Source organism: Coregonus lavaretus (genome assembly GCF_964263955.1).
Source record: "Coregonus lavaretus genome assembly, chromosome: 7".
NCBI lineage: Eukaryota > Metazoa > Chordata > Actinopteri > Salmoniformes > Salmonidae > Coregonus > Coregonus lavaretus.
Genome location: NC_139994.1, coordinates 42,787,962 through 42,860,050, shown reverse-complemented (window position 1 = coordinate 42,860,050; position 72,089 = coordinate 42,787,962). Strand labels below are relative to the sequence as shown.

The 72,089-nt window shown below is 42.8% G+C and overlaps 1 protein-coding gene across 1 annotated transcript; it reads left to right on the top strand.

Annotated features, from left to right (window-relative positions):
* Positions 1-55,529: 55,529 nt before the first annotated feature.
* On the top strand, positions 55,530-64,198 carry gpr185b (G protein-coupled receptor 185 b; the record flags this gene model as incomplete). Its single annotated transcript, XM_084164949.1, has 4 exons — positions 55,530-55,764; positions 62,600-62,799; positions 62,936-63,222; positions 63,613-64,198. The coding sequence occupies 4 exons, from the start codon at positions 55,530-55,532 to the stop codon at positions 64,196-64,198; spliced, it is 1,308 nt and encodes a 435-aa protein (XP_084021075.1).
* Positions 64,199-72,089: the final 7,891 nt, after the last annotated feature.

Sequence of the window (72,089 nt, the reverse complement as noted above, 5' to 3'; positions counted from 1 at the left end):
GCATGACCGGTTTGGCGGTGGGTCAGTCATGGTGTGGGGTGGCATTTCTTTGGGGGGCCGCACAGCCCTCCATGTGCTCGCCAGAGGTAGCCTGACTGCCATTAGGTACCGAGATGAGATCCTCAGACCCCTTGTGAGAACATATGCTGGTGCGGTTGGCCCTGGGTTCCTCCTAATGTAAGACAATGCTAGACCTCATGTGGCTGGAGTGTGTCAGCAGTTCCTGCAAGAGGAAGGCATTGATGCTATGGACTGGCCCCGCCCGTTCCACAGACCTGAATCCAATTGAGCACATCTGGGACATCATGTCTCGCTCCATCCACCAACGCCACGTTGCACCACAGACTGTCCAGGAGTTGGCGGATGCTTTAGTCCAGGTCTGGGAGGAGATCCCTCAGGAGACCATCCGCCACCTCATCAGGAGCATGCCCAGGCGTTGTAGGGAGGTCATACAGGCACGTGGAGGCCACACACACTACTGAGCCTAATTTTGACTTGTTTTAAGGACATTACATCAAAGTTGGATCAGCCTGTAGTGTGGTTTTCCACTTTAATTTTGAGGGTGACTCCAAATCCAGACCTCCATGGGTTGATACATTTGATTTCCATTGATAATTTTTGTGTGATTTTGTTGTCAGCACATTCAACTATGTAAAGAAAAAAGTATTTAATAAGATTATTTCATTCATTCAGATCTAGGATGTGTTATTTTAGTGTTCCCTTTATTTTTTTGAGCAGTGTACAATCATACAATCAATCTGACTTTGTTTTTACCAATCTAACTACAAAACAACATAATGATAATAATTTATTTGAATGGTAAATCTCTATTGATACCCTTGGTAAATCAAGATGTATCCTAGGTCAATTCACAATACAGGTGAATGCATATTATTCAATAGGAGTGTGTGCATGCATTGCATTATTGAGCTTGTTTTAGCTGATTTCATGGGGCTACAGATGACAAAACAATCTCTTCCATTTAAGAATTATTTTAATGGCAACTGCTAGGAGAACATATTATTTTATTGTACTGATCAACAACATTTGCATAGAAGAAGGTATATCTATTTTTTTAAAGTGTGCGCTGTCTCCATAAAAAACGAATGACGTAATTTGCGAGGCATAACGTTACTGTGGAATGTGACTTTGTGGCTATTGAATCTAGTGGAAACCAGACGGAAGGCGAGGGAGACAAAGAAGTTCATTCGTTTTTGGCGGCGAAGGAGACGAAGTGAATTAATAACGTTTTTGGTAACAATCAGCTTTGAAATCAGCATATTTTGCGTTATGGTTTGCAACCAAACAAAGTACTAGGGTAGTGAATTCAGCTGTAAGCTAGCAAGGAAAGTTAGCCTACAAATTAAAGCTGGAAGCTACCACTATCGTCTAGCATTGTGTAAAAGTGTTCTAGCCTGTATGTTTTGCAAATAGTAATAAACATTTTCAACATTTCTACATGCCGTGTTGCATTATTCAAGTGTGTTAACTTCTGTGCAGCATGAGTTGGGAGGTAACAATGGTTCGATGCCAGCTGCCCAGCAAAAGACAACCTGTCATCAGCTACCTGTCATCAGCATTCTTCGGAGATGGGGCCATCCCCCAAACTATTTAATACAATTCCATATTGCATTCTGTCTTTGTTGTTCATTCAGTTAATCATTCAGCCTGTATTAGATTAACCTCTTAAGGATCTGACCCTTTTTTTCAATTTTCCTCTAAAATGACATACCCAAATCTAACTGCCTGTAGCTCAGGACCTGAAGCAAGGATGTGCATATTCTTGATACCATTTGAAAGGAAACACTTTGAAGTTTGTGGAAATGTGAAATTAATGTAGGAGAGTATAACACATTAGATCTGGTAAAAGATAATACAAACAAAAAAACATGCGCTTTCTTTTTATTTTTTTGTTCCATCATCTTTGAAATGCAAGAGAAAGAATGTTCACATATCTTGTAATACTCATCTCATATGTATATACTGTATTCTATTCTATAATATTATTCTGTATCTTAGTCCATGCTGCTCTGTCATTGCTTGTCCATATATGTATATATTCTTAAATTCCATTCCTTGCTAGATTTGTGTGTATTGGGTAAATGTTGTGAAATTGTTAGATATTACTTGTTAGATATTACTGCACTGTCAGAGCTAGAAGCACAAGCATTTCGCTACACCCGCAATAACATCTGCTAAACACGTGTATGTGACAAATACCATTTAATTTTATTTGAAAGGCCACAATATAATATTGCAGTTTAGGCGCAATTTAGATTTTGGCCACTAGATGACAGTAGTGTGTATGCAAAGTTTCAGATAGATCCAGTGAAGCGTTGCAATACTGGATTATTTTGTATCAAGTCTGCCCAAATGTGCCAAATTGGTCAATTGATACATTTTCAAGTACATAACTATAGAGAACATACAAAAATGATATGGTAATACAAAATGTAAGTTTACACACTCCCAGGAATGTCATACATGATGGATCATTAGCTTATACACTAACTTTCACACATCTAGATGGCCGGGCGGGATGGGTGTGGAGCCAGAGACAGCAGGGGTTCAAACTGTAGAACCCAGTTCCTACATTTCAATATAAAAATGGATTTTATCAAACAAAACTATGCTACATTTTATCTCTGGGACCCTTAGGATGACAAATCAGAGCACGATTACTGAATGCTAGTACATTATATACTTTCAGAGGTGAATGTATCAAACCAGTTGGCGTGATACATTTTGTTGTTGTTGTGCACTCTCCTCAAACAATAGCATGGTATTTTTTCACTGTAATATCTACTGTAAATTGGACAGTGCAGTTAGATTAACAAGAATGTAAGCTTTCTGCCCATATAAGACAAGTCTATGTCCTGGAAAGTTTGCTGTTACTTACAACAGTCATGCTAATCACATTAGCGCATGTTAGCTCAACCGTCCTGTATACGGGACACCGATCCCGTAGAGGTTAAAATATTAATATATATGCCATTCAGCGGACGCTTTTATCAAAAGCGACTTACAGTCATGCATGCATAACGTTTTTACATACGGGTGGTCTCGGGCATCAACCCCACTATCCTGGCGTTTGCAAGCACCATGCTCTACCAACTAAGCTATTTGCATAGCTCTGGTGGAAGGTGGGAAAGGGGGATACCTAGTCAGTAGTACAATTGAATGCATTCAACTGAAATGTGTCTTCCGTATTTAACCCAACCCCTCTGAATCAGAGAGGTGCGGGTGGCTGCCTTAATCAACATCCATGTCAACAGCGCCTGGGGAACAGTGGGTTAACTGCCTTGCTCAGGGGCAGAACGGCAGATTTTTGCCTTGTCAGCTCGGGGATTCGATCCAGAAATCTTTCGGTTGACTGGCTCCTACCCGCCAGGCTACCTTCCCCATATAGAGTGGGGAGAACAAGTATTTGATACACTGCCGATTTTGCAGGTTTTCCTACTTACAAAGCATGTAGAGGTCTGTAATTCTTATCATAGGTACACTTCAACTGTGAGAGACGGAATCTAAAACAAAAATCCAGAAAATCACATTGTATGATTTTTAAGTAATTAATTTGCATTTTATTGCATGACATAAGTATTTGATACATCACAAAAGCAGAACTTAATATTTCGTACAGAAACCTTTGTTTGCAATTACAGAGATCATACGTTTCCTGTAGGTCTTGACCAGGTTTGCACACACTGCAGCAGGGATTTTGGCCTACTCCTCCATACAGACCTTCTCCAGATCCTTCAGGTTTCGGGGCTGTCGCTGGGCAATACGGACTTTCAGCTCCCTCCAAAGATTTTCTATTGGGTTCAGGTCTGTAGACTGGCTAGGCCACTCCAGGACCTTGAGATGCTTCTTACGGAGCCACTCCTTAGTTGCCCTGGCTGTGTGTTTCGGGTCGTTGTCATGCTGGAAGACCCAGCCACGACCCATCTTCAATGCTCTTACTGAGGGAAGGAGGTTGTTGGCCAAGATCTCGCGATACATGGCCCCATCCATCCTCCCCTCAATACGGTGCAGTCGTCCTGTCCCCTTTGCAGAAAAGCATCCCCAAGGAATGATGTTTCCACCTCCATGCTTCACGGTTGGGATGGTGTTCTTGGGGTTGTACTCATCCTTCTTCTTCCTCCAAACACGGCGAGTGGAGTTTAGACCAAAAAGCTATATTTTTGTCTCATCAGACCACATGACCTTCTCCCATTCCTCCTCTGGATCATCCAGATGGTCATTGGCAAACTTCAGACGGGCCTGGACATGCGCTGGCTTGAGCAGGGGGACCTTGCGTGCGCTGCAGGATTTTAATCCATGACGGCGTAGTGTGTTACTAATGGTTTTCTTTGAGACTGTGGTCCCAGCTCTCTTCAGGTCATTGACCAGGTCCTGCCGTGTAGCTCTGGGCTGATCCCTCACCTTCCTCATGATCATTGATGCCCCACGAGGTGAGATCTTGCATGGAGCCCCAGACCGAGGGTGATTGACCGTCATCTTGAACTTCTTCCATTTTCTAATAATTGCGCCAACAGTTGTTGCCTTCTCACCAAGCTGCTTGCCTATTGTCCTGTAGCCCATCGCAGCCTTGTGCAGGTCTACAATTTTATCCCTGATGTCCTTACACAGCTCTCTGGTCTTGGCCATTGTGGAGAGGTTGGAGTCTGTTTGATTGAGTGTGTGGACAGGTGTCTTTTATACAGGTAATGAGTTCAAACAGGTGCAGTTAATACAGGTAATGAGTGGAGAACAGGAGGGCTTCTTAAAGAAAAACTAACAGGTCTGTGAGAGCCGGAATTCTTACTGGTTGGTAGGTGATCAAATAATTATGTCATGCAATAAAATGCAAATTAATTACTTAAAAATCATACAATGTGATTTTCTGGATTTTTGTTTTAGATTCCGTCTCTCACAGTTGAAGTGTACCTATGATAAAAATTACAGACCTCTACATGCTTTGTAAGTAGGAAAACCTGCAAAATCGGCAGTGTATCAAATACTTGTTCTCCCCACTGTAGGTAGTGGACTATGGGGAAAAGTGCACTCTATGGGAAAGGGCATAGGCCAATAGGGTATCATTTGATTGAACCAGCTGTCTCAACAAACACAGCCATGAGATCACTATGACAACAACACCATATAGGTGACAGCTATGGCTTCATATTGATCCACAATGATCTATGACTGTCGATCAATAACTGTAACAATTCAACCCGGCAATCACTATAAATGTATTGACCAAATTCAAACAAGCTTTATGTCTTCATCAATAATACCCTGTTATTAATCAGTTACTAATCAGTAGCCAACGATGTGAGTGTGTGTGTGTGTGTGTTTTCAGATCATTAAGCCTAGGCCTACTATCCTAACCAGGATCAATTCCACAGTTCACCTCTCAGGATGACAAGAAAAATAGGCCTATAATGCTATAGAGTGCTATGAAGAAAAACACAAAACATCTCACCACTGTGTGTGTGTGAGCATGCATGTGTGCCTGTGTCACTCCTACCTTGGCACGTAGCTGTCCTGACGTGGACACTTTCCGGATCAGCTTCTGCTCTGTCTCGTCCGGCTCGCCGTCGCTATCCGAGCTCTCTTCCCCGGGTTCGGGCTGCGCTAGGCGGTCAGATTCCTGTGAGGACATCGACTCCCGCGGTTCTTGGACGTACAAGACATTCGGGTTTAGTTTGGAAGCCATGATGATGACTGTTAGAAGGAACGGACTTGGGAAAAGGAGGAGAGGAAAAGAAGCGACGTGATGTCTGTGACCAGACTTCTATCTTCACACTTCGTCCGTTGATCTAAGGCTACAGGTTCCTCGATCCACTGAAAAGATGAATGATTCATATTTTATTATTTAAAAAAGTGCCATTTGGCAGTTAGTTAGCAGTTAGGCAGCTGTTTGAAATGTCCTTGTATGTCAGAGCAAGAGAGTTTGGAATGTCCCCATATGTTGATTTGAACTAGACAGTTTGAAATGTCCCTGTATGTCAGCTAGAGCAAACCATTTTGCCACTCTCACTCTTTGGGTTGGTGTTTTGCTGGTGTAAGGCATATGGACTGTATCATTGTGTGAAAACATTATTTTAATTCATGCAAACTGTTAAAATGGCTTAACTTGGGTGGTGTTACTGTTAACACAGTTGACAAAATGCACTGTCTTTAGGGTGTTGCTAGGGTGGAAGTGACTGAGTTCTTTTTTTTTTCTTTACTGGTTCCTCTGCTTAACTGTCATTGTCAATGTGTGAATACTAACACAATCATGTTGGCTTTATGCAAACTGTTAGAATGGTTAACCTGGGTGCTGTTAAACTGTTTAGCCAGTTGTTGAGTAAAAATATTAAAAACGTAGAGCAACATTTGGCTGCCCACAACATGAAATGTAGGCCTATTTCTCTACATAGGGAAATAATAAGACATATGCCTACTCATTGTATAATAGCTTTTTCTGAACATCTGCCATTGATGATAATGAAGATGATGGTTATTACAAAGGATTGGCCTAATATAGCATTAACTAAATTATGACATGACAATAAGCCTTCATGCTTCAACAGTGATGAAAAGACATTAGTAAAATATAACATGATTACAAAAAACTATAACTGTAATCAGTTACATTAGGCCTTTAGGAAATGCAGCATATGGCATACATTTTTCACATGCAAATAGCAGTTTTCGGTAGTACTCAAAGCATGCCATTCCATGAGAGCAGCATTTATTATTCAACTTGAAGCAATGAGCACAATCAGTCCTCCAATGACAAGAAGATAAACAACAGAGTAGGCTAATAAATCCTTAGGTTTTAGGTTATGCTCAGGTAATACAATTTGCCTAATCTATACTTCCATATTTCCAAGTCCTACTCTTGAAGCTCAAGGGGTATTCAATTAGGCTAATTGGAATGACTGGAAATCTGACAGACTTTGGTTTTTTATGCAAAGATAGGCTATAGCCTAATCGTATTATTATCTATATCAGAAAGCAATGGGTTAGAAGAAGCCTACACAACCAACCCATAAAGTAAAATGCAATATCCATTTATGGCCACCAGCTATGTAAACTCTGACATCGATTTATCCTGCAACAGATGTCTTCAATTGGTAATATTAATTTGTGTCTTCATCTAATGCTACTTAAAGGGAAATTAATCTAAAAGTAACTGAAAGTAATCAGATTATGTTACTGAGTTTGGGTAATCCAAAAGTTACGTTACTGATTACAATTTTGGACAGGTAACTAGTCACTATAAAGAATTAGACTACATTAAGAAAGTAACCTACCCAACACACACACACACACACACAGGATTGTCATACAAATCATGCATACACATTCCAGTAGGCTAATATAACACACACAGCGCATGAACATTTACATGTTTTGCTTTCAATACATTTTGGCATATAATTGTTATAAGATGTATCGCAATAACATCATTTTTTCAATTTCTCAATGGTCACCTGCAGTCGAGTGGTCGCTAATAGAACACCTGACTGTCATCATGTGTCTCAAGTGTGTGTCCTGTTTCCTTGGTTTCAGCTCTCTGAATTTAACCGACGTGTTCCTACTCCACAACGACCGACCTCCCCATCTAGTCTACAGTAGCCAAAGGGCAGTATGATTTTAAATCATATGACGATACAGTAGCGTTATGCGTTTATAAGGCTATTTCTTTTGAGACGAAAACGTTAAAAATAAACGGATTCTTCTGTAACCTTCAGTTATTTTATATTTGGAACAACAGGCAGTTGCTCGTCGCCCGCGCTTCTACCTTCTACAGCTGGCGGCTCACGAGCGACAACGTTTGATCATTTATTCCATTGAGAATGGGTTCGTTAATAACGACGGAGACCGACAGACGTGGCACAAAACACGGATTTCAATAATATTAATTAATCCGTTCATCTATCAACGCATTCATTAATTTATTCCGTTCATCGGCGACGCTCAGTAAAAACCGTTTCGATTCTAAAAACCCCATCGTCAAAATCCGGTAGCCAAAGCCAGCCTCGTTCAAGCATCTCGGTAACGATTAGGAACGAACACCGTAGCAAGCTGTGGTGCCATGCATCTGTATTCTACCGGGGCCGATTAAATATGTATCTCTGTTACCGTGGTCTACAGCGGCGTCCCACGCTGCTTTTGCCCGGCCTGGGTGCCTGTCTCTCGGCTTGAATCCTCCCACACGACTGGGCACAGTCAAATCTCTGCTCCGCTCTCACACGGACACACACTATACGCATAGCATCAGGGGCGATTTGAATCAGTTGGGTGGGAGGGGAGGAGGAGAGTGGGAGAGAGAGAAGAGCAGAGATGAAGGAGTGTGATTTGAAGGCTACTTAAAAGAGCCTTCACGAGAATGCAGAGAGACAGAGAGAGATTAAATCAAAACTGCAAGCTATTTCTTCGAGGTTAAACGGGGGAGTGAAACATTTACAATGAAAACACCCCTGGCACCGGATAATTGTAATCAGTTTACCGGCGGTAATCAAATATGCATGGAAGATAGTTAGCCATGGCTCACGCAGTGTTGTTGTTGTTGTTGTTGTTGTCTCTCTCTCTCTCTCTCTCTCTCTCTCTCTCTCTCTCTCTCTCTCTCAGTTCAATTCAAAGGGCTTTATTGGCATGGAAAACACATGTTTACATTGCCAAAGCAAGTGAAATAGATAATAAACAAAATTGAAATACACAATAAAAAATTGACAGTAAACATTACACTCACAAAAGTTCCAAAGGAATAGAGACATTTCAAACGTCATATTATGGCTACATACAGTGTTGTAAAGATGTGCAAAAGGGAAAATAAATAAACATAAATATGTATTGTATTAACATATGTAATAGCATTCTAGTTTGCTCCGTTTTTTTTGTTAATTCTTTCCAATGTGTCAAGTAATTATCTTTTAGGTGGTTGTAGAATTAAACAGTTATTTTCTGGATTATGAGAATCAGCGGGGATCGGCCTAATTCTGCTCTGCATGCATTTTTTGGTGTTTTACGTTGTACACAGAGGATATTATTGCAGAATTCTGCATGCAGAGTCTCAATTTGGTGTTAGGTTCTATAACTGATTCTAGTATTTTTAGCCAGATCCTAATTGGTATGTCGAATTTTATGTTTCTTTTGATGGCGTTGAAGGCCCTTCTTGTCTCTCAGATCGTTCACAGCTTTGTGGAAGTTACCTGTGGCGCTGATGTTTAGGTCGAGGTATGTATAGTTTTTTGTGTGCTCTAGGGCAACGGTGTCTAGATGGAATTTGTATTTCTGGTCCTGGCAACTGGACCTTTATTGGAACACCATTATTTTTGTCTGACATAATCTGTGCAGAATATCTAGGTGCTGCTGCAGGCCCTCCTTGGTTGGGGACAGAAGCACCATATCATCAGCAAACAGTAGACATTTGCCTTCAAATTCTAGTAGGGTGAGGCCGGGTGCTGCAGACTGTTGTAGTGCCCTCGCCAATTCGTTGATATATATGTTGAAGAGGGTGGGGCTCAAGCTGCATCCCTGTCTCACCCAACAGCCCTGTGGAAAGAAATATGTGTGTTTCTTTGTCAATTTTAGCCGCACACTTGTTGATTGTGTACATGGATTTTATAACGTCATATGATTTCCCCCCAACACCACTTTCCATCAATTTGTAAAGCAGACCCTCATGCCAAATTGAGTCAAAAGCTTTTTTGAAATCAACAAAGCATGAGAAGACTTTGCCTTTGTTTTGTTTTGTTTGTTTGTCAATTAGGGTGTGCAGGGTGAATACATGGTCTGTCGTACGGTAATTTGGTAAAAAGCCTTCACGAGAGGATTTTCCTACGTTTGCTGTTGACGTATATCCCACAGTAGTTATTGGGGTCAAATTTGTCTCCACTTTTGTGGATTGGGGTGATCAGTCCTTGGTTCCAAATATTGGGGAAGATGCCTGTCACAACTTCCGCCGAGGCTGCCTCCCCTCCTTGTTCGGGCAGGTTTCGGCGTTCGTCGTCACCGGCTTACTAGCTGCTGCCGATCCATTTATCATCACTCCACTTGTCTTGTATAATTAATCACACACACCTGGTCCTTATCCCTAATTAGTCATTGTATATGTGTTCCCTCTGCTTCCTTGTCTGTGTGGGTGATTGTTTGTTGTGAGCTGTGTGTAGCTCGGTTGAGCTACACTTACCTTGTTGTTGCCAAGGTAGATTTTTCCCCTGTGCCTGAGTGTTGTTGTCGCATGCTTGTGCAACTGTTTATCAACGGAATAAACTTTTAGGATGCGTATTACTCTTCTGCGCCTGTCTCCTTCTATCACACACATCACAATGCCAGAGCTGAGGATGATGTTCAAGAGGTTATGTATAGCCAATTGGAATTTGTGGTCTGTAATTGTATCATTTCATTTAGGATACCATCAACACCAAATGCATTTTTGGGTTGGAGGGTTTGTATTTTCTCCTGTAGTTCATTCAATGTAATTGGAGAATGCAGTGGTCTCTGGTAGTCTTTAATAGTTGATACTAAGATATATATTTGATCATGTATATGTTTTTGCTGTTTGTTCTTTGTTATAGAGACAAAAACATTGGAGAAGTGGTTTATCCATAAATCTCAGTTTAGGATAGATAACTCTTTGTGTTGTTGTTTGTTTAGTGTGTCCCAATTTTCCCAGAAGTGGTTCGATTCTATGGATTCTTCAATAACATTGAGCTAATTTCTGATGTGCTGTTCCTTCTTTTTCAGTGGTGTATTTCTGTATTGTTTTAGTGATTCATCCATAGTGAAGGCGTAGGCTCAGGTTTTCGGGGTCTCTATGTTTTTGGTTGGATAGGTTTCTCAATTTCTTTCTAAGGTTTTTGCATTCTTCGTCAAACCATTTGTCATTGTTGTTAATTTCCTTAGGTTGTCGGCTTGACATTTTTAGATTTGATAAGGAAGCTGAGAGGTCAAATATACAGTCGTGGTCAAAAGCTTTGAGAATGACACAAGTATTGGTCTTCACAAAGTTTGCTGCTTCAGTGTTTTTAGATATTTTTGTCAGATGTTACTATGGTATACTGAAGTATAATTACAAGCATTCCATAAGTGTCAAAGGCTTTTATTGACAATTACATTACGTTTATACAAAGAGTCAATATTTGCAGTGTTGACCCTTCTTTTTCAAGACCTCTGCAATCTGCCCTGGCATGCTGTCAATTAACTTCTGGGCCACATCCTGACTGATGGCAGCCCATTCTTGCATTATCAATGCTTGGAGTTTGTCAGAATTTGTGGGTTTTTGTTTGTCCACCCGCCTCTTGAGGATTGACCACAAGTTCTGAATGGGATTAAGGTCTGGGGAGTTTCCTGGCCATGGACCCAAATGTTGATGTTTTGTTCCCCGAGCCACTTAGTTATCACTTTTACATTATGGCAAGGTGTTCCATCATGCTGGAAAAGGCATTGTTCATCACCAAACTGTTCTTGGAGGGTTGGGAGAAGTTGCTCTCGGAGGATGTGTTGGTACCATTCTTTGTTCATGGCTGTGTTCTTAGGCAACATTGTGAGTGAGCCCACTCCCTTGGCTGAGAAGCAACCCCACACATGAATGGTCTCGGGATGCTTTACTGTTGGCATGACACAGGACTGATGGTAGCGCTCACCTTGTCTTCTCCGGACAAGCTTTTTTCCGGATGCCCCAAACAATCGGAAAGGGGATTCATCAGAGAAAATGACTTTACCCAAGTCCTCAGCAGTCCAATCCCTGTACCTTTTGCAGAATATCAGTCTGTCCCTGATGTTTTTCCTGGAGAGAAGTGGCTTCCTCGCTGCCCTTCTTGACACCAGGCCATCCTCCAAAAGTCTTCGCCTCACTGTGCGTGGAGATGCACTCACACCTGCCTGCTGCCATTCCTGAGCAAGCTCTGCACTGGTGGTGCCCGATCCCGCAGCTGAATCAACTTTAGGAGATGGTCCTGGCGCTTGCTGGACTTTCTTGGGCGCCCTGAAGCCTTCTTCACAACAATTGAACCTCTCTCCTTGAAGTTCTTGATGATCCGATAAATGGTTGATTTAGGTGCAATCTTACTAGCAGCAATATCCTTGCCTGTGAAGCCCTTTTTGTTCAAAGCAATGATGACGGCACGTGTTTCCTTGCAGGTAACCATGGTTAACAGAGGAAGAACAATGATTTCAAGCACCACCCTCCTTTTAAAGCTTCCAGTCTGTTATTCTAACTCAATCAGCATGACAGAGTGATCTCCAGCCTTGTCCCCGTCAACACTCTCACCTGTGTTAATGAGAGAATCACTGACATGATGTCAGCTGGTCCTTTTGTGGCAGGGCTGAAAATAATTACAATTCATCTGATCACTCTTCATAACATTCTGGAGTATATGCAAATTGCCATCATAAAAATTGAGGCAGCAGACTTTGTGAAAATTAATATTTGTGTCATTCTCAAAACTTTTGACCACGACTGTACTGTTTAGATTTTCTACTGCCAAGTTTACACCTTCACTATTACAGTGAAACATTTTGTCCAGGAAGTTGTCTAAAAGGGATTGCATTTGCTGTTGCCTAATTGTTTGTTGGTAGGTTTCTACACTACTTTCCTTCCATCTATAGCATTTCTTAATATTATGTGTTTCCTTTGGCTTTGATGCCTCATGATTGAGTATTGCTCTGTTCAAGTAGACTGTGATTTTGCTGTGATCTGATAGGGGTGTCAGTGGGCTGACTGTGAACACTCTGAGAGACTCCGGGTTGATAAAGTAATCTACAGTACTACTGCCAAGGGATGAGCTGTAGGTGTACCTACCGTAAGAGTCCCCTCGAAGCCTACCATTGACTATGTACAGACCCAGCGTGCAAGAGAACTGCAGGAGTTGTGACCTGTTTTTGTTGGTTGTTTTGTCATAGTTGTGTCTAGGGGGGCATATTTGGGAGGGAATGCTGTCACCTCCAAGTAGATGTGTGTCCCCCTGTGTGCTAAGAGTGTCAGGTTCTTGTCCAGTTCTGGCATTTAGGTCGCCACAGACTAGTACATATCCCTGGACCTGGAAATGGTTGATCACCCCCTCTAGTATGGGGATTGTATTGGGGGGATATAGGTAGCACACATCAATAATTTTTTTCTGTTGAGATAATTACAGTGGGGAAAAAAGTATTTAGTCAGCCACCAATTGTACAAGTTCTCCCACTTAAAAAGATAAGAAAGGCCTGTAATTTTCATAATAGGTACACGTCAACTATGACAGACAAAATGAGAAAAAAAAATCCAGAATATCACATTGTAGGATTTTTTATGAATTTATTTGCAAATTATGGTGGAAAATAAGTATTTGGTCAATAACAAAAGTTTCTCAATACTTTGTTATATACCCTTTGTTGGCAATGACACAGGTCAAACGTTTTCTGTAAGTCTTCACAAGGTTTTCACACACTGTTGCTGGTATTTTGGCCCATTCCTCCATGCAGATCTCCTCTAGAGCAGGGATGTTTTGGGGCTGTCGCTGGGCAACACGGACTTTCAACTCCCTCCAAAGATTTTCTATGGGGTTGAGATCTGGAGACTGGCTAGGCCACTCCAGGACCTTGAAATGCTTCTTACGAAGCCACTCCTTCGTTGCCCGGGCGGTGTGTTTGGGATCATTGTCATGCTGAAAGACCCAGCCACGTTTCATCTTCAATGCCCTTGCTGATGGAAGGAGGTTTTCACTCAAAATCTCACGATACATGGCCCCATTCATTCTTTCCTTTACACGGATCAGTCGTCCTGGTCCCTTTGCAGAAAAACAGCCCCAAAGCATGATGTTTCCACCCCCATGCTTCACAGTAGGTATGGTGTTCTTTGGATGCAACTCAGCATTCTTTGTCCTCCAAACACGACGAGTTGAGTTTTTACCAAAAAGTTCTATTTTGGTTTCATCTGACCATATGACATTCTCCCAATCCTCTTCTGGATCATCCAAATGCACTCTAGCAAACTTCAGACGGGCCTGGACATGTACTGGCTGAAGCAGGGGGACACGTCTTGCACTGCAGGATTTGAGTCCCTGGCGGCGTAGTGTGTTACTGATGGTAGGCTTTGTTACTTTGGTCCCAACTCTCTGCAGGTCATTCACTAGGTCCCCCGGTGTGGTTCTGGGATTTTTGCTCACCGTTCTTGTGATCATTTTGACCCCATGGGGTGAGATCTTGCGTGGAGCCCCAGATCGAGGGAGATTATCAGTGGTCTTGTATGTCTTCCATTTCCTAATAATTGCTCCCACAGTTGATTTCTTCAAACCAAGCTGCTTACCTATTGCAGATTCAGTCTTCCCAGCCTGGTGCAGGTCTACAATTTTGTTTCTGGTGTCCTTTGACAGCTCTTTGGTCTTGGCCATAGTGGAGTTTGGAGTGTGACTGTTTGAGGTTGTGGACAGGTGTCTTTTATACTGATAACAAGTTCAAACAGGTGCCATTAATACAGGTAACGAGTGGAGGACAGAGGAGCCTCTTAAAGAATAAGTTACAGGTCTGTGAGAGCCAGAAATCTTGCTTGTTTGTAGGTGACCAAATACTTATTTTCCACCATAATTTGCAAATAAATTCATTAAAAATCCTACAATGTGATTTTCTGGATTTTCTTTTCTCAATTTGTCTGTCATAGTTGACGTGTACCTATGATGAAAATTACAGGCCTCTCTCATCTTTTTAAGTGGGAGAACTTGCACAATTGGTGGCTGACTAAATACTTTTTTCCCCCACTGTACCTTATTAATTTCTACCCAGATGTAAAATGTTCCTGTTTTGACTAATTTTATAGAGTGGGTTAGGTCTGCTCTATACCAAATTAGCATACCCCCTGAGTCTCTTCCCTGTTTCACACCTGGCAGTTTGATGGATGGGATTACCAGCTCTCTGTAAACTAGAGGGCAACCAGTGGGTCTGTCTCCTCTATACCATGTGTCTTCTGGATGACAATGTCTGTATTTCCAATTTCTTTGATGAAATCTCTTTAAGCCAAAGGCAGATGACCTCAGACCTTGTATATTCCAGGATGAGATAGTAAAAGCTTTGTGTTCCATAGTGTCTAGTGTTGTTTTCGTGTGGTTTAGGCTCGGACCATTACAGTAGGTGTAAGCAGAGCATGTTGAGCATCTGATACATACCTCCACCTTGTTTGGGGAGGGGTCGATTGGTTGGGGTGGGGATGTGGCTGGTGGTGCTGTGGTGGTCTGGGTCTAGGTCCTCTTGCTGTGGATCCTCTTGGTGCAGGTCCTCCGGGGGGGTCTCGCAGTTCTGGGAGGGTGTCTCGTTGGTCTGGGCGGGGTGTCCGTTTCTCTGTTGCTCCTGTGTGAGGTGCTGGGGCTACGGTTGAGGGTGATATCCATCAGGGTCCTGGCAAAGGTGGGGACTGCTGCCTTGTAGAGGTGGACCTGGTCATAAAGGCTGTTCAAATCTCTCTTTCTCAATTACATTTCAATTCAATTCAATTTTAGGGGCTTTATTGGCATGGGAAACATATGTTTACATTGCCAAAGAAAGTGAAATAGATAATAGACAAAAGTGAAATAAACAATAAAAATTAACAGTAAACATTACATTCACAAAAGTTCCAAAAGAATAAAGACATTTCAAATGTCATATTATGTCTATATACAGTGTTGTAACGATGTGCAAATAGTTAAAGTACAAAAGGGAAAATAAATAAACATAAATATGGGTTGTATTTACAATGGTGTTTGTTCTTCAATGGTTGCCCTTTTCTTGTGGCAACAGGTCACAAATATTGCTGCTGTGATTGCACACTGTGGTACTTCACCCAATAGATATGGGAGTTTATTAACATTTGATTTGTTTTCGAATTCTTTGTGGGTCTGTGTAATCTGAGGGAAATATGTGTCTCTAATATGGTCATACATTTGGCAGGAGGTTAGGAAGTGCAGCTCAGTTTCCACCTCATTTTGTGAGCATTGTGCACATAGCCTGTCTTCTCTTGAGAGTCAGGTCTGCCTATGGCGGCATTTCTCAATAGCAAGGCTATGCTCACTGAGTCTGTACATAGTCAAAGCTTTCCTTAATTTAGGGTCAGTCACAGTGGTCAGGTATTCTGCCACTGTGTACTCTCTGTTTAGGGCCAAATAGCATTCTAGTTTGCTCAGTTTTTTTTGTTAATTCTGGTTAATGTGTCAAGTAATTATCTTTAAATTTTTTCATGATTTGGTTGGGTTTTTGTTGCTGTCCTGGGGCTCTGTGGGGTCTGTTTGTGTTTGTGAACAGAGCCTCAGGACCAGATTGCATAGGGGGCTCTTCTCCAGGTTAATCTCTCTGTAGCTCTCTCTCTCTCAGTTCAATTCAAATGGGCTTTATTGGCATGGGAAACAAATGCTATGTTTACATTGCCAAAGCAAGTGAAATAAACAGTAAACAAAAGTGAGAAGAAACAAAAATCAACATCAACAAAAAAAAACATAAAACATGTACAGTAATCATTGCAGTTTTCAAAAGTGTAAAGAAGTTTCACATTGTATATAACCAGCTATGTACGGTGTTTTTAACAATGTGCAAATAGTTGTAGAACGAATAGTAGGGGAAGATAAGTTCGAAAATATTAGTTGTATTTACAATGCTGTTTGTGCTCCAACTCAACTTGTTGCTCTGTTTTCATGGCAACGGGACAGCAATCTTGCTGCTGTGATCTTAATTCAATGGTCTCTCTCTCTCTCTCTCTCTCTCTCTCTCTCTCTCTCTCTCTCTCTCTCTCTCTCTCTCTCTCTCTCTCTCTCTCTCTCTCACTCTCACTCTCTCTCACTTGTTCCATTGGAGTGTTGAGAAAAGGTATGTGTGTGTGTGGTAGGCTATTGTCACTTGGTCGTGACCAAGTAGAAGTATATGGCCCATGGTCATAGGATCAGATTACCCTATTCTCAAAAGCCAAACCTACTTACGAACTCTTGCTTAAACCTCAGGTTTAAACCTTCTGTACAAATATGCTAAGTGTTCGTTTTTCTTCTTCGGAAACATGGCACAATTAGCCGACTGGCTAACACGAGTCACTTCTATTTTGGGCTAGATAAAACGAATCAACCAATCAAAGATCTTAGACGGTGTAGTAGTTACCAACCAATGGCATTTCTTCAAATTTGTCAACTTTGCCACAAGAGGGATATTCGAAAACCTCCTAACTCAAGATTTAGTTTATTCCGCTTGGTCTGTAACAAGCGAAGTGGGACAATATATTTTGCATGATGCATCCTTGACTAGGGTGTAATATTGATCAGTGTAGCCTACATTGGGCAACTTGTATGAATAACCCTTACTCATGATCCAGTATGGTAAAAGTCTATCAGGGTTGGGGTCAATTTCAATTCCAGTCAATTCAGGACCTACACTGCAATACCAATTCCAATTATCTTCAGTGCTATTCAGTGAGGAACATTTGGAATGGGAATTGGAATGGTTTACCTTGAGTTGACTAGAATTGAAATGGAATTGACCCTGAAGCCTACGCAATTGAAATTGTTGTTGTTTGTTTGTTTGTCTGACGACAAACCGCTCCCCTGACAGAATTTCCAGTTAAAGTCCATATTGTATTACATGTACTGTATTGTGTTACCTGTGTTGATCTGCAATCTGAACCTAAAATCAATGATACCCTTGATCAGCACAGAGACACACAGGCACGCACGCACACACGCGCACGCACACATGCACACACACACACACGCACACACACACACACACAGTAATTGCTATCTGACTGAGGTCAACAGGGACTATCAGGACCCCTAGTGTGAAGGCGTCTGGGGAAAACCCTTACTGGAAATTAAAGACTGATGCTCTGGATCTCACTAAATGGATAAACAAAAGTGAAATAAACAATAAAAAGTGAACAGTATTACACTCACACAAGTTCCAAAATAATAGAGACATTTCAAATGTCATATTATGTCTATATACAGTGTTGTAACGATGTGCAAAAGGGAAAATAAATAAACATAAATATATATTGTATTTACACTACCGTTCAAAAGTTTGGGGTCACTTAGAAATGTCATTTTTTTCTAAAGAAAAGCAATTATTTTGTCCATTAAAATAACATCAAATTGATCAGAAATACCGTGTAGACATTGTTAATGTTGTAAATGGCTATTGTAATCCTGTGATGAGTGTGATTAGAAGGAGTCAGGCGCAGGAGGGTAAATCACCGAATACAGAGGTTATTCCGTCGTACACAGGGAACAATCTACCCCGGCAATACAAGGTATGGGTAGCTCCAACAAAATACAGGCACAGGGGAATAATCTACCCCGGCAATACAAGGTACGAGTAGATCCACCGAGCTACACACAACTCACATAAAACAATCATCCACAAGGACAAGGGGGCAGAGGGAACACTTATACACGGACTAATGAGGGGATATGAACCAGGTGTGTGTAATTGACAAGACAAGACAAATGGAATGATGATATATGGAGTGGCAGTGGCTAGTAAGCCGGTGACGACGAACGCCGAAACCTGCCCGAACAAGGAGGGAAGCAGCCTCGGCGGAAGTCGTGACAAATCCAAGTTTATCAATTTAAAAGGCTAATTGTTCATTAGAAAACCCTTTTGCAATTATGTTAGCACAGCTGAAAACTGTTGTGCTGATTAAAGAAGCAATAAAACTGGCCTTCTTGAGACTAGTTGAGTATCTGGAGCATCAGCAATTATGGGTTCGATTACAGACTCAAAATGGCCAGAAACAAATAACTTTCTTCTGAAACTCGTCAGTCTATTCTTGTTCTGAGAAATGAAGGCTATTCCATGTGAGAAATTGCCAAGAAACTGAAGATCTCGTACAACGCTGTGTACTACTCCCTTCACAGAACAGCGCAAACTGGCTCTATCCAGAATAGAAAGAGGAGTGGGAGGCCCCGGTGCACAACTGAGCAAGAGGACAAATACATTAGAGTGTCTAGTTTGAGAAACAGGCCCCTCACAGGTCCTCAACTGGCAGCTTCATTAAATAGTACCCGCAAAACCCCAGTCTCAACGTCAACAGTGAAGAAGCGACTCCGGGATGCTGACCTAGGCAGAGTTGCAAAGAAAAAGCCATATCTCAGACTGGCCAATATAAAATAAAAGATTATGATAAAAGAACACGGACACTGGACTTTTTCTTTGCAACTCTGCCTAGAAGGTCAGCATCCCGGAGTCGCCTTTTCACTGTTGACGTATTTATCCTTTTGCTCAGTTGTCCACCGGGGCCTCCCACTCCTCTTTCTAATCTGGTTAGAGCCAGTTTGAGCTGTTCTGTGAAGGGAGTAGTACACTGCGTTGTACGAGATCTTCCGTTTCCAGCTACAATAGCCATTTACAACATTAACAATGTCTACACTTTATTTCTGATCAATTTGATGTTATTTTAATGGACTTTTTTTTTTTAAACAAGGACATTTCTAAGTGACCCCAAACTTTTGAACCGTAGTGTACATACTGTATGTATTGTACTGTACTCTCTGTTTAGGGCCAAATAGCATTCTAGCTTGCTCTGTTTTTTGGTAGGTACAGGCTACACATCTGTGCGAGTCATTCAATTGGTACAGTGGTATGCTTCCTTCCTCCTTATCTCGCTCTGTTTCTCTGCTCTCTCTCTCCCCCCTCTCTCTGTCTCTCCTCTTTCTCTCTCTCCATCTTTCTCTATCTCTCTAATGATATATATATGCTACTCACTGGTGTGAGTCATCTGTCATTCAACTGACAATAGTATGCTTCCTTCCTTCCTGCAGGTTGCCCTTGACAAACGTGACAACGTTGACATCAGGGGAGTTGGGACATGGTAGCTTAGTGCTGTAACAGGAAGAGAAGGAGAGGACTGGTGGGTACTGACACCCAAACACGCACACTTGTTCGCAGTCTATCTCACTCTCTTTCTCTCTCTCTCTCTCACACACACACGCGCGCGCATGTCCACGCACGCACACACACACACACACACACACACACACACACACACACACACACACACACACCCACACACACACACGCACACACTTAATGGAAATAATGTATGCCCCATATGGCTCTTTGCTTCCCTCTAGTGTTGATGGTCTGTTGTACATATACTGTGTGGTCTCCATTTTCGGCTGGCGTTAAGGAGGCGCAAGTGTCAATCGCACGTTAGTTTGCTATTTCGTCATGTAAAACTGACGCCCTAACGCCAGGTTCAGCAATCTAGCTGTCTAACATCAGCACGCTTGCACTCAGATGGGAGGGGTGGAAATATTTGAGGCTTGTCCTTAAAAACGTGATCCAAATTGCTAAATTAAGGCAGGTCTGGTAGGGATATTTAAGACCAACCAAAAGCTGGTTTTAGCAGTAACGCAGTTGGTTATGGCATGAATTTTTAAAGCGGAAACGCAGCCTATCCAGCCGTGACGTACACTGCCCATTGAACAAGATGTGATTTGACGCCTGTATACTTCATATTTAGAAACATAATTTCGTTTTATCTCAGTGAAGGCTGTTTTGTTTTTGTCCTGCCCGATGTATTTGTATTTGTACTTATTATGGGTCCCCATAAGGCAGCAGCTACTTTATGGTGTCCAGCAAAATAAAGGCAGTGTAATCAAGTAAGACCCACAATAAAGTGTTTGACTCATGAAACAGCTTGGAAACCAAAGCTTTATTCAAATATCAAGTTTGAGAGGAGTAAAACAGTGAGCTGACATTCCCTTTTTATCTATTTATTGTAGGCAGGCCTACATTATTTTTGCCATGCTTTGGACATGCATAAAACCCCCTCCATGGTGTAAACTGCATGTGTCCATGCCCATTATGAAACGAGAGATGAGAACCTCGGTGAATACAGGTGAGCCTTGCATTTAGAAGTTATTTTTAAAACCCAAGCCCTCTGTAGGCTACCCTTACCCTATAGGCCTACTATAATGAAGGCTGGTTCAACAGCAATGCATCGTGTCTTTTTTTTTTATGCTGGCGATTTTATGATATCATTACATTTTACATGTATTCATTGTTTGCTTGTTTTTCATTTAATTTTATTAAAACCAAACTTGATTTACTGTCCTGGTTTTAAAGTGAGAATGTCCATGGCAGGCATGCAATTCAACTTCTGGAGAAGTGTGAATGCAATCTGTAAGATGGTTCCAATATGTACAGTATATAAAGCATTATATTTGGGAGAAGTATAACGGTGAGTGGACATTCTCCCTTTCTCTTTATATTGGATCTTTGTCCAGCTACTGTGAAAAGTTTGGATACGTAAAACCCTCCATAGTCTGCATGGTTTTAATATTATATACCCATGGGAAGCAATTGTGGTGCCTGTAGGCTAAGTGTCTTTAGACATAGCCTGTTTAAAACAAGTTGTTGTTTCATTTTGTTTAGAATTTGATTAGAATTATTCGCTCTCATTTTAGTGAATTTAATCTTGCTTATTGACGTTTGGCATGTCCATGCTCAGCCATAATGCAATTTACAGTAGCCTAGCCCCTATATCAGTGCGAATGCTATGTATATATTTCCACATTGAAGCCATGCAATTACTTAGAACAATGTGGACTGCAAACAGGTTTAAGTTAACATATTTAGCAAAGATAGATAGGTCCACATTTTGTTATTTTGTTTCTGTAAGCTGTTTAGCAAACTATAACGGACTATCATTGGAATTGGAGTTGATTCCGAGGCAATACATACAAAAACGTAAATACACAACTGGAAGCAACCACATATTTCTGATGGGCCAAGCCTCGACATACCAACAACTTGTTTATTCATTAAAAACCCAGCCCTTTCGCGCCAACGCCAGCATCTGAACCGATAATTGTGCTTGTGAAAATAGCACAATTACTTCTGACACAGCCCAGAACCTACAGTGAGGGGAAAAAAGTTTTTGATCCCCTGCTGATTTTGTACGTTTGCCCACTGACAAAGACATGATCAGTCTATAATTTTAATGGTAGGTTTATTTGAACAGTGAGAGACAGAATAACAACAAACAAATCCAGAAAAACGCATGTAAAAAATGTTATGAATTGATTTGAATTTTAATGAGGGAAATAAGTATTTGAACCCTCTGCAAAACATGACTTAGTACTTGGTGGCAAAACCCTTGTTGGCAATCACATAGGTCAGACATGTCTTGTAGTTGGCCACCAGGTTTGCACACCTCAGGAGGGATTTTGTTCCACTCCTCTTTGCAGATGTTCTCCAAGTCATTAAGGTTTCGAGGCTGACGTTTGGCAACTCGAACATTCAGCTCCCTCCACAGATTTTCTATGGGATTAAGGTCTGGAGACTGGCTAGGCCACTCCAGGACCTTAATGTGCTTCTTCTTGAGCCACTCCTTTGTTGCCTTGGCCGTGTGTTTTGGGTCATTGTCATGCTGGAATACCCATCCATGACCCATTTTCAATGCCCTGGCTGAGGGAAGGAGGTTCTCACCCAAGATTTGACGGTACATGGCTCCGTCCATCGTCCCTTTGATGCGGTGAAGTTGTCCTGTCCCCTTAGCAGAAAAACACCCCCAAAGCATAATGTTTCCACCTCCATGTTTGACGGTGGGGATGGTGTTCTTGGGGTCATAGGCAGCATTCCTCCTCCTCCAAACACGGCGAGTTGAGTTGATGCCAAAGAGCTCGATTTTGGTCTCATCTGACCACAACACTTTCACCCAGTTCTCCTCTGAATCATTCAGATGTTAATTGGCAAACTTCAGATGGGCCTGTATATGTGCTTTCTTGAGCAGGGGGACCTTGCGGGCGCTGCAGTATTTCAGTCCTTCACGGCGTAGTGTGTTACCAATTGTTTTCTTGGTGACTATGGTCCCAGCTGCCTTGAGATCATTGAGAAGATCCTCCCGTGTAGTTCTGGGCTGATTCCTCACCGTTTTCATGATCATTGCAACTCCACGAGGTGAGATCTTGCATGGAGCCCCAGGCCGAGGGAGATTGACAGTTATTTTGTGTTTCTTCCATTTGTGAATAATCGCACCAACTGTTGTCACCTTCTCACCAAGCTGCTTGGCGATGGTCTTGTAGCCCATTCCAGCCTTGTGTAGGTCTACAATCTTGTCCCTGACATCCTTGGAGAGCTCTTTGGTCTTGGCCATGGTGGAGTTTGGAATCTGATTGATTGATTGTGGACAGGTGTCTTTTATACAGGTAACAAACTGAGATTAGGAGCACTCCCTTTAAGAGTGTGTTCCTAATCTCAGCTCGTTACCTGTATAAAAGACACCTGGGAGCCAGAAATCTTTCTGATTGAGAGGGGGTCAAATACTTATTTCCCTCATTAAAATGCAAATCAATTGATAACATTTTTGACATGCGTTTTTCTGGATTTTTTTGTTGTATTCTGTCTCTCACTGTTCAAATAAACCTACCATTAAAATTATAGACTGATCATTTCTTTGTCAGTGGGCAAACGTACAAAATCAGCAGGGGATCAAATACTTTTTTCCCTCACTGTATAGCGCTACCGCCCAGCGCTTAGATTGACCATTGCGTTAGGTTTGTTAAAATAGAGCCCTGGGTGTGTGTGTGTGTTTGTGTGTGTGTGTGTGTGGTTTGATTTTACTATCCTTGTGGTGACCAGAAGTCCTCACAAGGATAGTAAAACAAGGAAAATTAGTGTGTGGACATTTCGCCAGTCACCACAAGGAAAAATTATATTTTAGGCTTAGGGTTACAAATAGGGTTAGGGTTAGAATTAAGATTAGGGTTAGGGTTAGGGGTTAGGAGTTAGGTTTAGTTTTAGGGTTAGTGTTATTTTGAATGGTCTCCACAAAGATAAATATATATATAACAGAACAAATGTTTGCTGTTATCCTGTTTATCTCACTCTTAACAACTTAGTGGTTAGTAGTTACTGTATTTTTGACTGTGCTGTTCTTTCTTTTTGCAACATGAAATCGCTATCAGTTACCATGCGGAGGGTGGTGTGTGCGCCTCCGCCGGCGATGTTTTGGGTCAGCCGCTGGAATCAGTTCAATTGCCCTGGGGAGAGCAAACAAAGGATCTGCTTCGGGAAAGTCGTATTCCTGGTCGTAATGCTGGTGAGTTACTGCCGCTCTGATATCCAATAGTTTTTCCCGGCTGTATGTAATGATACAAAACACTTTCTGAGCTAATAATGTAAAATATAATACATACAAAAACAAAATACTGCAAAGTTTCCTAAGAGCTAGTCTCGAGGCAGCCATCTTCGTCGGCACCAACATACTTATCAACCTTTGGACTGAAGAGTTTAGCACTGGAGTTAAAAAAAAATCTTAAAGATGTTGACGTCATCATTCTGCAGGAGACATGGTGTAAGGCAGACATTGTCACTCACTGTCCCACAGGCTACAGAGAGTTGATTGTGCCGTCACAGAAACACAGCTCTGTCAATAGAGGCAGAGACTCTGGAGGATTGATCATTTGGTACAAATCCGAACTACAAAATCGAATTGATCCCCTAAAAATTGGTAAATATCACATTTGGTTAAAACTGAAAAAAGAACTTGTACTGACAGAAAAATATGTGTTCCTTTGCGCAATATATATCCCCCCCTCAGAATCCCCATATTACTCAGAGGAGATATTCCCCAGCCTTGAGGAAGAGACGTGCCATTTCCAGGCCCAGGGAAATGTGCTCATCTGTGGGGACACAAATGCGCGCACAGGAACACAACCTGATCTAACGACCACACAAGGGGACAGCTTTATTACAGGCCATACTGTTTCAAACTGTCTTAATCCCCCCCATAGAAACAACAGAGGCAGCACCATCAACAAAAACGGATGGGATTTGTTGCAGCTCTGTTGAAGCCTGGGTTTGTACTTTGTCAATGGTAGGTCACCGGGGGACTCTTTGGGGAGATTCACCTATTGCTCACCTCTTGGCCACAGCACAGTAGACTATATGATTACAGACATTGACCCTTTCTCTCTCAGCTCATTCACCGTCAAGCCACTAACACCTCTGTCTGATCACAGCCAAATTACGTTGTTCCTCAAAAGAACAGACAAGGAAACAACCACACATTCACAGCCCAGTAAGCTGTACAACATCAGAAATTCATACAGATGGGCCCAAAACAGCACAGAAGAATACCAGAAAGCAACCAGTAACCAAAATATCCAAACACTCTTAGATAACTTTCTGGATACCACATTCACTCACAGTAAAGAAGGCATCAATCTAGCAGTAAAAAACATCAACTATATAATTCAGGCAAAAGGCTAAAGAAGCACAACTGAAATTGATAAAAAACTAAACGAAAAAGACCCCAGATGACAACTGGTTTGATGCAGATTGTAAAATTATAAGGAAAAAACTTAGAACACTATCAAACCAAAAGCACAGAGACCCAAATAATGGTGAATTATGCCTTCATTACTGTGAGACTTTAAAACTCTATAAATATACACTCAGAACCAAAAAAGCACAGTACAACAGCAAGCAGCTGACACTAATTAAGGAGTCCATAAACAGAAACAACTTCTGGCAGAATTGGAAAAAACTTTTAAAAATCCAAACAAGAGGAATTAGCGATACAAAATGGTGACATATTGTCACGGATTCAGCCGAGGCTGCCCCTCCTCCTTGCTCGGGCAGGCTTCGGCGTTCGTCGTCCCCAGAGTACTAGCTGCTACCGATCTATGTTTCGGTGTTTGACTTGTATGGTCTTTATTGTGTACACCTGTTTCCCATTATGTTGTATTGTCTTCCCTATATAACCCTCTGTCTTTCATTGTGTGTTGTGTGTGATTGTATTCGTCATCTGCAGTAGTTCGTGTGCGGGTTGTTTTCCTCCCTGTGTGGAGGTTGTTTATACTCTGGTTACTTTCGAGTAAAGTACGTTTCCAGTAGCTCTGTGTCCTGCGTTTGACTTCGCCTACCGCATTCACTGACGCTCTGACAGAATCACACACCCCTGACATGGAGTCAGCAGGAGCAGCGGTGCCAGCAGGATCAATGGAAGAACGCGTACAACAACAAGCGGCCATGATCCAGGCTCTCGGCACCGCCATGGAACGTGTAGTGAACACCATGGAGTGATGGGAGAGAGGAGGTCTGCCTACACCTCCTCCGATTACAACCCCACCATCATCGATACCCATCGCTTCACCTCTAGGGTCCAGTGGGATTCGGCTCTCGCTCCCGAGGGCTTATGATGGCACAGCTGCCGGGTGTCAGGGTTTCCTGCTCCATGTCGAACTATACCTGGCAACCATCCACCCGGTCCCCTCGGGATACGAAAGCGTGTCCGCCCTCATCTCCTGTCTGTCCGGCAAGGCGCTGGAGTGGGCCAACGGTGAGTGGGGGGGAATAGACGCCGCTACTGTCAACTATGCAGAGTTCATCCGCCGCTTTAAGGCGGTATTCGATCATCCACCAGAAGGAAAAGCGGCGGGTGAGCGTCTATTCCACCTCAGACAGGGGAGGATGAGCGCGCATGAATTCGCACTGGACTTTAGGACTCTGGCTGCCAACGCGGGATGGAATGAGAGGGCCCTCATCGACCACTACCGATGTAGCTTGAGGGAGGACGTACGTCGGGAATTGGCCTGCAGGGACACCAACCTAAGCCTGGACCAACTGGTGGACATGTCGATTCGCCTGGATACCCTTTTGGCTACCCGCGGACGTCCGGATCCGGGGCCGTCCATTCCATCCCCCAGCACTTCCGAGCCAACCCCTATGGAGGTGCTGGTATGAGGGAGATCAGGAGAGGGGCCGTCCCCTGCACCAACTGTGGCTGCAGAGGACACACTGCTGGTCGGTGCTGGGGAGGGTCTCTGTCACGAGAATTTATATCTCTAATTAATCAAACTTAATGCTTTGAATAATTCCCAGAGGGTGTAAGACTCTGGTTTAATCATGAATTAAACGAAGGTCCACAACCAGCAAGAATGATCTGTTTGTTTTAATCATGGAGAGCTCTGCCGCCAAAAAATACATATACAGCTTTTATACCCCTTGACACACAAAGGCACTTTGCTCCGCCCATCTTTAGGAGGCTTTAAACAGTTTCTCAGTCCCATTCACCCTGGAATGTTTTCTCAGCAGTTTCTAACTCCCCCCCTCTGTTAGTGGGTTGACACTACATTATAACTCTAACACCGTTCACACATTTATACTGTATTTGGGGTGAAATCCTTTAGTCATTATTCTTAAAATACAAATTAATCTATCAATCCACCCCTTTGACTAAATGTTTTCACACTCAGGACAAATGTATTTACAAGCGTGATTAATCTCAGAGATTAGTTCTATTTATCTACTTCCAATCATAGGTCTTCTTTTTAAGATTTTCCCTATGACCTTCATACGTCAGAACCAATAAACGTTTCATCCAATTGCGGTCTTTCAGGGTCAAAGTCCTCATTATCCCCCAAGCCTGGAGGATCGTATTTCCCACTCTCCTGGTCAGAGTCCGGAGTCGGTCCATCTCTCATCATTTGGTGAGATACTGCATTCACCAACGCCTTACTCACCAATCCTCGGACACAGGGAACAAAACAACAACCACATAATACAAGAATACCCATACAAATGCTGACCGCCCCTAAGATGGTGGCTGCTATGGTTTTCCATTTACCAAACATTTCATCAAACCACCCTATCCTCGATGTACTAATTTCTGAGTTCTCAGCTCATTCTTCACTTAGAGCAGTTAATTCTGCAAGAGCTCTGGTGACCGTCCCATTCGGTGTGGTGTTGTTAGGGATAAATGTGCAACAATGGCTTATCATTCTATAGACACCGCCCCTTTCTGCCTGATCTAGAGCCAACCTCTTTTCCTAAGTCATGTGTGAGATGGCGGATAATTGTTCAGAGATCCCTTTTACTGCATCCCTAGTCTGGCCAATAAATCGTTGTTGGTCGTAATATATATAATTAATCCAATCCACAATTTTGTTTATTGTCACCCACCAAAAGAACGTGGTAGTAAATCCTTCCCCTAATTATTTCATAGCTTGGTATCCATCCGATACCCCCCTTGGTATCCCAATCGCATCCATCTAAATAGGGCTATTCTCCTTCTTGTTAAAACTCCTCCTACGTCTATTTAACCCTTTCCTTGGTTCCTGGTGACTAATTCTAACTAGCTGAATCAATAGAACCATGGCGCACGTATCTAGCCACCCTTTTGGTATTCTCTGCCTTATACTGCCTTTACTGGCACACGCCCACCACCCATCGGTTACAGGGGCTGTAAGGTTCAGAATTCTCTCCTGTGCTTCTGAACTTAAGTCAATCACATTACTACTATCTCCAATTGATAATTGGTGATGTCTTTGTTTCTCTTTACCCCCCATCTGGATGTTCAGTCCCGCCCGGTCTCATATCCCCGTCCCCAAGTGTGTTTAAACACTTGAGTCTAGGAACAATCCGCCGTGGGGGCCGAACACGAATATAATGGGATTTTATAATCCCAAATTGCTTATTGACATGTACCCCACCCGTTGGCTACGTCCCTAACCTTTCTTTTGAATCCTACAGTCTGCCCTTCTCTGACTCCCATTTTGTAGGCCACTCGTCCTTGACGGTCAGTATGTCGGGTCGCTTCTCTTCTCTTTTACTTCTTAACAATGGTAAGGGCATAGCGTAATTGGTGGTGGATCTTGACATATCAAGACCATTGCCGAGACTATGATGCAGCTCAAGTCACCCCTTTTCCCAAAAACCGCCAACCCTCTCCTGTCCTCAGTCTTTCTGCTTGGTATTACCCCATACTCACACCCTGAGAACACACTACAGTGATGATTGGTCGGGGTAGGAGATCTTCGTTAACAGAGGTGATCCCCAGACCCTATTGGTCTAGTTCTTCTCTCTAACTCTGCGTGTGTTCAGTGGTGCTTGTATGTGTTCTTACCTTTTTGCAGTGGGTAGCGTTGCTCTTTTGCTCTTTCTGCTATTCTAATGGCAAAGGCAGTGACCAATATAACCTGATAGGGCCCTTCCCAACAGGCCTGCTTCCAGTCTTTCTTCTTTAGGGACTGGATGCTCACCAGTCACCTGGTTAGATAGAGTGGGTCACCTTCTCCTTTAGTTCACCTGTGGGGCACAAAACCTCTGACATACCGGTGTGGTTAATAACTACCTTCTCACGTTTTCTGCTAGGGTGCTCTTAATTTCTATTTCTGCCTGCTCCGGTCCTCCTACCTCGGGCATTCTATATGGTCTACCAAATCCCTTCTCCAATGGCAATAACCTTCTTCATCTGGAGTTCTCCTGATCGTCATTAATACTATCGGTAGACCTTGTACCCCATTTCTTCCTGCTCTCCTGTGTGTTTTCCTTAACCCCTCTCTAATCATACCGTTCACATCAGTATTCTCTTTCCAGACTGTATCTAAAAAAATGTTTTTTTTTAAAGTATTTTGTCCTCTCCTTCGTATATTATTTAATCCTACCACTACCATCTTTCCCCCTCTTGACACATGGTTCTTCTCATGTGTCAATATTACCACCTACCTAAACAATCACTTAGGTAATATTGGTAATTTATCATCCAATTGCCATCCCTTATTTATTTTTGAGACTGTCCCTTGCTTCTTTATTGCTCCTCCCACTTCCTTTGTCTTTTTATGGCGGCTAAATTCGACTTTCATTCAGTTCAGAATCAATAGTAATCCAATCAATCAATCCCTTATCTTGTAAAAACACTCATGTTTAGTTCAAACTCTGTTCTACCCCGGCTCTCCCGGGCTTGACCTGAAGACTGATGGTTGGACATGACAGGTCCATACTTAAATCTGTCAAACCTAACACAAACCCCCCTTCATGCTGTAATCAATCAAGAAGATAGCAAAGGAGAGACAAAGGTTTTAGCCTGAACTCTGCTCAACCCTGGCAGCTTTTTCCTCTCTGTTTGAGGAGAGAAGCAAAAGGATCCCTTCTTCTTTCATTCACTGATAACGTAGGACAGCCATAGGACTTAAGTAAGAGAGCAATTCGACCCTAGGTCACCTTTCACTTCACCCACACACTGAAAAAGCCCAACTAAGCCTTCCGCCTAGCAACAAAGAATTAAAAAACTCTATGTTTGTGATTAACCCAGTTATATCTAATAGTCCACTAAAAAAACTCCCTCATCACCATGTTTATTCTAAATATTTCTGGACAGCTAGTCCCTATCCTAAATTATCCTATCCAGCTTCATATTATTACTATCTTCCTGATCTCATTACTAAATCAATGATCTAAGTAATAGCTGTTTCGCATTAGATTGTGCCTTCCTCTGATTACTGCAGCTCATTGCATTAATTTAGTTTCAAATACCAACTTGTTGTTTATTAAAGCATTATAAAAATGAAATGTAAATGACAACATTTTATAATATCTCAACTCACTTCTATCCCGTAAAAGTAATCCAAGATTAGTACAATTGACTAGCAACAGGTATCCCTCATTCAGGGAAAGCTCTCTCCCTCTTCTGTTATTTTATGGTTCAAATCCTATTATTACCTAATTATAATCTTCTTCACACTTTTCACAGCACTATAAATTACCCTCAACTTGATAAAATAAACCATCCCAAAGTCCTCCTCTCATTCCCCCAGAACCACCAGTGTGGATGACCAATCAACACCAGAAAGTCAAAACAGAACCCAGAGACCATTGAAATCACCCAACAAACCGTTCCATCCCACAGCATAGTAAACACCAAGTCCTCATGACATTCACTCCCACAAGAAATCATGCACACTCCAAACTCAGTCAAAAACCGAAAAACTCCATAAAATTCACTGTGTGTGCTCCTTTAAGACCCATCACCTATGAACTGTTGAAAAAACCCTAAATTCAACATAACAACCCCCTTTATAAACATCATACTAGGTGTGTTGTTTTTTATTTGAAAAACCCAACTGAAAAACAACAACCAAAAATAGCCAGGCCCCACTTAATTTGGTAGCTCCCTTTTACGACCTAAATACTGCCTAACTTCACTACTGCTCCCCCTAGCCCTGGGCAACATTCCAATGAGATAAGCTAATCTCTTTCTCCTGGTTATACATTTTGTTAACCTTCAATTACCATCAGTAATCTAAAGATGGTAAGTACACACAAAACATGATACAGATATCCCCAGTCTAACTCATCAATAATCGTTTGTATCAATTTAATTCCTCATAACTAATCTCACAATGATTATTGAACCAGTAAATCTGCTCCATGTGATCTCATCTAAAATGATCCATTATCATTTATTTTACCAACACCATAGGAAAATCTGTCTCCCCTTCTATTGTTCCTTTCGCCCCTGTAAATATCATATTTCATTCATTAGCCAATACAATCACATACTCCGTGTAAGTAAGACATTATATTTTATCCCAGACATTTCCTTAACATAATGCTATTGGAGACTTCCATCAATCCTGGAAGACACTATATAATACCACGTTTCATTAAGTTCACTACACCTTCTAATATAACCCTATAACCCCTTTCTATTAATTTAATCATCACAACCTGTTGCATTGATGTTTTTAAAATATAACCTATTGTTTAATAACTTCATACTTATAACCAATGTTTATTCAATCCATCATCCTAATAGTCACAACTATATCCCATTATTCAGCGTACCATAAACAGATTATCGTTTTAGAAATCACCAATTCTTTTCATACACCACTGGTGTTACCCAACCTATACAATAAAGTAATAACCATTAGACTTTGTTAAAGAAATGCTTTTCATTCAACTATTAAAACTTCTGCTCGATCTTAGTCAAGCAAGTACAACTCTTTTACCCGGGAACTAGAACCATAAATAATTTTCCTTTGTCCTCAACTGAAATCATTTTCACAGCTCTATCGCAATTTCAGTTCGCTATTCAATTTCTTTAACTGTTCTCTCTGATTAGGCCCTAATTAATAAAACAAATACTTGCTATCGTTGATAAGCATACATTTAATTATATTCCTATCATTTGAACTATGTACTGTCTCTCACAACAACGGCACAACCTTAAACTCATATGGGGCGGCAGTCACTCCCTCTGATTGCTAGTATGACGGAGTAATTACACGGGGTGAGCTTCTTCACAAAATTGGATCTCAGGAGCGCGTACAACCTGGTGCGGAGGGAGGGAGATGAGTGGAAGACAGCATTTAGTACCACCTCGGGCCACTATGAGTACCTCGTCATGCCATACGGTTTGATGAATGCTCCTTCAGTCTTCCAATCGTTTGTGGATGAGATTTTCCGGGACTTACATGGACAGGGTGTAGTGGTGTATATCGATGACATTCTAATATACTCCGCTACACGAGCCGAGCATATGTCCCTGGTTCGGCGGGTGCTTGGTAGACTGTTGGAGCATGACCTGTATGTGAAGGAGGATAAATGTCTGTTCTTCCAAGAGTCCATCCCCTTCCCGGGACACCTTTCTCCGCGTCAGGTGTGGAGATGGAGATTGACCGCGTGTCGGCCGTGCGCAATTGGCAGACTCCCACCACGGTGAAGGAGGTGCAGCGGTTCTTGGGTTTTGCCAATTACTACCGGAGGTTTATCCTGGGCTTTGGGCAGGTAGCAGCTCCCATTACCTCCCTGCTAAAGGGAGGGCCGGTGCGTCTGCAGTGGTCGGCTGAGGCAGACAGGGCTTTTAGACATCTGAAGGAAACTCTGTCCCTGTGCTTTCTTTTCTAAGAAGCTCAGTCCGGCGGAGCGCAATTATGATGTGGGGGACAGGGAGCTGTTAGCTGTGGTTCAAGCCCTGAAGGTGTGGAGGCATTGCCTTGAGGGGGCTAAACACCCTTTTCTCATTTTGACTGACCATCGTAACCTGGAGTACATCTGGGCGGCGAGGAGGTTGAACCTACGTCAGGCAAGGTGGGCTATGTTTTTCACTCGATTTGTGTTTACGCTCACCTACAGACCAGGTTCCCAGAACGCTAAGGCAGACACCCTGTCCCGACTATATGACACCGAGGAGAGGTCCATTGAGCCCACTCCCATACTTCCGGAGTCTTGTCTGGGAGTAGGACCGGTGGTGTGGGAGATTGATGCGGTCATCGAGCGGGCGTTACGCACCGATCCTACTCCCCCCCAGTGTCCAGAGGGTCGGATGTACGTGTCGCTCGAGGTTCGTGATCGATTGATATATTGGGCTCACACGTCACCCTCCTCTGGTCATCCTGGTATCGGTCGGACAGTGCACTGCCTTAGTGGGAAGTACTGGTGGCCCACTTTTGCTAAGGACGTGAGGGTTTATGTTTCCTCCTGCTCGGTGTGTGCCCAGTGTAAGGCGCCTAGACACCTGCCCAGAGGGAAATTACAACCCTTACCAGTTCCACAACGGCCGTGGTCTCATCTATCGGTGGACTTTGTCACGGACCTTCCCCCCTCACAGGGGAACACTACGATCTTGGTCGTTGTGGATCGGTTTTCGAAGGCCTGCCGTCTCATTCCTATGCCAGGTCTCCCTACAGCCCTACAAACTGCTGACGCCCTGTTTACACACGCTTCCGGCACTACGGGGTACCTGAGGATATAGTGTCTGATCGAGGTTCCCAGTTCACCTCTAGAGTCTGGAGGGCATTTATGGAACGTCTGGGGGTCTCGATTAGCCTTACCTCAGGTTTTCACCCCGAGAGTAATGGGCAGGTGGTGAGAGTGAACCAGGATGTGGGTAGGTTTCTGAGGTCCTATTGCCAGGACCAGCAGGGGGAGTGGTCGGGATATATCCCCTGGGCAGATATAGCCCAAAACTCACTTCACCACTCCTCAACTAACCTTAAGCCTTTTCAGTGTGTGTTGGGTTATCAGCCGGTCCTGGCACCTTGGCATCAGAGCCAGATCGAAGCTCCTGCGGTGGACGAGTGGTTTCGGCGCTCGGAAGAGACCTGGAACGCTGCGCATGTCCACCTGCACCGGCTATCAGGCGACAAAAGGCGAGCGCCGATCGCCACCGCAGTGAGGCTCCGGTGTATGCACCGGGAGATCGGGTCTGGCTCTCGACCCGAAACCTACACCTTCGCCTGCCCTGCCGGAAGCTGGGTCGGCGGTTTGTGGGGCCATTTAAAGTCCTGAGGAGATTGAACGAGGTTTGTTATAGGTTACAACTTCCCATTAATTACCGTATTAACCCCTCGTTCCATGTGTCTCTCCTCAGGCCGGTAGTAGCTGGTCCACTCCAGGACTCTGAGGTACGAGAGGTTCCTCTGCCCCCACTGGACATCGAGGGGGCTCCGGCGTACTCAGTCCGTTCCATCTTGTTTCGAGGCGTCGGGTGGGGGGCCTGCAGTATCTCGTGGAGTGGGAGGGGTACGGTCCGGAGGAACGGTGCTGGGTCCCTAGGAGGGACATCCTAGATCCCTCCATGTTGAGGGATTTCCATCAGAATCATCCGACTCGCCCTGCTCCGCGTCCTCCTGGCCGTCCCCGAGGCCGGAGTCGGCGCACGGCTGGAGCCGCGCGTCAAGGGGGGGGTACTGTCACGGATTCAGCCGAGGCTGCCCCTCCTCCTTGCTCGGACAGGCTTCGGCGTTCGTCGTCCCCGGAGTACTAGCTGCTACCGATCTATGTTTGACTTGTATGGTCTTCATTGTGTACACCTGTTTCCCATTATGTTGTATTGTCTTCCCTATATAACCCTCTGTCTTTCATTGTGTGTTGTGTGGGATTGTATTCGTCATCTGCAGTAGTTCGTGTGCGGGTTGTTTTCCTCACTGTGTGGAGGTTATTTATACTCTGGTTACTTTCGAGTAAAGTACGTTTCCAGTTTTTCAAGGTTTAAAAGACCTCTCTGATGAGAATAGGCTACCCGTCCTGTTGGGGGAGGACGCAGAGAGCTGTGGGTTGGCAGCGCACTACATTGCTGCATGCCATTAGATGAGGGACCGTGTCTGACAGTCCAACCAACCTATACATGTCCTCTATATTGTTATTGTTCAATGGTTATTTTGACCCTTGGTTATTGTTGTTACTGTTGTCCCGTTGACAATATTGATGATTATTATTTTAATTATGTTAATAGTGTAAATATCCAAAGTAAGCTTTGGCAATATGTACATTGTTACGTCATGCCAATAAAGCACATTGAATTGAATTGAATTGAGAGAGAGAGAGAGAGAGAGAGAGAGAGAGTTGGTGATGATGGGTCGATCAGCGTGAACGCGTAAATATGTCTTGCTCGTTCATGAGGAGAGCAGCTAGACAGACAGAACAGTGTGTCCTTGATGGCTAGCGTGTCATCTGCAGAGAGAAAGAGAGTGAGAGGGAGTGAGGGATATAGAGAGGAAGAAGGAGGGAGAGGTGGTATGGAGAGAGGAAGAGAGAGAAGATGGTCGAGAGAGAGACAGAGAGAGAGAGAGAGAGAGAGATGAGAGAGAGAGAGAGAGAGAGAGAGCGAGAGAGAGAGAGAGAGAGAGAGAGAGAGAGAGAGAGAGAGAGGAGAGAAGAGGGAAAGAGAGAGAGAGAGAGAGAGAAGAGGGAAAGAGAGAGAGAGAGAGAGAGAGAGAGAGAAGAGAAGAGGGAAAGAGAGAGAGAGAGAGAGAGAGAGACAGAGAGAGAGAGAGAGAGAGAGAGAGAGAGAGAGAGAGAGAGAGAGAGAGAGAGAGAGAGAGAGAGAGAGGGGGGGGGAAGAGAGAGATAATGGGAGAGAGAAACAAAGAGACAGAGAGAGGAGGGAGAAAGAGAGGATGGAGAGAGAAAGAGATGAGGGAGGGAGAGAGGTGTTATGGACAGAGAGAGAGAGGGAGATGCAACTGAGAGAGAGAAAGAGAGAGAGAGCGAGAGAGAGAGAGAGAGAGAAGAAAAAGAAAGAGAGAGAGAAGAAGAGAGTGATAAAGAGAGACTGGAGGGAAGGGGAGACACACACAGCAGCCTACTGACATTGTCTGTCAGCTTCCCAACATAATGCTTTGATGTGTTCTATTAAGCATGCTTGGTAGTAAAGTCAGTGACACATTCAATACTTTTTTACAATAATCAAACAAAAACACATGAATAGAAAAATACTCATGTGAAATATTAATATAGCCTGTTCTAGTCTGTTTTTGCTAACACTCCACTCCTTGAACTCAGTGTCATATGCCAAACCTGGACATGGAGAGGCAAGGAGCAGAATGATAGCACAAGCAGATCTGGGACCAGGCTAATATGAATAGGCCTTTGTCAGAAAATATATGTATGCATTTGAATGAAGACACATACAGTAAGCCTACATTTTGTCAAACACCGATTGTATTGTTAACCATACAACAAAATAAAATAGATAGAACACAAAACAAGACATCATTGTCCAGTAGAGACCTTAACTCTTGTTTGTTGAGATATTAGTTGTCATGAGAACTGTCTGTTTGTCATATAGAAGATTATAAGTGTACTTTGACATATTAACATTTTTTATGTTCACCTGAGTGGGTATATCTATCTTCATCTGGTAACTCATATGAAGGTGGATTTACTGTTATATAAATTGTGTGTATGTGTGTGCGCGAGTGTGCGCGCGTGTGTGTGTGTCCCACCTCTTTGTTGTACATCATGAGGTGGTGTGTGTTTTTGAATGTGGGTCGTGTATCGGTACCTGTGTGTGAGTGTGTGTGTATGTGTGTCTGTGTGCGAGTGTGTGTTATATAACCATAATGAGAGGTGTGAAGGTGAAAACTGCTCACCTGCTATATTCACCTGTTATATTTTAATTAAACAGAACGCAACTAACTAACTTTACAACAACAGCTGGTGTTTATATAAGGAGATGTGTAGGTTGGGGGGTGGTACGTGTGTGTGTAGGAGAGGAAGTTGAAGGTGAGAGCGAGAGAGAGAGAGAGAGAGAGAGAGAGAGGCAGAGAGAGAGAGAGAGAGAGAGAGAGGGGGGGGGGGGGGGTGCATTCACGTGCGTTTGTGTAGTGCTACAAATATTATATATTATATTTCTCACACTGCCTCATAATCAGACTGTCATTCATACAGTGTGTCAACAAAGTCCATCAACATGTATATCTGACTCCATAAGATAAATAGCAATGTGCAAGCAGGACTATTGTTGAGTTACAGGAAAATACTATTAAGAAAGGTCTGAGAGGCAGGGTTGGGCTCAATTCAGAATTGAATTGAGAATGCCACATAAATTGAATTACATTTTTGAATTTGAATTGAAATAGTAAACAGGATACATCATTGCAATTCGAATTTGAATTAAAGGAAATATGATCTTAATTTGATCACACGGTTGCAGGAGAACATTCCTACAAAGCAGGCCATTTCAAACTTGTAGTGTATTTGAGGATTAAAAAGGCTTCTGAAGTTTGTAATTACAAAAATGACCATTAATTATAATACACATAATAATTCACATTTCCTGTTGCTGCAGGATTAGTTTCCTGCTGTAGCAAACTGGCTCAAATTAAGATCCTATCTGTAATCTATATTAGGTGTAGTCTATACAAATATACATCTTGTACATGAAACACTGAACATGTCATTATATATGTGCATATAAAATATTGTTGAAACAATTGATTTTCAGGACAAACTCTTAACATGAATGATCAAGGAAAACAAAACCTGTATGCAAATATTCTAAGTTATTATATTTCATTAATCACTTACATTTTGTTCAATATGGGGAAAATGGCAAGTTGACCATGATGCCTTCAAAAAGAAGCCAAACAAATGAAATGGTTGGTGGATATATAATTGCCAAGCATTCAGTTTAAACGAGTATATGAACATTGTTTCCAGAGAAAAGTGATATATTCTTTGGTATCTAAAAGTGTGATCTGTCAGATTCAATTAAACTCTCATGCTATATGACTGAGTGGAATTTCTTTGAATTCTACTTCCTGTCACTCAAATTCTACATCCTGTGGGGTGTAGCCAATTCAATTCGAATTTCAACTCATGAGTTGAATGGGACACAATTCCAAAATTCTAAATTGAACCCAACCCTGTACCAAAGGCAAGTATCTCATTACATTGTAAAATGAATGAATTCACACAGAAAACACATCAACTCAACTGTTTTTCTATTGATCAGACTATTCTCTCCATATAGTAGATATTGTCTTTCTGCTCTGTCTACTCTCTGGATACAGTCATAGCATTAGCTGTATGTGTGTGTGTGTGTGTGTGTGTGTGTTTGTGTGTGTGCTCTGTCTGCACTCAGGATCAACAATCCATGCGTCCTGCCATTACTGTTCATCTAATTGAATGGGCTAAATGAAAGATTGACGGGTTTATACCAGACATGGGTTCAGATTTCATTTGGCTTCTTTCAAATACCATAACTGTGCTTGATTTGAGTTTACGCTACATAATGGAAACGAATGGAATAGTCCCCTAAAAGTGCAAACACCACCCATCTGTCACTCCATGCAGGCTCAATGAAACGCTCAGCTGATTTAAAGGAGAATCCAGGTTTGGTCAAAATGTGGTTGGCTGTCTTCTTGGTATATTGGCTTCAAATAGAGATTGCAGTGTTCTCTCTCTCTCTCATACAATTTATCCTACTGTACACGGCATGCATCTTACATGCATCTTACCCTTTGACATGATGCACTTTGAATGTAGACAATCACAAACACATTTTACAGACACACGTCTCCTTTCCTAAACCTCAAACCCTACTCCAGAAATACCACAGTGCTATTTTTACTTCCACCCAGTGCAGTGGGACTCTGGTGCGGTGTGTCCATGCTAACATGTAAACACTAATGTACTATGACAGGATGTTGACAGTTGGAGCAGCTGTAGGTTAGGCGCTCACACTCTACCACCCTGTTGTTGCTGGACACACACACACAGACACACACACACACACACACAAAGTGTGGATACAGATGTAGGATCTTAATTTGAGCAACAGGAAATTGATGATAGGACTTGTCTAAGCAGGGGCTATATTCATGGATGCCAAGGGAAGCCAGGCTTCCCCAAAAAATTGACCCAAGAAAAATAATAAAACATATAAAATAATATACGCCATCCGCCGCCATCCGCCGCCATCACCTCATGTTTCAGCATGATAATGCACAGCACCATGTCGCAAGGATCTGTACACAATTCCTGGAAGCTGAAAATGTCCCAGTTCTTCCATGGCCTGCATACTCAACAGACATGTCACCCATTGAGCATGTTTGGGATGCTCTGGATCAACATGTACGACAGCATGTTCCAGTTATCCAGCAACTTTGCACAGCTATTGAAGAGGAGTGGGACAACATTCCACAGGCCACAATCAACAGCCTGATCAACTCTATGCGAAGGAGATGTGTTGCGCTGTAAGAGGCAAATGGTGGTCACAACAGATACTCACTGGTTTTCTGATCCACGACCCTACCTTTTTTCTAAAGGTATCTGTGACCAACAGATGCATATCTGTATTCCCATTCATGTGAAATCCATAGATTAGGGCCTAATGAATTTATTTAAATTGACTGATTTCCTTATGTGAACTGTAACTCAGTAAAATCTTTGAAATTGTTGCATGTTGCGTTTATATTTTTGTTCAGTATATCTTTTGTCTCTCTGTGTTTCATATTTTTCCTTCACTTCGCAAGAGGCTGAATGGATCTCATGGGCGAAAGCATCTGAGCGAGCGAAACAGCGCCCCTCTGTCTTTGTATGTGTAGCCCATGTATCTGATGCTGTCTGGTCAAATACAGTATGATATTATTGCTGCTTGTTACATTGAATGCAGATGTAGTAGGCTTATGTTAACTAGCTGGCTAATCTTTGCCAATGCTTTGGCAAAGTGGGTGGGGTTATATCCTGCCTGGTTGGCCCTGTCCGGGGGTATCGCCGGACGGGGCCACAGTGTCCCCCGACCCACCCCTGTCTCAGTCTCCAGTATCTATGCTGCAATAGTCTATGTGCTGGGGGGCTAGGGTCAGTCTGTTATATCTGGTGTAATTCTCATGTCTTATCTGGTGTCGTGTGTGAATTTAAGTATGCTCCCTCTAATTCTCTCTCTCTCCTGCTCTCCCTCCCGGAGGACCTGAGCCCTAGGATCATGCCTCAGGACTACCTGGCCTGATGACTCCTGGCTGTCCCCAGTCCACCTGGTTGTGCTGCTGCTCCAGTTTCAACTGTTCTGCCTGCGTCTAGGGAACCTTGACCTGTTCACTGGATGTGCTACCTTGTCCCGGACCTGCTGTTTTCGACTCTCTCTCTCTCTTTCTATCGCACCTGTTGTCTCGACCTCTGAATGCTCGGCTATGAAAAGCCAACTGACATTTACTCCTGAGGTACTGACCTGTTGCACCCTCTACAACCACTGTGATTATTATTTGACCCTGCTGGTCATCTATGAACGTTTGAACATCTTGAAGAACAATCTGGCCTTAAATGGCCATGTACTCTTATAATCTCCGCCCGGCACAGACAGAAGAGGACTGGCCACCCCTCAGAGCCTAGTTCCTCTCTAGGTTTCTTCCTAGGTTCCTGCCTTTCTAGGGAGTTTTTCCTAGCCACCGTGCTTCTACATCTGTATTGCTTGCTGTTTGGGGTTTTAGGCTGGGTTTTGTATAGCACTTTGTGATATCTGCTGATGTAAAGTGCTTTATAAATAAAATGTGATTGATTGATTGATTGATTGAAAGGAAGTTAGGCTAGTGAGCAAGCATTTTAACCAGGTAGCCTAGGAAAACCAAAACTAAAAGCGCGTACTGTATGACATCATAGACCGTTTCGACAACATGAAAGAGAGGAGGATGGCATTGCCGTTTCTCTACAAGTAGGGTGAGTCAACATGTTTTTTCTACTTACCCACACAAACACACACAACTTTTGCTTACGTTCATTGGACTAAATTGTTTTTGGAATCTTTTAGTTGTCACTAATCATAGGTGATTTGATAATGTTGAAATGTTGAAGTTGAAATGGTGCTGGAATAGTGGATGCAGCTCTTTGCGACTTGCGGTAACTCTCCGGTGTTCTAAATCAATAGTTGTTTAGTAGTATGAAAATGTCTGAAACATTAACTTGATTGACCATGCTGTAGGTCATGTAACTGTTTGTTACATGCAATATGCTTTGTGGACTTCACCGGACAGATGTTGCTGTCCTGTTTTGTGATGAAACAAAGCTGTGGTTGAATTTATTCTGCCGCTGTGTCTTCTTATTGTCTCGACTATAGGCCTATATATCACGGTGGGAAGGCATATGAACTAACAGGTTATAGAGAAAACAACGCAATTATCACAAAACATATTGTAATGGGGCTTTTTCCTGGCTTGGCTTCCCCAGTGATTTTACTCACACACCGCTACTGTGTCTATGTCCTATCATCAACATTCCTAATGTGGACTGACTGAATTGTTTGAATGGAATGTTGGCATATTGGCAGTTAATTTGACAAGTTCATGGAATCATTCATTCCTCTAAAACTGGCTGGCTAGCTAGCTAACATACATACAGTGCAGATAGATTCTTCACATTCGTTGTTTTACACAATATCTTATCACATCCCTGGCAAACCATGGTTGACCATCAAAGTCCCAGTCGGTATTAGATAGAACATCGCCGCCCTGCCCGTCTGTGGGGAAAACAACCTGTGGTTACCTAGGTCATCGCTTTTTCAAGCACAATTTTCTTGTTGTCTGTTTGTTTTAGTCAATTACAAAACTATGTTTAAGTACAACATGTCTAAAGTTTACTTTTCAACATTGCCTGCTCCCGAGCGTTCTCATTACTTAGAAAAACGTAATATTGTAGGGCTTCCCTCATGCCCCTTTTCATGACGGTGCTAGCTAGCTACCGACAGGAACATTCAGCTAGCCAAGACCAACAACACAAACAAACAGACTATACAGCTACAAGTAGTGAGTGGAATTACAAACAGACTATACTAAACAAGTTAAATGTCTTACCTATGATGAAATGTTTTCCACACACATAGCTACACGTAGCCTACTTGGACACCAGGTCCCCACATTTCCCACTCTCCCACGCCGAATAGCCTGAAGCCACAGAGCTCTTCTCGCAGGCTCTATTTCCCTACATGGGAGCATTGTGAACTATAGGTTGGGATTTTTGACATGGTTACATGTACATTGAACAACACAACAGCTTTTTGGCATGTTTTGTTATTTCTGTATAACAAAAATTAGACAACGAAGTTGGCTGTTTTACAATGGGGGTCAATGGGAAAGTGTTTGTTTTCCCCAATTGGTGGGTGTGGTCGAGGGGAATTCCTTATTAGTATGTGAACATCGACTCGGAGTATAAGAAGGTTCATGTCCATTCTAGTATTCTAATTCCTAATTCTATGGGTAAAATCAAGCCTGAAATTTCAAAGTGGAAATAACAAACTTCAGAAGCCTTTTTAAACCTCAAATACACCTCAAGTTTTAAATGTCCTGCAATCCAGGAAAGTTATCCTGCAACAGGGTGATCAAATTAAGATCTTACATGTGTACAGACACAGACAAAATGCACACACACTTAAATACTCTACCCCTGAGGTATAGGATAATGTGTAAAGTTATCATGGGGTCAAAGAAAGAAGGCTACAAACACACAGTCTCTCACATCCAACACTTACTTCCTGTTACCCTGCCTCAGGTACAACTAACTTCTGGGTGGAAAGGGCATGGTGTGTGTGTGTGTGTGTGTGTGTGTGTGTGTGTGTGTGTGTGTGTCTCTGTGTGTGTGTCTGTGTGTGTGCGTGTGCATGTGTATTAGAGAGAGAGAGACAGTATGTGAATGTCCATATAGCAGATGGTGTTGGTAAGACTGGAGGTGAGATGCTGAGAGGCTAGCAGGCAGACTGAGCAGCCCAGAGAAGAGGCTCTAAAGCTTGGCAACAGCTGGCCACTGAGCCCCCTGTGGTATATCAAAATCAGAATAGGACAGAGTGGCACTCAGATGTGTCTGGATTCAGCATGGTGACCGGTCTGTTTGGTGTTGTTTCAACTATGGAGCAAAGGAAATAGATGTTCAAGGCTGTGTCCCATATCTTTCCCCTATATACTCTATGTGTCCTGGTCAAAAGTAGTTCACTATAAAGGGAATAGGGTGACTGCCTGATTTGACTGCTCTCCCAAAAACTCCTGGAGAAGGTATCACTCCCCTGCCCTGCACACCTACCAGGATTGGGGTCAATTCCATTTAAACTCCAGTCAAGCATTGAAAATAATTGGAATTGGAATTTCATTTTATTTCCTGAATTGACTGGAATTTAAATGGCATTGTCCCCAACCCTGACACCGACAGCTGGACATCAACACATGGATCTTTCTCCTTCCGCCCTGACCTCTCCTCAACAAGAGAGATCATATAGACTGCAGTGTATGTCTGTCTTAGAAAGTGCTAGATAGACAGTGGCTTAATGCACAGAATGAATGGCAATCTCTGTTTCAGCACTGGACAGCTCCCTGCTTCCCCTAATCAGCCAAACAGACAGGGAGAGAATGAGAGAGAGAGAGGGAGAGGCAGAGAGAGAGAGGCAGATAGAGAGAGAGAGAGAGAGAGAGGCAGAGAGAGAGAGAGAGAGAGAGAGAGAGAGAGAGAGAGAGAGAGAGAGAGAGAGAGAGAGAGAGAGAGAGAGAGAGAGAGAGAGAGAGGGATGATTGAGACAGGGAGAGAGAGAGAGGGTGGATAGAGACAGGGAAAGAGAGAGAGAGGGGGGGTGGATAGAGACAGGGAAAGAGAGAGAGGGTGGATAGAGACAGGGAAAGAGAGAGTGAGGGGGGGGTGGATAGAGACAGGGAAAGAGAGAGAGGGTGGATAGAGACAGGGAAAGAGAGAGAGAATGGCTAGAGACAGGGAGAGAAATAGAGAGGGATGGATAGGCAGGGATGAAAGAGACTGAATCGTCTGAAGGATTCTTCATCTCTCTCTCCCTCCCTCTCTCTTTCTCCCCCTCTCTCTCTCCCTCCCTCTCTCCCCCTCTCTCTCTCTCTCTCTCCCTCCCTCTCTATTTCTCCCCTCTCTCTCTCTCCCTCCCTCTCTCTTTCTCCCCTCTCTCTCTCTCTCCCCTCCCTCTCTATTTCTCCCCTCTCTCTCTCTCCCTCCCTCTCTCTTTCTCCCCTCTCTCTCTCCCTCTCCCCCCCACTCTTGCTCTCTCTCTCTCTCCCTCTCTCTTTCTCCCCTCTCTCTCTCTCTCCCTCCCCCCCCCCTCTCTCTCTCTCTCTCTCTCTCTCTATTGGCATGACATAACAATGTACACAATGCCAAAGCGTACATTTACAATATTAACATAATTAAAATAATACTAAACAATATTGTCAACGAGACAACAGTAACAACAATAATCAAGGGTCAAAATAACCATATAATGGACAATAACAATAACAATGTCTCGCTCGCTCTCTTATTCTCTCTCTCTCTCCCTCTCTCACTGAGCCATGGGCTGCAACAGGCAGGCGTCTTGTCAAGCAGACTGTCAATTTCAGACAGAGATGGCTCTAGTGTGTGTGTGTGTGTGTGTGTCTATCTCTGGCATTTACACAAAAGCCCATTCTCCCCCCTCTCTCTCCCCTCCTCTCTCCATCCCTTCGTCCCTCCCTTCTCCCCACATCCGTCATCCCAATCTCCGGCTCAGGCCAGCATCAACAATACCATCTGATCTATCTTTCTCTTTCTTTCTCTCACACAAACACACTCTCTAAATCGCTCTCAATCTAAGGGTAATTTTACAGTTAATTCAGGCAGTCATCATCATCATCATTACCAGCCTTCTTATACCCGATAGTCCTATCTCAACACATCATGTCACACACACACACATACACAGATTGTCCTATCTTAACTGTGTCTCTGCCGGGCCAATCGACTGATAATACAATTGTTAGATCGTCTCAAAAGCCAACTGAGTAAAGCAGAGGGAAATAGATGATACTGCCAGACATAGGCCTTCATGATACAGAAACTCGTTCACCACATGCATGCAGATAGACATTCACTCCTTCCGTCTCTACAAATTTTTTCACACACGCACACACGCACATACACTCCATTCACATCTGCTGACGTCTAGTTCCCTGATTCTGCTTCTGTCAGCAGTAAGAGGCTATAGAGGAAGACTGCATCCCAAATGGTACCCTATTCCCTATTTAGTGCACTACTTACGACCAGGGACCATAGGGAATAGGATTCAATTTGGGATGCAGACTAAGTGAATTTGGGTAAGAGTTATTTTGGCAGAGCGTACAAGTCAAAAGTTTGGACACACCTACTCATTCAAGGGTTTTTCTTAATTTTTTAATATTTTCTTCATTGTAGAATAATAGTGAAGACATCAAAACTATGAAATAACACATATGGAATCATGTAGTAACGAAAAAAGTGTTAAACAAATCAAAATATATTTTATATTTGAGATTCTTCAAATAGCCACCCTTTGCCTTGATGACAGCTTTGCACACTCTTGGTATTCTCTCAACCAGCTTCACCTGGAATGCTTTTCCAACAGTCTTGAAGGAGTTCCTACATATGCTGAGCACTTTTTGGCTGCTTTTCTTTCACTCTGCTGTCCGATTCATCCCAAACCATCTCAATTGCGTTGAGATCGGGGGATTGTGGAGGCTAGGCCATCTGATGCAGCACTCCATCACTTCTTCTTGGTAAAATAGCCCTTACACAGCCTGGAGGTGTGTTGGGTCATTGTCCTGTTGAAAAACAAATGATAGTCCCACTAAGCCCAAACCAGATGGGATGGCGTATCACTGCAGAACGCTGTGGTAGCCATGCTGGTTAAGTGTGCCTTGAATTCTAAAAAATCACAGACTGTCACCAGCAAAGCACCCCCACACCATAACACCTCCTCCTCCATGCTTTATGGTGGGAAATGCACATGCAGAGATCATCCGTTCACCCACACCGCGTCTCAAATCTCCATTTGGACTCCAGACCAAAGGACACATTTCCACACGGTCTAATGTCCATTGCTCATGTTTCTTGGCCCAAACAGGTCTCTTCTTCTTATTGGTGTCCTTTAGTAGTGGTTTCCTTGCAGCAATTCAACCATGAAGGCCTGATTCACACAGTCCCCTCTGAACAGTTGATGTTGAGATGTGTCTTTGACTGAATTTCTGAGGCTGGTAACTCTAATGAACTTATCCTCTGCAGCAGAGTTAACTCTGGGTCTTCCATTCCTGTGGCGGTCCTCATGAGAGCCAGTTTCATTATAGTGCTTGATGGTATTTGCGACTGCACTTGAAGAGACTTTCAAAGTTCTTGAAATGTTCCGTATTGACTGACCTTCATGGCTTAAAGTAATGATGGACTGTCGTTTCTCTTTGCTTATTTGAGCTGTTCTTGCCATAATATGGACTTGCTCTTTTACCAAATAGGGCTATCTTCTGTATACCCCCCTCACCTTGTCACAACACAACTGATTGGCTCAAATGCATTAAGAAGGAATGAAATTCCACAAATTAACTTTTAAGAAGTTACACCTGTTAATTGAAATGCATTCCAGGTGACTTCCTCATGATGCTGGTTGAGAGAATGCCAAGAGTGTGCAAAGCTGTCATCAAGGCAAAGGGTGGCTATTTGAAGAATCTCAAATATAAAATATATTTTGATTTGTTTAACACTTTTTTGGTTACTACATGATTCCATATATGTTATTTCATAGTTTTGATGTCTTCACTATTATTCTACAATGTAGAAAATAGTAAAAAATAAAGAAAAACCCTTGAATGAGTAGGTGTGTGCAAACTTTTGACTTGTACTGTACATCAACCCATTCCATTTCCACATTGACAGAGGGATGGCTTGTCTCTCTCTCTTTCTCGCTCCCTCTCTCCCCATATCTCTCTATGCCTCTGTAATACGCATAATTGAATGTGTGTGTTTGTGTATGTGTATGTGTATGTGTATGTGTATGTGTATGTGTGTGTGTGTGTGTGTGTGTGTGTGTGTGTGTGTGTGTGTGTGTGTGTGTGTGTGTGTGTGTGTGTGTGTGTGTCTGTGTTTGTGTGTGTGTGTGTGCGGAATCAGACGTCCAAACCCTTAAGTTAAGTTCAGGCTTTAATTCCCAATGGTTAAGTTAAGGACCAAGGTTTGGTATAGGGTTAAAATTAAATTAAAATAAACAAGTGCCTAGCACTGGGATAGAACACGCAACCCTCAGAGCCGGAGCCTACTTGATGGTAATAGCGATCACCATTGCCCCTAGTGACCGCTTTTAACGTCATCTTCTGATGCCCTGCTTACCTGCACGGATGTCTAATTTGCAGTGGATCTTGAGCGACCTGGTTGATTCTAATACCCAGAGTGCTTTGCAGGAAATATGAATGAAGGAGTCCGCTTGAAAAGGACTGGGCGAAGTCATCATTGAACAGCTAGACACACACACACCCTCATCTGTATTCCTATCATGTGCTGTGATTCATACATTCATACAAGCATGTGTGTGTGTGTGTGTGTCTGTGTGTTTTGTGCTTTCCCAGTATGTTGTATGTTACTACAATCAAGCTTATTGCACTATTTGACTTTTCCAGAGATTCATACACAATAGCCACTGCAGAGGCACTGCACAAACGCCGAAAGGCGTGATTCAGGTAGAGAGAGAGTGAGTGAGAGAGAGACAGAGAGAGAGAACTCAACACGGGAATGGAGCGGAGGAGGGGAGAGGAGGAGAAGGGGATGACAGAGAGCGCATGGGCCGGGGAATTTCCTGCACAATAGGTGTGATAATGTAATTGTGTTCCATGCGAGAGAGAGAGAGAGAGAGAGAGAGAGAGAGAGAGAGAGAGAGAGAGAGAGAGAGAGAGAGAGAGAGAGAGAGAGAGAGAGAGAGGAATATGAGGGTGCATATAGTTATAGCCTCCCCTCACACCTTGACAAGTAACACATCTTATTACTCGCAAGGGCAATTAGTTTATAATCTTCTTAACTTCTATAGTTAATCATGTTGTTAATCATTGACCACATAACGTATAACTAATATTTCAGTGGTGGAAAACCACTGACTCATTTGCTGACACATGGATGATTATTTATGTTTTATTTAATAACATATGCTTATATAATGAGGGGGAAGGGGCTGGAGTCATTTATGAATGGAATGGAGAGTCTTGGAGGGACAATGCACCATAGAAGAATGAATAATCTAATCCGCACACACACACACACACACACTACTGCACCATCAATCATATTACAATAATAGTGCAAAAAAATACACTATATAAGCTAATATCTAAGACTGAAAATATAGGCCTATTCAAATACAGTACCTTTTGTAGGCTACTGGGTTGCTAGACATTATGGGTGTGTGTCTTACGCAATGGAGTTGTTTCTCTGTCTGCCTGCATGTGTTGCGGCAAAGTTCTTGATCTGTCTTATGATGCAGTATGCAGGATTCCTGCACAAGCTGGCTGGAGAGCCATTGCTTAAAGGTCAACAACCACGACGTGGCTGCATGCAGATACCAGCTACAAACCATAGATAAGAGTAAACTATCTGTACACTGACTGTCTCCTTGCCTTAATGGGAAAATGCATAAATATGAGCATTTCGAGAGTGTTTTTGATGGCAAATCTTAGGGAGGATATAGTTTATAATTAAATGTTTTTTGTTTAGAGATACTGTATGAACGCAATGGAGTTGTTTCTCTGTCTGCCTGCATGTGTTGCGGCAAAGTTCTTGATCTGAATGATCTGAATTGGGTTAGGATGAAAGGAAAATATATGCAGGCCTATGCAGCGCGGTAAGCGTGTCTATCTGTCTGCACTTCCGAACGCACCACGTCGACCTTGGGTTTGTGTGTGTCAGTTTGTGTGTGTGTGTGCGCGCGCGCCCCCTGCGTGCGTGGGTACCGAACACAGATATCCTCTCCCGTTCTACCTATCTAAATATGGAGTCCTGTTGTTTATGGAAACGGGAGAAAATAGATTTAATTACCAATATTCCGTCCGTGATTCACAGAACCCAGCGACACAGCATGACTGTAGTGAGATTCTGACGTCAGCCAGGGAGAATCGTCGTCAACGTGTCCAGCGAGTGGTGCGCATAGTAGGCTATGCACGGCTGGAGGAGAGCCGCAAGTGGCAGAGGTGCTTACACTGCCGACAGTGTTGAAGCCATGGTAACGAAAGGATAGCGTTAGGACTGCACCGCGCTCCTCAAGGAGTCCTCTACAGAAAGGAAAATATAGATTTGTATTCCAGCGGCGTAACAGAGGGAAAAGGACATAAGGAACTAGTAATTGTTTTTCTTTTTTTCTTGTCTGTCTGTCTCTCTCTCTCTCTCTCTCTCTCTCTCGATCTCTCTCTCTCGCTCTACAGTCACGGACTGCGCTGGGGGGAAAGGCAATGCAGTTGAATGAAACTGGGGTATTGTTTGTGGTGGGATATGAAATGATGCTATGTCTTTAGCCTACATATGCATATGTTGTTTATTAATATATAGTTTGTTGACAACAGAAAACAAAATATGTATAAATAGAAACCATCAAAAGGAAATTGCTTGCGGGTTTAGTGACCTTCTCGGTCGTTTGCAGTGTGTGTGTATGTTTGTGCGTGTGCACGTGCGTGTGTATGCCTGTGCGCGTGCGTGCGTGTGTGGGAGGGAGTGAGTGAAGGGAAGGGAAGGAGGGAGGGTTAGAGAGGAGAGGATATATTTGTGAATGGAGCTTGCTGGCTGGGCGCGCGCTGGCAGGGTTAAAATTAGCTCGGGGATTTTTTTGTCTGCGCATGGTGTCATCAGACTAGAATCAGAACGATCTCGCGGATTCTAAGCGCTGCTACACGCACGCGCGTCCATCCTTTGGATATTTTTGATATCATAGCCTCTGTGCACGTTTTGCGTTGATTTAAAACAATTTAGTAAAACAAATGTAACGTTTTTTTTTCTAAAAATAGAATACATTTCTGCAAGGTGATGGCTCCAAGCCTAATCGGATGGGTCTCTTTCTGTTACATATTTCTGGTAAGAATATAATATATGGATGTGTTTTTTTTCCTATTCCATTTAGATATGTTTTAGATGTTGCTGCAGCTGCAATGGGAATTCTGTTTAGCTAATACTGTTTCTTTAGTTTAGGTTATTTCTGTTCCATTCAGAAGGAACAAAAGAAAAGCAATTTCATGGTGAATCAATTCAGTATGGAGAAAAGCCATACAAGGATGCGTGTGTTTAGACTACAAGGCAACATCTTGTGTTGTGTAATGTATGTGTAAGTGTCTCCAGCATGTATGGACTGAATTACGTATATCTATGCATTAAGTATATGATCTGTATGTTGGCAACATGAAGGTGGCATTACAAGGAAACAGGCATTTAGTGTTGTGTTGTAATGTGTGTTAAATGTGTTACAGTAGGTTATATATATTCACTGGACAGTTTATTAGGTATACCCATCTAGTACTGGGTCAGACCCCCCTTTGTCTCCAGAACAGCCTGTATTCTTCGGGGCATTCTACAAGGTGTAGGAAATGTTCCACAGGGATGTTGGTCCATGCTGACGTGATGGCATCACGCAGTTGCTGCAGATTGGAAACCAGTACATTTATGCTGCGAACAGCCCATTCCATCTCATCCCAAAGATGCTCTATTAGGTTGAGGTCTGGGGACTGTGCATGCCACTCAAGTAAACTGAGTGCCTGGCACCGACGATCATATCATGCTCAAAGTCACTTACAGTGAGGGAAAAAAGTATTTGATCCCCTGCTGATTTTGTACGTTTGCCCACTGACAAAGAAATGATCAGTCTATAATTTTAATGGTAGGTTTATTTGAACAGTGAGAGACAGAATAACAACAAAACAATCCAGAAAAACACACGTCAAACATTTTATAAATTGATTTGCATTTTAATGAGGGAAATAAGTATTTGACCCCCTCTCAATCAGAAAGATTTCTGGCTCCCAGGTGTCTTTTATACAGGTAACGAGTTGAGATTAGGAGCACACTCTTAAAGGGAGTGCTCCTAATCTCAGTTTGTTACCAGTATTAAAGACACCTGTCCACAGAAGCAATCAATCAATCAGATTCAAAAATCTCCACCATGGCCAAGACAAAGAGCTCTCCAAGGATGTCAGGGACAAGATTGTAGACCTACACAAGGCTGGAATGGGCTACAAGACCATCGCCAAGCTGATTGGTGAGAAGGTGACAACAGTTGTTGCGATTATTCGCAAATGGAAGAAACACAAAATAACTGTCAATCTCCCTCGGCCTGGGGCTCCATGCAAGATCTCACCTCGTGAGTTGCAATGATCATGAGAACGGTGAGGAATCAGCCCAGAACTACATGGGAGGATCTTGTCAATGATCTCAAGGCAGCTGGGACCATAGTCACCAAGAAAACAATTGGTAACACACTACGCCATGAAGGACTGAAATCCTGCAGCGCCCTCAAGGTCCCCCTGCTCAAGAAAGCACATATACAGGCCCGTCTGAAATTTGCCAATGAACATCTGAATGATTCAGAGGAGAACTGGGTGAAAGTGTTGTGGTCAGATGTGACCAAAATGGAGCTCTTTGGCATCAACTCAACTCGCCGTGTTTGGAGGAGGAGGAATGCTGCCTATAACCCCAAGAACACCATCCCCACCGTCAAACATGGAGATGGAAACATTATGCTTTGGGGGTGTTTTTCTGCTAAGGGGACAGGACAACTTCACCGCATCAAAGGGACGATGGACGGGGCCATGTACCATCAAATCTTGGGTGAGAACCTCCTTCCCTCAGCCAGGGCATTGAAAATGGGTCGTGGATGGGTATTCCATCATGACAATGACCCAAAACACACGGCCAAGGCAACAAAGGAGTGGCTCAAGAAGAAGCACATTAAGGTCCTGGAGTGGCCTAGCCAGTCTCCAGACCTTAATCCCATAGACAATCTGTGGAGGGAGCTGAAGGTTCGAGTTGTCAAACATCAGCCTCGAAACCTTAATGACTTGGAGAAGATCTGCAAAGAGGGGTGGGACCAAAATCCCTCCTGAGAAGTGTGCAAACCTGGTGGCCAACTACAAGAAACGTCTGACCTCTGTGATTGCCAACAAGGGTTTTGTACTAAGTTTTGTACTAAAGTACTAAGTCATGTTTTGCATAAGGGGTGAAAAACCTATTTTCCTCATTAAAATGCAAATAAATTTATAACATTTTCGACATGCTTTTTTCTGGATTTTTTGTTTGTTATTCTGTCTCTCACTGTTCAAATAAACCTACCATTAAAATTATAGACTGATCATTTCTTTGTCAGTGGGCAAACGTACAAAATCAGCAAGGGATCAAATACTTTTTTCCCTCACTGTAGGTCACTTGTTTTGCCCGTTGTAACGTTCTATCGAACAGTAACTGAATGCCTCGATGCCTGTCTGCCTGCTTTATATAACAAGCCACGGCCACTTTACTCATTGTCTGTAGGAGCGATCCATTTTCGTGAACGGGGTGGTGTACCTACTAGACTGTCCGGTGAGTGTATATAGGCTGTGTGTAGCACATATCGCTATGTATATAAGCATATAGGATCTGTATATAGGGTATATTATGGTGGTATTACAAAGAAGCATGCATATTGTGCTTTGTTGTAATGTCTGTTTATGTGTCACTAGCAGTAGGCAATATGTACAGTATATATGGGCTGTAGGCTATGTAGAGCATATCATATCAATCTATACATCTTGGGTTTTGTAATGTGTTACTAGCAATAGGCTATACAGTGCCTTCAGAAAGTATTCATACCCCTTGACTTATTCCATATTTTATTGTGTTACAGCCTGAATTCAAAATGAATTAAATTGACAATACCCCATAATGACAAAGTGAAAACATGTTTTTAGAAATGTTAGAACATTTATTGAAAATGAAATACAGAAATATCAAATTTACATAAGTATTCACACCCCTGAGTCAATGCTTTGTACAACTACCTTTGGCAGCGATTACAGCTGTCAGTCCTTCTAGGTAAGTTTCTAAGAGCTTTCCACACCTGGATTGTGCAGCATTTGCCCAATATTATTTTCAAAATTATTCAAGTTCTGTCAAATTGGTTGTTGATCATTGCTAGACAACCATTTTCAGGTCTTGCCATAGATTTTAAAGTACATTTAAATCAAAACTGTAACTCGGCTACTCAGGAACATTCACTGTCTTCTTGGTAAGCAACTCCAGTGTATATTTGGCCTTGTGTTTTAGGTTATTGACCTGCTGAAAGGTGAATTAATCTCCCAGTGTCTGGTGGAAAGCACACTGAACCAGATTTTCCTCTAGGATATTCCCTGTGCTTAGCTCCATTCCGTTTCTTTTTTGTCTTGAAAAACACTGCAGTCCTTAACGATTACAAGCATACCCATAACATGATGCAGCCACCACTATGCTTGAAAATATGGAGAGTGGTACTCAGTAATCTGTTGTATTGGATTTGTCCCAAACATAACACTTTGTATTCAGGTCAAAAAGTGTATTTCTTTGCCACATGTTTTGCAGTATTACTTTAGTGCCTTGTTTCAAACAGGATGCATGTGAAATTAATGTAGGAGAATATAACACATTAGATCTGGTAAAACATAATACAAACAAAAAAACATGCGTTGTCTATTACCTAGGCTAGGACAAATATAAGACATGTCTATGTCCTGGAAAGTTTGCTGTTACTTACAACAGTCATGCTAATCACATTAGCGCACGTTAGCTCAACCGTCCTGTATACGGGACACCGATCCCGTAGAGGTTAAACTCTGTAACTGTTGTAAAGTCACCATTGGCCTCATGGTGAAATCCCTGAGCGGTTACCTTCCTCTCCGGCAACTGAGTTAAGAAGGACGCCAGCATCTTTGTAGTGACTGGGTGTATTGATACACCATCCAAACAGTAGCGGTGCATGGGTGAAATCACTGGGGAAGCCAGTGGTGTGTATTCATGTATGCCAAGGGAAGCCAGGCTTCCCCCAAAAATGTACCAAGAAAAAAAGAAAAAAACATAAAAGAATGCATCTTTCGTCTCCCTGTGTTTCATAATTTTCCTTCAATTCGCAAGAGCCTGAATGTATCTCACTGGAGAAAGAGTATGAATTGTTGCCGCCCGTAGCATTGAATGCAAGGAAAGGCAGCGAGCATTTGGCCTCCCTTGACAAAAAAAGCATATAAGATAATAGACAATCAGCATTGAACTGAGCAAGCTCAACAGTGAATGGTCCTGGGGAAGCGAGTTTGGATTTGGCTTCACACCATTCACATCACATAAAAAACCAAATGTCATTGACAGAAAAAAACTTGAGTTGCTGCATCTCGTTGTGTTGTTGTCCTCCGGTGGCTAGCTAGCTAGCTAAAATGGACACTTTCCTAAATTAGCCATGGATGGAGATAGGGATTTGTCTTGTGTTTTACTTAATTCTCCGTACTGGCCAATGATTATAACGATGATTCTGATCCAACCATAAATGCATACATTGCCTGAGAGGATGGAAGTTCGATATGTAGCTAGATGTAGTAGACTAATGTTAACTAGCTGGCTCATCGTTGCCCCTGAAAGGACGTTAGGCTAGCGAGCAAGCATTTAAGCCAGGTAGGCTAGGACAATTGTATGACCAAGTCATAGACCGTTTCGGCAACATGAAAGAGAGGAGGATGGCATAGGCATTTCTCTATAAGTAGGGTCAGTCAACACGTTTTTTCTACTTGCAAGCACACAAGCATGCAGTCATTGAAAAATCATGTTAAACACTATTATTGCATACAGAGTGAGTCCATGAAACTTATTATGTGACTTGTTAAGCAAATGTTTACTCCTGAACTTATTTAGGCTTGCCATAACAAAGGGGTTTGTCATTGCATTTTTTATTAATTTGTTAAAAATAAATAAAATAAACATAATTCCACTTTGACATTATGGGGTGTAGGCCAATGACAAAAAAGCTCAATTGAATCCATTTAAAATTTTGGCTGTAACACAACAACATGTGGAAAAAGTCAAGGGGTGTAAATACTTTATGAAGGCACTGTATATACACTGAACAAAAATATAAACGCAACATGTAAAGGGTTGGTCCCATATTTCATGAGCTGAAATAAAAGATCCCAGAACTTTTTCATAAGCACAAAAAGCTTATTTCTCTCAAATTTTGTGCACAAATGTGTTTACATTCCTGTTAGTGAACATTTATCATTTGCCAAGATAATCCATCCACCTGACAGGTGTGGCATATCAAGAAGCTGATTAAACAGCATGATCATTACACAGGTGCACCTTGTGCTGGCGTAGCCTATGTTGCTGCCATGACAAAGACCAAAGCCGGCGGGAGTACCGTTGAAGACAGTGGTGTCTCTCTATCACAGGTGAAGGATCTTTTAAACGAACAAAAATAGTTATTCAAGCAGTTGTTACAACAACAAGAAAATTGCTTAAAGTGTTGTGTCTAAATACTGGTGGAATCAACTATTAAAAGAATGAACGACCTGACCAGAGAGGTCTAGGACCTGAAGAACAGCTTGTAGTTCTCCCAGGGTCAGCTCAATGAGTTTAAACAGGAAAACGGCAAGATGACAACAATCTGTATGTCATTGAGAGAGGACATTAGTTCTGTATGTGAATACATGATAACAATGACAGAGAAATCAGATTATCTCGAGGGACAATCAAGGCGGAACAACATTGTTATAGACGGAATTGCAGAATCTCCACATGAGACCTGGACGGAGTCTGAGGACAAAGTGAGGGAAATTATCTTGGAGAAACTGAAGATGCACCACAGGAAGATTGAGTTGGAGCGTGCCCACAGTACTGCAAAACCCACCACCAGCCTAGGTGACAGGCCAAGACCGATAGTCGTCAGGTTCCTGAGGTTCAAGGACAAGGTAGCGGTTCTGGAAAGAGTCAGGAACTTGAGGGGAAAGTACATCTTCCTCAATGAGGACAATCCTGAAGCTGTGCGACAGAAGATAAAACTTTTCGCAGACATGAAAGCTGCCAGAGCGTGTGGGGACATTGCTTACATCCGATATGACAGGCTCATTGTCCACCGTCCTTCCTAAAAGCCTGGAAGGGATGAGAGAGCCAAGCCTATGGGTTTGTAGCTTTAACCCCACAGCACACAGACACACTTATACACACCAAATGATTAATGGACTGCTAAATGTATGTATTTTTCTTCTCTTGCTTTGTTTGTTATTATTTGTCTATCTCTGAGAAGTTACCCAGGAAAGGGCTGAAAATAGCCCATATTAATATATGTAGCCTTAGAAATAAGGTTCATGAAATCAATAACTTGCTTACATCAGATAACATTCATATATTAGCCATTTCTGAGACTCACTTAGATAATTAATTTGATGATACAGCAGTAGCAATACAAGGATATAACATCTATAGAAGAGACTGGAATGCTAATGGGGGAGGTGTTGCTATATATACAGTATATACAGTGAGGGGAAAAAGTATTTGATCCCCTGCTGATTTTGTACGTTTGCCCACTGACAAAGACATGATCAGTCTATCATTTTAATGGTAGGTTTATTTGAACAGTGAGAGACAGAATAACAACATAAAAATCCAGAAAAACGCATGTCGAAAATTTTATAAATTGATTTGCATTTTAATGAGGGAAATAAGTATTTGACCCCCTCTCAATCAGAAAGATTTCTGGCTCCCAGGTGTCTTTTATACAGGTAATGAGCTGAGATTAGGAGCACACTCTTAAAGGGAGTGCTCCTAATCTCAGTTTGTTACCTGTATAAAAGACACCTGTCCACAGAAGCAATCAATCAATCAGATTCCAAACTCTCCACCATGGCCAAGACCAAAGAGCTCTCCAAGGATGTCAGGGATAAGATTGTAGACCTACACAAGGCTGGAATGGGCTACAAGACCATCGCCAAGCAGCTTGGTGAGAAGATGACAACAGTTGGTGCGATTATTCGCAAATGGAAGAAACACAAAATAACTGTCAATCTCCCTCTGCCTGGGGCTCCATGCAAGATCTCACCTCGTGGAGTTCATGAGAACGGTGAGGAATCAGCCCAGAACTACACAGGAGGATCTTGTCAATGATCTCAAGGCAGCTGGGACCATAGTCACAAGGAAAACAATTGGTAACACACTACGCCGTGAAGGACTGAAATCCTGCAGCGCCCGCAAGGTCCCCCTGCTCAAGAAAGCACATATACATGCCCGTCTGAAGTTTGCCAATGAACATCTGAATGATTCATTTTTACATTTACGTCATTTAGCAGACACTCTTATCCAGAGCGACTTACAAATTGGTGCATTCACCTTATAGCAGTGGGATAACCACTTTACAATGTTCTTTTTTTTGTCTTTAATATTTTATTTTTTTTGGGGGGGGGGTAGAAGGATTACTTTATCCTATCCCAGGTATTCCTTAAAGAGGTGGGGTTTCAAATGTCTCCGGAAGGTGGTGAGTGACTCCGCTGTCCTGGCGTCGTGAGGGAGCTTGTTCCACCATTGGGGTGCCAGAGCAGCGAACAGTTTTGACTGGGCTGAGCGGGAACTGTGCTTCCGCAGAGGTAGGGGAGCCAGCAGGCCAGAGGTGGATGAACGCAATGCCCTCGTTTGGGTGTAGGGACTGATCAGAGCCTGAAGGTACGGAGGTGCCGTTCCCCTCACAGCTCCGTAGGCAAGCACCATGGTCTTGTAGCAGATGCGAGCTTCAACTGGAAGCCAGTGGAGTGTGCGGAGGAGCGGGTGACGTGAGAGAACTTGGGAAGGTTGAACACCAGACGGGCTGCGGCAGTCTGGATGAGTTGTAGGGGCTTAATGGCACAGGCAGGGAGCCCAGCCAACAGCGAGTTGCAGTAATCCAGACGGGAGATGACAAGTGCCTGGATTAGGACCTGTGCCACTTCCTGTGTAAGGCAGGGTCGTACTCTCCGAATGTTGTAGAGCATGAACCTACAGGATCGGGTCACCGCCTTGATGTTAGCGGAGAACGACAGGGTGTTGTCCAGGGTCACGCCAAGGCTCTTCGCACTCTGGGAGAAGGACACAACGGAGTTGTCAACCGTGATGGCGAGATCATGGAACGGGCAGTCCTTCCCCGGGAGGAAGAGCAGCTCCATCTTGCCAAGGTTCAGCTTGAGGTGGTGATCCGTCATCCATACTGATATGTCTGCCAGACATGCAGAGATGCGATTCGCCACCTGTTTATCAGAAGGGGGAAAGGAGAAGATTAGTTGAGGAGAACTGGGTGAAAGTGTTGGAATGCTGCCTATGACCCCAAGAACACCATTCCCACCGTCAAACATGGAGGTGGAAACATTATGCTTTGGGGGTGTTTTTCTGCTAAGGGGTCCGGACAACTTCACAGCATCAAAGGGACGATGGACGGGGCCATGTACCGTCAAATCTTGGGTGAGAACCTCCTTCCCTCAGCCAGGGCATTGAAAATTGGTCTTGGATGGGTATTCCAGCATGACAATGACCCAAAACACACGGCCAAGGCAACAAAGGAGTGGCTCAAGAAGAAGCACATTAAGGTCCTGGAGTGGCCTAGCCAGTCTCCAGACCTTAATCCCATAGAAAATCTGTGGAGGGAGCTGAAGGTTTGAGTTGCCAAACGTCAGGCTCGAAACCTTAATGACTTGGAGAAGATCTGCAAAGAGGAGTGGGACCAAAATCCCTCCTGAGTCATGTTTTGCAGAGGGGTCAAATACTTATTTCCCTCATTAAAATTCAAATCAATGATAATATTTTTGACATACGTTTTTCTGGATTTCTTTGTTGTTATTCTGTCTCTCACTGTTCAAATAAACCTACCATTAAAATGATAGACTGATCATGTCTTTTTCAGTGGGCAAACGTACAAAATCAGCAGGGGATCAAATACATATATATATATATATATATATATATATATATATATACAGTGAGGGAAAAAAGTATTTGATCCTGCAGCGCCCGCAAGGTCCCCCTGCTCAAGAAAGCACATATACATGCCCGTCTGAAGTTTGCCAATGAACATCTGAATGATTCATTTTTACATTTACATTTACGTCATTTAGCAGACGCTCTTATCCAGAGCGACTTACAAATTGGTGCATTCACCTTATAGCAGTGGGATAACCACTTTACAATGTTCTTTTTTTTGTCTTTTATTTTTATTTATTTTGGGGGTGTGGGGGGTAGAAGGATTACTTTATCCTATCCCAGGTATTCCTTAAAGAGGTGGGGTTTCAAATGTCTCCGTAAGGTGGTGAGTGACTCCGCTGTCCTGGCGTCGTGAGGGAGCTTGTTCCACCATTGGGGTGCCAGAGCAATGCTAAAAAAATAAAGGGAACACTAAAATAACACATCCTAGATCTGAATGAATGAAATAATCTTATTAAATACTTTTTTCTTTACATAGTTGAATGTGCTGACAACAAAATCACACAAAAATTATCAATGGAAATCAAATGTATCATCCCATGGAGGTCTGGATTTGGAGTCACCCTCAAAATTAAAGTGGAAAACCACACTACAGGCTGATCCAACTTTGATGTAATGTCCTTAAAACAAGTCAAAATGAGGCTCAGTAGTGTGTGTGGCCTCCACGTGCCTGTATGACCTCCCTATAATGCCTGGGCATGCTCCTGATGAGGTGGCGGATGGTCTCCTGAGGGATCTCCTCCCAGACCTGGACTAAAGCATCCGCCAACTCCTGGACAGTCTATGGTGCAACGTGGCGTTGGTGGATGGAGCGAGACATGATGTCCCAGATGTGCTCAATTGGATTCAGGTCTGGGGAACGGGCGGGCCAGTCCATAGCATCAATGCCTTCCTCTTGCAGGAACTGCTGACACACTCCAGCCACATGAGGTCTAGCATTGTCTTGCATTAGGAGGAACCCAGGGCCAACCGCTCCAGCATATGGTCTCACAAGGGGTCTGAGGATCTCATCTCGGTACCTAATGGCAGTCAGGCTACCTCTGGCGAGCACATGGAGGGCTGTGCGGCCCCCCAAAGAAATGCCACCCCACACCATGACTGACCCACAGCCAAACCGGTCATGCTGGAGGATGTTGCAGGCAGCAGAACGTTCTCCACGGCGTCTCCAGACTCTGTCACGTCTGTCACATGTGCTCAGTGTGAACCTGCTTTCATCTGTGAAGAGCACAGGGCGCCAGTGGCGAATTTGCCAATCTTGGTGTTCTCTGGCAAATGCCAAACGTCCTGCACGGTGTTGGGCTGTAAGCACAACCCCCACCTGTGGACGTCGGGCCCTCATACCACCCTCATGGAGTCTGTTTCTGACCGTTTGAGCAGACACATGCACATTTGTGGCCTGCTGGAGGTCATTTTGCAGGGCTCTGGCAGTGCTCCTCCTGCTCCTCCTTGCACAAAGGCGGAGGTAGCAGTCCTGCTGCTGGGTTGTTGCCCTCCTACGGCCTCCTCCATGTCTCCTGATGTACTGGCCTGTCTCCTGGTAGCGCCTCCATGCTCTGGACACTACGCTGACAGACACAGCAAACATTCTTGCCACAGCTCGCATTGATGTGCCATCCTAGATGAGCTGCACTACCTGAGCCACTTGTGTGGGTTGTAGACTCCGTCTCATGCTACCACTAGAGTGAAAGCACCGCCAGCATTCAAAAGTGACCAAAACATCAGCCAGGAAGCATAGGAACTGAGAAGTGGTCTGTGGTCACCACCTGCAGAACCACTCCTTTATTGGGGGTGTCTTGCTAATTGCCTATAATTTCCACTTGTTGTCTATTCCATTTGCACAACAGCATGTGACATTTATTGTCAATCAGTGTTGCTTCCTAATTGATATAATATAGTGGCTATATCTAGGAGAACCAAGGTTCCAAAAGCAGGGCCTAAAATAGTGTAGTGACTTATGTGGATGATGTAAAAAATATTTTGCTGGTCTGATGTGATTAATAAGGAGCATCCAGACGCTGCACTTGATGAATTAATGAAATTGCTTCTTCCAATTATTGATAAAAATGCACCTGTTGAGAAACTGACTGTTGGAACTGTTAAGGCTCCATGGATTGATGAGGAATTTAAAAACTATATGGTTGAAAGAGATGGGACAAAAGAAGGCAGACTTACTGCAAATTGAGAAATTATGTGACTAAACTTAACAAAAAGAAGAATAAATTGTATTATGAAGCCAAGATCAATGACATAAAGAATTATGGGAAAAAAAACGTTGGCGTACTTTAAATGAAATTATGGGTATGCTGATGATTCAACCATATACGTGTCAGCAACCACAGCTAATGAATTCACTGAAACCCTTAACAAGGAGTTGCAGTCAGTTTTGGAAAAGGTGGAACCACCAAGACTCTTCCTAGAGCTGGCCACCCAGCCAAACTGAGCAAATGGGGGGAGAAGGGCCTTGGTCAGGGAGGTGACCAAGAACCCGATGGTCACTCTGACAGAGCTCCAGTTCCTCTGTGGAGATGGGAGAACCTTCCAGAAGGACAAACATCTCTGCGGCACTCCATCAATCAGGCCTTTATGGTAGAGTGGCCAGACGGAAGCCACTCCTCAGTAAAGGGCACATGACAGCCTGCTTGGAATTTGCCAAAAGGCACCTAAAGGACTCTCAGATCATGAGAAACAAGATTCTCTGGTCTGATGAAACCTAGATTGAACTCTTTGGCCTGAATGCCATGCATGGAGGAAACCAGGCACCGCTCATCACCTGGCCAATACCATTCCTACGGTGAAGCATGGTGGTGGCAGCATCATGCTGTGGGGATGTTTTTCAGCTCCAGGGACTGGGAGACTAGTCAGGATTGAGGGAAAGACGAACAGAGCAAAGTACAGAGAGATCATTGATGAAAATCCGCTCCAGAGTGCTCAGGACCTCAGACTGGGGCGAAGGTTCACCTTCCAACAGGACAACGACCCTAAGCACACAGCAAGACAACGCAGGAGTGGCTTCGGGAATGTCCTTGAGTGGCACTGCCAGAACAGCTCTGGAGAGACCTGAAAATATATGTGCAGCGACGCTCCCCATCCAACCTGACAGAGCTTGAGAGGATCTGCAGAGAAGAATGGGAGAAACTCCCCAAATACAGGTGTGCCAAGCTTGTAGCGTCATACCCAATAAGATTTGAGGCTGTAATCGCTGTGAAAGGTACTTCATTAAAGTACTGAGTAAAGGGTCTGAATACTTATGTGATTTTTCAGTAGTTTTTTTTATATACATTTGCTAAAATGTCTAAATACCAGTTTTTGCCTTGTCATTATGGGTTATTGTGTGTTGATTGATGAGGGGGAAAAAAAACAATTTAATCCCTTTTAGGTGTTCCTAATTTTGTTATACTCAGTATATATATTATTTGGGTCAGGCGCATTTGTTTCCAATGTTGATTGGATGGATGGATGCTCTCTTTTTGTTTTTATTTGAGAAGTGACTTTATTCCTTTGTAGTAATGGATACCTCTGACTCACTCGCTCTCTCGCTCTCTCGCTCTCTCCCTCTCCAACCTAAATCCCTTAATCCTCTTTCCTCACCCATCCTCCCTCTCTGCCCCAACTCTCCCCCCTCGACTCCTCTCCCCCTCTCTCCTTTCCCTCTCCTCTCCCTCTGTAGAATAATATACTACAGTAACCATTACATTTTACATTTTAGTCATTTAGCAGACACTCTTATCCAGAGCGACTTACAGTTAGTGAGTGCATACATTTTTCACATTATGCTCTGTATTCTCTATCTGGTTTTATCTTACTAAAGACATTCCTGAAGCTTACACTATGGTGTCCCGTCTCCTTATTAATACAGCCTATTCTCTCCCTTCTTCTTCTTCTTCACCCGAACCCCCCCCCCCCTCCTCCTCTCCTTCCCTCCATCCAGTTATGATCCTCTCCCTAGCTGCAGCCATGAGCAGCAGTGGCCTTCCCCAGAACACTACTTCCTCTGCAACCTTTGACCCCTCATCCCTTGACCCCTGGCTTGACCCCTACCCTGACCTCCCCGGGGTCAACTCCTCCTTCGCTGTCCCCGTCCGCACCTCCACATCCGACCTTGACCTACGACCTCTGACCACACCCCAGGTTAGTCATGATGTCATCCAGTTTTGTGTACGTGTATATTCTGGTTGATTTTATAGCTTTTTAAAAATGTTGCTGACTATGTGAAGTAACTTTGGGTATTTTGAAAACGTATTACTATTATTGTTGTCATCAACAGGATGTCAACCCATGGGACGTGGCATTATGTGTCACAGGAACTCTCATCTCCTGCGAGAATGCTCTGGTCATTGCTGTCCTGTTCTACACGCCGACCCTTCGAGCTCCTATGTTCATCCTGATTGGTTCGCTGGCGTTCGCCGACCTCCTGGCGGGTCTCGGACTCATCCTAAACTTCGTCTTCACCTATCTGGTCAAGGGAGAGGTTGTGACCTTGGTTTCCACAGAGATACTCATCATGGCGTTCACTGCGTCCATTTTGAATATCCTGGCAATCACTGTGGACAGGTACGATGACATTGTAGTTCTCTTTATGTTGTATTTCTGATTACTATAATTGCGGCGATGCAACTGTGTAGGGGGAAGTTGCCCCTAGACAATGATCTTGGGTCAGTTTTACATTTCTCCCACTAATGGTTAAGGTTAGGACTTGGTGAGGGGAAGCTGATCCTAGATCTGTACCTAAGGGAAACTAGACACTAGCCACTAGCCCTGTAGCTCAACTAGTGCATGAGTAAAACATAGACTGGAATTCTGAGTGTATCGGTTCTCACTATGATGAAAACATGGACTGGTCTTAAGTAATCAGTTATCAGTATGAGTAAAACATGTTTTGGAATAGTGAGTGTGCCAATGAAAACATGGACTGGACTGACAGTAATGTTCACTCCATTACAGGTACCTGTCGCTCTACAACGCGTTGACCTATCACACCGAACGGACTGTCCTCTTCACGTACCTGGTGGTAGGGCTCATCTGGTTGGTGGGTCTGATCCTTGGAGTCCTCCCCGCCCTCGGGTGGAACTGTCTAGACGACGAAACGACCTGTAGCGTCTGCCGACCAGTCACGAAATCCAACGCCGTTGCACTCGCCGTCTTCTTCCTATTGGTCTTTGCAGTCATGATGCAACTCTACCTCCAGATCTGTAGGATTGCATTCCGTCATGCTCAGCAAATCGCAGTCCAACATCAATTCCTTGCTATTTCCACGACCAAGGGAGTCCAGACACTCTCTGTAATTCTCTGCGCTTTCGCTATGTGTTGGTTGCCATTCGCAATGTATTCTATAGTGGCGGACTCGAGTTATCCTACAATATATACATATGCCACTGTGCTGCCGGCGGCGTGTAATTCAGTTATAAATCCAATCATATACGCTTTTAGGAACCCGGATATACAGAAGGGGTTGTGGTTGGCGTGCTGTGGGTGTGTTCCGTCAAATTTGAGTCTGAGACCGAGGGCGAGGACCTCCAGTGATGTATAGGGAACCTGGACATACAGAAAGCTTGATTAACTGGCCCGGAGTGTGCGGAGGATGTTGCCAGGCCAGGCCAACTGGGAGATGGGAATGTCGAGCCCTGGAGAAGGGTTTCTGGCTGCGACCCCTCCAAACTCTCCCTCCCACCATACATCCAGTGATGTAGAGGTAGGGGTGTTTGGGTCGTCAGAAGAAGGGGATCTCCCCTCCTCCCCCCTTTCTCTAGGGATGTGTTGACGTCAAGGCAAGATGGCACCCCTCCTCGAACCTCTGACGATGTATATGTTTGGGGTGTGGTGAGGTCAAAGTTCAAAGGTGACCAACAAGGCAAGGTCGACCCCCTCCTAGGACCTCCAATCTCCAACAATGTATAGGTTTGGGGTACGGTGACGTCAGAGCAGGGTGGCAAGGAGAAATGTGACCGACCCCACACCTCACCTGCCTAGGGCGGAGACCAGTGTTGGGTGATGGGTGTGGCTCCCCCTAGTCATACGTTGAGGAGGCATGGACTGGACTGAGAAGGTCTGGGATGCATTGCCCTGGGCCTAGCCCTACCCAAGCCCACTGGATAGAGATGGTAGTAGTGGACTGTGACTGTGTGTGGGGCTGAGGTGAAACACTTATAGGCCTCTGCAATGCTTCTAGCGCAGAAGGTGAGCATGAGTAGTGGAGAGCCTAGTAGGAGTTTGTTGGAAGATGATAAGGAGTCTTCGTAAACACAAGATGAGCTAACTTACTTATGATGAGCAAACTAGCCGACCATGGTAATGTGTGTAAGGTTAGGGTACTACGACCTTGAGGTTTTCAGTGAGGTGTCATTTGAGAGCTTCTTTAAAGCTAGAATCCTTAGTACCTACATCCATTTTTGGACTTACAAATTACTGATATATACCCATTGATTATTGAAGAATATAACTTATGAATGCTTCATGAGCATGGATCAACTGTCGTACCCCATCAGAAGCTTGTTTTACTTCAATAGTTGTAAGCAATGTAAATGTAAGCAAACATTGTATAGCCTCAAAACATGGTTATAATTATTGATATCATGGATGGTCAGTCCTTGCATCCATACCTCTGTCCATGAATTTGAGAGTGGTTACATTTCTCCAGGCCCAGCCCTCAACTTTTTACCAAAACTGAGGCGGGGTGCTGGCTTTGTTATTGTTTTAATTAAGGATTCTAGCTTTAAACTATCATGCTTAAACTATCATGCCACAATGATCGTATTGCAAATGATGACTATACCCGGTATTAGAACACCAATAACAATCGTTAGAACCAAGTCACAAGGCCAAACAAACAAAGGCAATATGAACTCTGACTCATGTTTACCATTAGAGAAAAAACATACATTTTTAGAAAAGCCCAAACCTCTCAAGAATTCCCTTATTTCCCATTGCTATCAACACAAAACAAACCATATCACTAAGCATTATGTTGTATGTTGTAGGCCTACATTTAGGAGGTATAAAAATAGAATTACAGTACTAGAATTCCTAGAAATCTGAATTTTCTACAGTTATTATCATGTCAAGAAATGCATCTAAAACATTCTAAACCCATTTCAGCACCATGGACTTCGCCTAGCGAATCAAACCACTGTCACCCAGCACTGAGAGCTAATTTCAGCACCATGGATAGCGACCGTGTAGCCAACGCTCCTAGTCCCTATTAGCCACTGATCTAAGGTCAGTTTTGCATTTTCCCATTTACTGGTTAAAGTTAGAATTCAGGAAGTGTAATCTGATCCTCGATTCGTGTCTAAGCCAAGGGAAATTCTACCCTTGGAGCCAGCTATTCAGGCCGTTGTTTTCACATGTCTCATTTGTTGTAGGGTTTAATAATGCATTATAAAACAGGACTGGCGTTGAGAGAAAGAGAGAGCACAGCCCCGTGAGTTTTAGATTAACACGATCTTCCCAGGCAGACAGAGAGAGAGATGACAATATGTGTGTCACAGCCGACGGCTCGTGTTCCCAGAAGCTTTGGCTGAGTTCCATAATGACGTAATGGGTTCTACCGTTCTAAATGTTGCGAAGGGTTCTAAATGATAGCAGATGGAGATGACTGTTGGAGGTGTCTGTTTGTCTGTCATTTCTGGCAATTAGCCTATTAGAATAGTGTGACATGCAATCATAACAATTAATATACATCTGAATTAGATGTATAATTTGATTCATTTGATATCATTAATGGAGTTACATTTGAATTTAAACTATTGAAAACTTAGTGCACGTAGGTTTAAAAGCCTTGATTCAGGCAGGCAAGTTAAACAATAATGATTGATCAACATCCGTCTGTCAAACGACAATGTAAACAGTATATTGATTATGTCAGGTGAACAGACATCGATCCAAATCCGATAGGGTGTCTATCAATAAGATGGCGATGCATGGACGACACAGCACTAGACAACAACAGAACACCAGAACGTAGCCTGAAACACAAAACCAACATTACACCACATAGGCTCTGGGTTCCATATTCATTATTTTATTGGCCTATATACCCCTAATTTCCCCTCTCCGTATCTAGGTCTCTACACAAGCTTCAAATCACACATTCCCTCTCGGCTCTGCATCTCTGGATGTCTGCAATAGAGGGAAGCTGATGTGTCATAGGTGGTTAGTAAGGCGAAGAGACGAGGAGAGGAAGCAAATTAATACTATTAGGATGTAGCCCCAAACTCCAAATGAAACAGAAATTGAGATTACACTTTCTTAAAAATCTTTCTGATTAGCAAACATGTTTGTTTGTCATCAAACAACTAGGATTTTGCAACTGTATCCACTGTACTGTAAAAACAACAACAATTGTAAAAGACTACTGTGGCCTTTGTGATGTGCCAGCCATTGGGTCTATCTATAGGTCAATGGAGAGCTGGCTGTCTTATGAGGGTAAGAGTTTAGCCTATAGAGCTTGGTGTTTAAAAATGACTAAATGAAGGCAAACTGTACAGAAATATTTTTATATTGTCAATGAGTCACCGTCACTATTCAAGGGTATATCACAATTCAACGCTTTTACCAAAAAGAAAATGTATCAAAAACAAACAACAAAAATATAACAAAATAACTCTCATAATGGCACACATACAGAACTGGAGAACTTCCTTATAAAATGATGATGGCATTTTTCTACATTGTAAAGTGCTGTTTTTTCTATTGTTTTCTATTCAGTGGGATTGACGACCAAAAACAATCACGCTTTCGCGGTTAGGCTGTGTCCCAAATGGCACCCTGTTCCCTATATAGTGCACTACTTTTGACCAGAGCTGTATGGGCCCTGCAAAATAGTGCACTATATAGGGAATAGGAAGCCATTTGGGATGGGTCGTTGGTGTAGTTAGGCAATGAATGCAAAACCCAATTCACCAATTCTTTGAAAATGCAGATTCTGTAACTAACTGTTATTTTGGCCTTATTGTACTAACCTAACTTTGCAATAATGTTTAATGTGCTTGTAGTGGCTAAAATGACTCCTACAGTATTACTTACTACTGTGTACAGGTCAATATCAAACAGCTACAATCGAGAGAGTGGGAACTGGACCTACTGGCAGATAGAATCCATTCAAATCAAACTCTCACTACCTTCAACTTTCAACAATAAAAAATAGACATAAATATTGGTTAGCATATATCAACATAAACCATCATTTTTGACCACCATATGACCGATTATAGATCTAGATGTATTACCTCCTTGTGTCAGCCTTTAAATGCACAAGACAACAGGTGTATATTGGGGTCTGCTGTGTACTCCTCTGTCTTGGGGTGTATTAACTAAGAACTAAACAGAACCAAACGAAGGCAGAAGCAAACGGGGAGGGACATACTTGAATTTGTCCAATAGAAACCCTCGTATTTGTTGCAAAATGTTTTACGCATTTTCTACCGTTTGCGACTAATGAATACACCCCTGGTCACTCTCTGATGGAAACATGCGTAACCACGGTGGTGAACACGCAGAACTCTTATGTGTTCTTTTGTGAGGTGCGTCCTCCAATGTCATTGAATCCCATTTGTGAATATACCACTCTGTCATGCCTATAGAACAGGGGTGGGACTACCGAGCACCGTGTGTGTGTGTGTGTCACCCCCTGGTTCATATTGCCAATACTGTATTGTATGTGATGTAAGAAAAAAACAGACACTGTAAACAGGAGATGGTCAGGCTCCTTTCCTGGAGGGCTGCAGCACATCTGTGGCCTGTTCATTTGGGCACGCAACGGAAGACGTTATAAAACCTTTTGCAAAAGAAAATGAAAGTGTTTCTTGTTGGAAAAGTCCAGGTAGTTCCTTCTAGTTTCAGTCCATTTGGTGCCTAACGATCACGACCCAGCTGATCCTCATCATTGACTTTCTATTAGTGTCTTGATTTACACATGGGAAACCAGGTGTGAGCACTTTATTGCCAATCAGTGATGTTAATTGGTTAATTGGTCAATTAACAGAAAAATGGAAACTACAGCGGACACTGTGGCCCTCCAGGATAAAAGCTTCACTCTCTTATGGATAAACACACCAAGATGGGTCATACATACTGCTGTAGGCATATCTTTAGAAAGAGATTATATTAATTATATTTCTATATGCTCAACACAGTCTCTTCAGGAGGGAAAAGGAGTGTGGTTATTTTTCTTATGCAATGCTGTACAGAAACTTATATTTTTATATTCGTCATCAGGGCATGAGTTTAAACAAACATGGTTGTTACAGTGTGTGCGACTTGTGTGTGCGTATTATCAATGGTCAAAATAATTTTCTTGAAACAATGTGTGTTGGATTATGCTAAAAAGTGCCATATTTCTTACCTATTACTGGTGTCTTATTTTGGTTGATGTATTACATGTATTGATCATGTATGTGTTTGTCTCATGTATTTCAAGGTAAAGGCATTCACGAGCTATGAAAAAACATGACAGCCTATCACAAGCTATGAAAAAAGATGATAGCCTATCACGAGCCATGAAAAAACATTATAACCTATCACGAGCTATGAAAAAAAACGACAGCCTATTACGTCTGATCTTGTGTAGAGATTATATATAAAGGATAATATCGCTAAAACCAAACTGATCTAGGATCAGCTACCCCCCCGTCCCCCCCAATCCCAACCTAACCATAGGAGAGGAGAGCACTGAAAAATTACCTTGAAAATATTAGCTAAATATGAGCAAAGAAAAACTGCAATTGAGGACCTTTGTGGCAGCAGAAATGGCCAAGAAATAGTGTATATGTATCAGTGCTCTGTGAATAACAATGTGGAATATAGGAGGAACCTAAACCCACAGGCAATATTCACCAGAGTAGAGCAGACACATAAACATGCCATTCTGAGAGCACATTGCCAAAAAATACATATATCAATATTACTCTAAATAGGCCTAATTAAGATATAATACAATCTTTATTTACCCATTATACAGAGAACAGAATAAGCAAGCTGGACTTACATAAAAATAAAACTATTTAAAGGGGGGAAAAAGCAGCAACAAACGTCATATTGTCTATCTGGTTACAGGTGACGTCATTGCTGAGAAGAGAAGAGAGGAAAAGGTCATTTCAAAGACACTTTCTATCTGCTTCCCAAATTGAACACTATTCCCTATATAGTGCACTACTTTTGATCAGGACCCACATAGGGCTCTGGTCAAAAGTAGTGCACTACATAGGAAATAGGGTGCCAACATAGTGCACTATATAGGTAATAGGTTGCAAATATAGTGCAATACATAGGGAATAGGGTGCCATGTCAGACTGTGCTCCTCTCTCTGTAACATTTCACAAATCCTACCCAGAAATAAATCTGTCTCCAAACTATAAATAGCAAGCTGAAAGCGAAGGAGAAGAAAAAAATTGTTTACCCCCTGAGCAACTTGAAAATCCTCTCATTGCTCCATTAGACAAGAAGCTTCTCGCTCTCTTTATCTGGCCTCTCTCTCTCTCTCTCTCCCTCCCTCCCTCTCCCCTTCCTTTCTCCTCATCCTCTCTCCCCCTCCTCTCTCTCTCCTTCCTTCTTTCTCTCTGACAGATCTGAGAATAATGTAAAGCTGGATTCTGTTTCGATTGCTTTTGCTGCTTTACAAAGGAACCCCACTAAACCTAAGCCACCTGCACTTATGAGAAAATGTGTGTGTGTGTGTGTGTGTGTGTGTGTGTGAAGCGCTTTCAGCACTTGGAGAAGCGTTAGGCTATATAAATCCCATTCGTGAAAACGTTACATATTGTCTATAGCAGTACCTGAGAGCTAAACTTCACTGGGACCATGTACGGTCTTCACAGATTAAACAGTGTTTATCGTGCATTATCGTTGTTTCTTGGGGTGTATTCTAATTTCCACTTAAGCCAAAGTTTTCACTTAGTCATGCATTGATGTCAACAGGGGACTAAGTGAAAATGCAATTTATGTAAGTGGAAGTTAGGATTTGTCCCTCATAGACTAAGGAAGTCAGGCCCTGAGCAAAGGACGTGATTGGTTGATGATACTGTGATGTAACAGAGCTAACATCTTGTTGTTGTTCTTACTGGTTATGTCCCAAATGACTCCCTATCTCCAATAGAGAGCAATAGTAAAATGCCGTCTTTTTGTAGGGACTAACTCTGCCATGGACAAAGCCTATGGGTAAATGAGTTTTTGTAGGGTTTTTGGATAAACGCTGAAAATAAAGGTATGTGGTAAACACAGACATAGGAGATCTTATACCTTTTGTTCTATGAGATAATAATTTTCATCAGCTAACGTCACATTTTGTGAATTTTGAAGCATTTATGTAACCAAAAAAAGAACATAAAACACATAAAGGCTTCAAAATTAATAAAGGTCATATTAACTGACTGATATTATCTCATAGAACAAAACACATAAGATCTCCTAAGCCTGTGTTAACCAGAGACCTTATTTTTGGCGTTTATCCAAAACCACTATTCTTTCCCCATTCATTTCCCATTTAGGAATGGCTGAACAAAACAGATGTAACTCATTTCTGGGATTTAGGACTACAAGCTGGAGAGCTCTATAAAGTGCACTACTTTTGAACAGAAATATTAGACTATGTGGGGGAATAGGGTCATTTGTGACACAGTCCGAATCATGTTTTCATTTTCTTATTTGTATCGTGAAATATCAATGTGAAGATGACAAAGTACAATGCACTTTATGGTTATCTTCCAAATGGCACCCTATTCCCTATATAGTGCACTACTTTTGACTAGAGTCTTACTAAAAGTAGTGCACTACATAGGTAATAGGGTGCCATTTGGGATGCACATTATGAGTGGGACATGTTACACATTGCACTATAAGTGTCGAATGTAAAATAATACTAATATTGCTGACAAATGATTTATTTTTCCTATTGTAAATAAATTCAAGAAATCGAAAGAAAAAAAAGAAAAAACAAGGGAGAGTAATTTGCCAAATAAACTGATAAAAACGAAAGAAGCTAAATGATTTTTGTGTGCTTGTTGAGTTGCTCTCTTGTACATTTCACTGTCAAATTATTTATCAATGGTTGGGTCGAGCGCGTGTGTGTGCAGATATTCTACACTATCTTGTCTATGTGTTTGTGTGTGTGTGAGAAAGAGCATGTGTGTGAAATGTGCCTACGTGTCTCTGAGCATGATGATATACAGTGCCTTCAGAAAGTATTCACACCCCTTGACTTTTTCCACATTTTGTTGTGTTACATCCTGAATTTTTAATTGGTTAAATTAAGATTTTGTGTCACTGGCCTATACACAATATCCCATAATGTCCAAGTGGAATAATGTTTTCGCAATGTTTACAAATTAATTACAAATGAACAGCTGAAATGTCTTCAGTCAATCAGTATTGAACCCCTTTGTTATGGCAAGCCTAAATAAGTTCAGGAGTAAAAATTTGCTTAACAA